Source organism: Blennius ocellaris, assembly GCF_963422515.1.
Source record: "Blennius ocellaris genome assembly, chromosome: 7".
In the NCBI taxonomy this organism is placed as follows: domain Eukaryota; kingdom Metazoa; phylum Chordata; class Actinopteri; order Blenniiformes; family Blenniidae; genus Blennius; species Blennius ocellaris.
In genome coordinates this window covers 13,801,299-13,862,246 of record NC_137656.1, presented here as the reverse complement: position 1 = coordinate 13,862,246, position 60,948 = coordinate 13,801,299, and the positions used below count along the sequence as shown (strand labels likewise).

The following is a 60,948-nucleotide window of genomic DNA, read 5'->3' as shown; positions in this document are numbered from 1 at the left end:
AACACATCTTTGTTGGAAAACAAATTGCCGAGAAAAATGTAGATCAAAAGTTGTATTTTATTTCAGATTGAGGACATAACCTTAATTAGTATTTTATGACTTGGATCCCAAAGCAGCACATCAGTGTAGAAGAGGGGAGAATCGTAGAGGTGAGCACTCAAGGATGCCCCTGATTCCAGTTGAACACAGACAAACTTTTAGAAGATATATTTAACATCAAACTAAATTCTCTTCAAGAAATGATCAGTTTTTACTAAATAACGAGAAGCTGAAATTGTGCAAAATCTGATTGAAGTCTTGTGTGGTAATGTGTGTGTGCGTGTGTTAGGTAGAAGCTATTTTTCATTAAGAAATCATCACGTTTTAATAAATATTTCTCCAAACAAACATTGTCTTGGATCACGAAAAGAAATGTCAGCTCAGAAATAGACATACAAAGTAGTTTTTCTTTTCAATGATTTATTGATATGCACACCCAGTATGATTACAGTATTCCATCCTTCCTGGGACTACTTCCATCAGTTTACATGAAAACACACACACACACACACACACACACACACACACACACACACACACACACACACACACACACACACACACACACACACACACACACACACACACACACACACACACACACACACACACACACACACGGGAGCTGTCGTCATTATTACACGTTGCGACCCATTTGGGCTTTTCTCTGGCCAGTTTGGATTTGGATTCCTCAATCAGGAGAAAAAGAAAAGATACAGCATGGCGTGTGTTTTGGGGACAACGTTACTGAGATTCAGACTGGGGCGGGGCCATTGCACTCTGCTTCAGGTGAAGGTGGTGGTGTGTGAAATCAAATAATCTTGACCACAGGGAAGTATTTATGAGCTGAGAAGTCGAACTCTGGGAGCACCTGGGGATGAAAAATGTGAAGTTTATTTGTTTAAAAAAAAACAAAAACACTTACAGAACAATTCTGAGATTTGTATAAGCTGTACCCATGAATATAAATCCCCTCAGCAAAGTGTATCTCATTACCTTGGTCTCCTTCTTGTGCCCTCCAGCCAGGAGCTTCATAACTACAATGTTGGGTTTGGCCACCTTCAGGATACGGTTCACCTGTCATCAATAATTAACAACCGGTTAGTGAGAGGCCATCACAGAGAAAAGGCTGCTGCAGAAAGATTATGGTAATGACTTAAAATTAATTCTTCAGGATAGTGTTTCTTTATGTTGTAGCCAGGTTGTGAGGAAGCCTCACATGACACATGCTAGAGGTCAGACTAGAAACCATTTCAGGAATCAGGTCCTGGAGAATGATATTTTCACTGTAGTTATCAGGTGTTGTACTTCCACCAATTTAATTACTAAAAAAAAAAACAACACAAGGTGGAAAATCTGAATCTTTCCAGGATATTCTATAATGCAAAACATCAAACTGCTGAGTTAGAAGCACAGTCACTTTCTGACCTCGGGATCTGGGCTGGGTACATTTTCTAGGATGAGTTTGGCCTGCTGAAAGTGTTTGCTGGCCGCCAGGTAAAGATCAGCAGAGCCTGGTGGGGGATTGTACTTCTTCAGGTCAGACATCTCCTGCAACAAGGCAACAAGAGGAGCAAAGTCAGAGAGGGCATACAACAACAGAGGGCAGGAGGACTTCACAAATAAATCATGGAGGTTCTCCTGGATGAATCACAAACTGCACCTTGAACTGGATGTAGTGCACGGGAGGAGGGGTGACCACGCTGTTGAAGGGGGCAAAGCGGTGCTCGTAGCGAACCTGCTCGCTGTCCAGTTCAAACTGCGGTTTACGCATCTTTCCGTCCATATCCAAAGCTACCATTGTCTGGCATGGAAAGAAGACGCAGGGAATTAAGTTTGCACACCTCGGCCAGATTAAAAAGGAGTGACGAGCGTTTTCCTACCTTATACATGCCAGCGCACATGTTCTGGTAGGCTTGGCTCATCGTAATCTCCTTGCTTAGAGGTCGAACTGCAAAAGAAATTCCAGATATTGTCCGATACCATCAGTATCTCATGAGCGGATTCATTCAGAGTTCACAGTAAGAGGAGCACCTTTCTTCTTCTTTTTGGTTTTTTTGCTGCTGCGACCTTTGAGCTGCTCCTCCAGAATGCGCTCCTCTGCCATCTGTGAAGAATCTGCTCTGCTTAGCGTGGACATGAGCCATGCGTAGAGGAACTCCGACAGATACCTGCAGGCACAACCAAACATAGTTCACTTGTAAGATGAGCACAAGTCTGTCCGTCCACATTCCACAGGCAAACATGGAGCCAGAACATGTCATACCAGTAGATGTAATAGTACTCGTGCATGCTGTAAAGCTCCAGTTCAAAGCCACTGAGCAGGTACTGGATCATGATCCTCAGGTTATGGTAGAGGATCCAGGTGCCAAGACAGGCAAGATGCTGCCGCTGAGGTTCGAGTTTCATCAGTAGACTATGCAGGGCCGCGTCCACCTTTTCTGCCTGCAGAGCACAAATAAAGACTTTAAGTTTACGAACTAAAATCTAATGAAGCATCTCAAGATGAGTGAAAAAAACCCCCAAAAAACCAACCCCAATCCAAAACATTGTATGAAGCAATTGGTAAATATTTTCCACATTTTCCAATGTGAAGAAGACGTCGTTTACCTCGTCCTGTAGTGTGGCAAACTCTTCCAGAATGTGCCCCAGTTTGTCTCTCTGTCGAGCTCGATTGTGTCCATGGATCTGGATGAGGCTGCAGAATGGCTGTGGGTGAAAAGTAGCAGCAAAGAAACACAATAGTCATACATAAAAGAAGTTACTGCTTCCAAATATTCACTTTTAATCGCATTACTAGGAATCACCGTTTGCTGAGGTGAAATCAATGAATTTATTCATCTTTACTTTACAGCATCTATTAAAGACAGCAAAGGCTACAAACCCTGGAGCAGTGTGTAACGAAAGAGTCAATGTAGTCCTTGGCCTGGTGATTGTTGAACAGACAACATCTAGGGGGGGGAGAGCACAGATAAAAGATCACAACTCGTAACATTTCAACCTTACTAACTCTTTAAGTTGATGGCAGACGTACTTGTATGAGAGGACCGGCGGGCTGACGAAGTATCTTAAAGCGTCTTTAATCATGTCCTGCATCAGGTGAGTGCCGAACACCTTCTTATTATCTATTAGGAATGTTGTCTGAATATAAAGAGGAATGTATTTAGTTAAAGTCGTAAATTATAAATGAAAATGCATTTCATGATATAATTCAAAGTATTTAACAGCTGATTCAGAATGACAGTATCAGGAAAAATTAAACATATCCCACAAATAATAATTAAAAGTCATTATAATTGAACTGAATAAATAAATCTTTATAAATATAGACTGAATTAAAGAGGAAATGTTGTGATGCCACTTTTTCATCTACCTGAAGAAGAGATCTGGAGAGCACGCAGGGAGACTGCTCGCTGAATTCACAAAAGAAATCCTGGATGAAAAAACAACGTTCAAGTTAAGCTCACAGCCCCCCCCCCTTCTTGATTCGTTCCTGTGAATCATGAAAAAGGCCTTACCAGTATGCCGTGCAGGTTGGTTGTATTAATGACGTCGCACACAGTCTTGATGCGCTCGATGAGCTTGCTGAAATACGCCACCATGTCCTCCCTCTTTATGATCTTGGCGTAACGAGGAAATGTGGGTGGCAGCAGTCTCTGGTTGACGAGGGGCTCAAAGCCCATCATGATGGGGTGGTCTGCAAAACAATACAATTCACATTAACACCGGTCAGATTTGCTTTTAAAAATAACTACAAAAAAAAAAAAAAAAAAACTTGTCTGGATTATTGAAGGTGCCTTTCAGGTAGACTTCTAACAAGTGACTGGTGTTGAGGATAGATGTGTTAAACACACAACATAGTTCAAGATTGACATATGAAGGTGGAGCTGCTGTTGCATCCGTACTTTTAACGTCTGATAATTATTTTAATTTCAGGGGTCACAGAATGGTTGTGAAAGTGATTTAAGTTCTTTTACGAACCTTTCAGGATTAATACGTTAGTAAGCTTGAGTCAAGCTGCGTCTGTTTGTGTGTGTGTGTTTACCTCCTTTAGTGGTGTCATTTTGTGACTGGATGCCATGCTGAATACTGGAATGAATGGCAGATAAGAGGTCAGCTGCCTGAGCCACGAGTTTCTGGGCCTCACCCACTGAGCTGGTCTGATGGAGACAAAGCCACAAACCAAAACATGAACAAAAACTATTTCTCATAAAAATATACTGAATAAACAAGTGAAGCCTGTCAAATACACATGACACCTGGTGATGGTTTACTGCAAGTTCTTCAGTAAGCAGCAGTATACTGTAAATATATGTAGGTTGAGGAACAAAATATAATGGAGCTAAAAGCAGATCATGTTTTTGTAAATAATTACTGCACTTGAGTAAACATTTTTGGTATCTGGATACATAATATTTTTTCAGATGATTTTTAACTTCATTTGCGCACAAATCTAAAAATTGCAAAAGTGATCAATTATGCTGCTGATTAATTACCATATTTTCAGGACTATTGAGCACCTGGATACAAGCCACAACCGCAAAATTTAAGAAAGAAGAAGAAGAAAAAAGAAAGTACATATATAGGCCGAAACTAAAAGTCGCAGGTGTTCACGTTGTAACAGGGTGTGTGCGTGTGTGTGTGTGTGTGTGTGTGTGTGTGTGTGTGTGTGTGTGTGTGTGTGTGTGTGTGTGTGTGTGTGTGTGTGTGTGTGTGTGTGTGTGTGTGTGTGTGTGTGTGTTACCTCTTTCTTGGTAAAGGCGATCAGAGCGGTCAGTAGAAGGCGTGTGAACTTGATTCTGTTGAAAAGTGCCAGGCACTGCTGATGCTGGACGAATTAGGCATGGGACAACATCGCAGAGCTATTAATACACATATTTCCAAACTGGTCTTTGAAGCCTCACAAGGAGGAAAAAAAAAAAGGTCTTAAAAATGAGCGAGAATGTTGTTTTTATTTTGACCACCCAGAGTATTCAATCTTTGAGTCGGATCCTTTTTTTTTTTATATATATATATTTTTAATATTACTACGATAACAGAACCGATGGAAATTCCAGAGCCTCGAAAGGTCACCTGAGTCCCACAATCTGACAGACAGGGGTGGAATTGAAGGTTTCGTTTGGGAATTAAAGTAAAAATGGCTGAACTGTGGGCATGGCGTGATACAGGGATATAAAAATGCAAAATCCTATTTTAAATTTTTAATACTGAAAGTCAGAAATAGGAGTCAGACTTCAATTTGCTCTAAATATTACTTCATCAAGTAAACCAACAAAAAAAATTCCCAAACTGCAGGATTGAAATAGTGAGCAGACTCACCTCCAGCTCAACCTCAGGGTTTCTCTGCTCACCCTGTCGACTGCGTGTGCTCTGCAGGGGAAGAGGATGACGAAGACACATTGTCTTAGTACGGGGCATATTTCACTGAAATGCAACGATTTAAACTGGTCAAGTGAAAATACCTTAACTTTCTTTTGTAACTCATCTTCAACATCTTTCAGCATGCCTATGAGATTGTTGACACGAGGAAGAGTTTATATATATTCAGTTGTCAGGAAGGGGGGCATTGTGGAGTTAAACAAATATTGGTCACTTGTACCTGTGACTCGCAGGTCGGTGACATTGTTGGCCATCTTGAAGCCATAAGTCATGGCCTGGAAATCCTCCTGGAGAAAAATATAGAACAAATATTCATTCAGACGTATTCCCTATAAGTCCAAAGAGTTATTCCAATCCTGACGGTGTCTTTCAGCTTTGTTTGCGATTGTTGAAATGTTTCTCGTCCCCTCTAATTTACACCAGTTGGGAAATGAGATGTATTGTGTGGCTCTATATTGGTTATTAAAAACTGAAGTGATCTTGTAAAAGAGGGCAGATGCTCATTGCAAATTTTATGAAACTTCTACAGTCTTAAAATACAAATAAGTTCAGGTGGCTGGTGTAGTAGTACAGCCGTATGAAGAATAATGTCAGGCATCGCTGATCCTAAGAAACTGACCAATAAAGCAGAGTCAATGGCAGAAGCACAAGAATATTGTTTTTGTTCCCCATTGAAACTATAAGAACTCAGTACTACGGTATAAAAACACACAAACACAGCTCACCTCTTCAAACACAGCTGCCTTATTGACTTTCTCTCGGGCAATGTCGCACACTTTCAGCATTCCCAGTGCAAAGGCTTTGAGGGCCGGCTCCTCGATGAGGTCGGGGTTATGGACGTACAGACAGGTGAAGACAGTTTGGGCCAAGGAATGACCCTCCAGCCATGTTATCTACAAACAAACAGATAAGCACATAAACATGAGTACTGCCTCTCCTGCCATCTGATTGGTTATACAAGAGGCGAGTTCACATTAAAACTGTTTGTCACTCAATACAATGCAAACGGGTTTATATCAGTGATTGCAGCATAGGAAAAAAAAATCTTATGACGTCATTTCATTTAGTCCTTAAAATCCAGTCTACAGATATTTTTAAAGATCCACTGACCAGTTGCAATTACCAAACCACTAGTCTCGACAAACATTTTTGGAGAGCCTCGTACAAGACCTTCTGTTTAGTGGAGTAACGCAAATATTGTATTAATTAGAATAGTGTCAAAAATAATCCAAACCAAACTCACCAAGCAGCAGAAGCATGTGTCTATGATCCCGATGAGTTCAGGGAGACTGAGGTCTTTCACCTTGATGGCACCTACCTGTAAAGATAATAAAAGATGACTCAGGGTGAAAAGATCAATTAGATTGCTGTTGATTTAAAACTCATTTCATAGGCAGACAAACAACATGTCTTTCTGAGTTCATTTCTAACAATTTCTGTTTCCCACCAAAGAACTCTAAGAGATCAGTACCTTGATAGCTTGTTCAAAATTGAGCACTTTTCTGTTGACTTGATTTCCAATCATTCCTGCATCCATCTTTGGATCCATCATCTCGATGGCTGACATGGCCTCAAAAAGTCCAAACCTGTAACATGACGGAAAGATGAGGCTCTGTCTTGAAAAAATAAGAAAAAGCTCAAAAAATTTTCAAAGACTGAAATCATCAATAAGATTAATTGATTAACCGAAGAGCTAATGTAAATAAAAGTAAAGCAGGCTTCAAAGATGCATGTACAAAAAAAAAACCTTCATTATCAATGTCTAATCAGCCTCTGAAACTGTTTCCAGATTTTGGGTGTTGGGTCAGTCAAGCACAATTAAGTCATTTCACTGTGAGACAAAAATATGTTTTGCTGACTGAATAAACGGAAGTTTTTTTTTTTTTTTTAAACTTGGATGAATAAATGCTTTTAATGTGCAAAACCAACATTTTCTTACTCACAGTTTGTCATGAAGCAACTCCCCCAGGTTCAACTCTGCATAGACAAAGGATGAAAATGAAGAGGGGTGTGACACCTCAGTTGCTTTCATACCTGAAAACATATGCTGCATGAAGACATGCATGCACAAGTAGAGCTTTTACCTTTGCAGGATCCTTTGAATTCGTGAGTAATGTCAACCCAGTTGGCATTATTCTTCATCTTTTCTGGGATGCCCAGGCCCCAGCCGGTATCATCGTCGTCAACTGAAGACTTCATCACCATTGTTACAACTAAAGTAGAAAAGGAAAACGAGGACAGAGCTAAAATATTGCATAATCATTTTACAGATATGTTTAAATACCACGAATCATGATATTGATCGGTGTATCCACAGTCAAACATTATTCTCTGTCTCTGTTTACAATGAGCAGCTTATTATTGTCATAACTCCACAACAATAATATTTTCAGGGTAAATCCATTTACCTCAAAGATATAAATCCAATATGAAACCTTCAAAATATAAAACATTAAAAACCTCCAACAAGATATGTGTTTTACATATTTGTGAAGGAAATATATATATATATATATATATATATATATATAAAAAGCATGGTAAAATAATCTCGGGCAACAGAGGATTAACATTATGTTCCGTGAACTGACCTGAGAAGCTTAAGTTACCCAAAAAGGTGTAAACTGCACTGCTGAGTGCACGGGAAAATATCAACCCTCAACATGTAAAATATGTCAGTACTGATCCTATGGGAGAAGAAAAACTACACTGGTTCATTTATTTGAATGAAATCAAGGATACATGACTGGATTTAGGAGAGTGCAGATGAACATGAACAATGTTTTACATTTCATAGTTTTACAGCAGATTAAAAAGTTTAGTTGTTTCAGGTTTTCGGTCACATTAATACATCACACTCCCACAGAAAAACCCTCAAATCCTCACATTGTTCTTTCTGGATTCCAGAATGATTTCAATGTACAGTATTTAATTCTTTTTTATTTGTTTTTGATGCATTTCCATCTATATAATGTCTGTAGATCATCAGAATAAACATATGTGCCCATTGAAAAAAAACAACAACCCAAAACTTAAATTAACTGACCTGATTCAATATTCTTTAACATCAGAGACTATATCGTCTTTATGCTGTGTCTCAGATCCACCTTTCTCACCTTTACCTGCCAAGTTCAATTTAACTTGTAATAACATCCATATGTTTTCCATTTAAATTAAGGTCAAACAATAAATGACAAACTTATTTGGCATTTTGTGTCTCAGGTTTGTTTACCAGTCTCCCAAGTGTATGACATAAAAGCGTAATGTGAACTATACTTAGTTATTTCGCGGTAGTGTGTGATTTCTTAAATAGAAGATATATGAGGGAGAATCATTTGATACAGACTCCTGTGGAATTATTTCTCATACTTACTTGAAGGGAAGAAATTATAAAACGTAGCTCACAATCAGAAAAAGACCAACATAAACGGACCTGCCTACCTGGCTTTTTTACGTGTTCTCACACTTGTGCACCATTTACTGAAACAAACAAATCCCCCATTAAGCTTACAATGTTTGGAAACATGAGAAGATGAGAGCTGCTTTGAGCTAGCTATCACAGGCTTGCATTAGCTCGCTACTCATGTCGTATGCTAACAAGCTAACACTGCCAACAAAGTACAATTGTGGACATTTCATCTGCTTTTCCAGTTGTGTCGGGTCACGAAACAACAATCGTCGTTATCAGAATGTTGTATTTTCCTGCAGTTACTGCACGTACCTTAGTATTTTGTAATAACCATGTAGCTAATAAAAATCCCTTCGAGGAGCTTGTAGGGAGGCGCACACATTTTGCGTCACGAATCGCAGTCGGTATACGTCATGACGTCTCTCCCCAAACCCAAAATAAAGAGTTCACAGCTCCAGATCTGACCTGTGCAGGAGCAAAGTATTTGTTTTTCTTCTTTTTATTCACTGTATAATAGCGAAGGCTGCAGGGTGCATTCGCCTGATTAATTAAGTTTTATGTAGAGGGGCTGAAACCAGAGCGAGCTGCTCTCGCGTTGCTCGCGCAGCCCCTCCGATGACAGTTGGCTCGGCTCTCATCACAACATCATCATCGGGGCGTTTCAGGCAACAGAGACACAAGCAGCTGCCCTCCTCATTTCGGTGTCGGTCCACCCTGGACGGGACGGCGGCTTCTCTTCATACAGGTCTGTGAAGTCCTGGTTTCTGTCAGCATTCCCTGGGGCGGCTGACTCCCCAGCGGTGTCTGAGTGTGATCTCTTTAGCATGACCGCGTTAGCTGTCTCCTACGTTAGCTAGCCCGCTGGCTGGCGCAGACAGGCGGCCGCTAAGTCGCGAGCAGCCCAGCAGGTGCAGCGACCGTCAGCTTCTCATAGCAGATCTTTAGTTATCTCCTTCGGAGAGCTGTTTACTTTGATAACAACGGCCCCCTGGCAGACAGCGAAGACCCCTGGCCGGGCTTGTGTAAGGAGAGGAGCGATCGTGCAGCAGATTCAGATTTTGATGATTATTTGATTATTATTTGAGGCGAGCTACTGTCCGTTGCAATAATAGTGGCCGCTTTTAAAACGTTTATACCAGCTTAAAGACAGATTCGAAGGTGATGGTCAGCAGTTTACATGCATCTGTAACCGCTCTTTAAAGCCAAACCAATATAAGCTGCCTAATGTTTCTAATGTTAAAGCCAGCTTGCTACAAAAAAAAAAAAAAAACACTGAATATTGGACAGTTGTATCATCTTGAATTTCTTTTTGATTATATTTTGGTTGTTTATCTAAGGATTTTTTTTTTTTTAAACAAAATAAATCATGTTAAAATAAGAGCGGGAGTACGTATAGATTATGGTTAGTTAGTTTGCACCCCCCAAAAATGTGCCTGTAACCATTTAGCATGCTGTTATTACTAAGATTTTGAAGAATTATATTTATATTAAGTTCAAAGGTTTAGGGGGAAAACGTATCTGGTAAGTACATCATGTGTACACTTAGGTCTCGTTGTTTCAAATAGTCCCAGATCTAGTTTTAAGAGTCTGGTTGTTATTTGGAGAATTATTGTTCACTATTTCAATACCATTTCAAAATACGAAGTCTGAGAATTATTAAAAAAAAAAAAAAAAAAATATATATATATATATATCCTTTTATTGTATTTGCTTTGAGAGGACGTTAAGGCATTTTTGTTGTCCACCTGAAATGTTTTGGTTAGATATTGATATTTTGCTTTAAAATGACTTCTATCTCTTTTTGCTTTTATCAAGATCATTTTTGGAAAGAAAGCTTTAATCCCAAAATAATAGAGAACTTTTTAGCTTATTGTGTGCTTCAAGCATAAAGCATATGCATAATGGCGAATGGAGAGGCATCATCACTTACATTTTAACTGTGTTTGTACATCTTTCTATTTCATGTCAATGAAAACAATAGAAATAATGACAGATATAAACAGAGAAATGTATACATCCAATCTTACACAGTTATCTCCCATTAACTGTTTCACTGTTATTTTGATGTTTATTGTTATTGATGTGTTCTATTACTATCTTTCCCTTTGCTTGATTGTTGTGTGATATCATTTGACATTACGTTCAAAACCTTTTATTTTATTTTATCTGTTCAGTTTATGTCCGGATTTCTTAAATCTTATCCATTTTATCTAGCCAGCTTAGTTCCAAGCACTGTTAATTGAGAGAGACATTAATAATCTTGATTTTGTTTCATAATATTTGTATCTGGATAATGTGTTTATAATCTAGAACATTTCATTCATCGCACATGTGAACAGATTCATAAACAATTCCTTGTTGCAGTACTGGTGACGTTACTACCTCACTCACACAGTTTTGTGACTCATCTCATCTCCACTCCATAAATGCTCTTGTATTTACTGTCTGATCTCATTAAAAGCTCTTTGGTGACTTTTAAAGATCCACTGAAATAATCCAGACTGCTGCTGGTATTTTTGTTGATGCTGCCCCAGTTTTTGGTTCCATATTTGACTTGATATAGTTGAGAGCAAATTATATTTTTTCAAGCCACGTGGTCAAATTACCTCATCTACAACTCCTTTGTCTCTGGACATCCGAGATCTACAGCGACGGGGCGCAGCCTTTTGTTTTGAGTGAAATCAGGCAAGAGGTAGCGTGTATCTGATAGTGGTTCTGTCCTGGGTCAGTCAATGCGGGCTGTCTGCCTGCAGCTGCAGGTGGTCTCTCCCAGTACCAACACTGAGGTAGATTCACACAGCACTGGTCACCCATTTGTCACATAGTTACATTTATGGTCAGCGGGTTTTGTCGTAGTTCCAGGGCTGAAGACTGCCTGAGATTACCACAGAGGGAGTCTAGTGGGCGCTCCACAGTCACATGGGGCAAAGGTTGATTATGTTTCTAAATTTGTCCTGTATGTTTGTGTTTGTTGCTTGTGCTTCTTCTTTTTTTTCCTTCTTCTCATTGAGGACCTTATTTTCTATCTCTGCAGACCACATAAAATGTTGATGAGGTGAAGATGAACAAACCCAAAATGGCCACAGAGAAGGGGTGAGTAGGTTTGGTGTTTAAAGACTAACAAATGTTATTGCACAAGAAGATTGTGAAATGCATGAAAAGTACCTGGTCACATCTGTCTGTTCAAATGCAGAGTTCCCAAAAGTACTGGCACTCTTTTCTTAACTCGTTGTACAGATACTTGAGTAAAGACTGGCAAAAGGAAAATTACATGTTCATCTTCTTTCCTCAAGTAAAAGTACAAAGTGCAGGTTCTGCAGTGTAAATTAATGTTTTATTGATACACAGTAGGTCATATATGTACATTGCATATGTTTATGCCATTTTACACACACTCATCATAAATATTCTTATTGTAATATTGTGTTTGCCAGTGTGGATAAATCTTCTTAAATATTAGCAGAGACTCAGATCATGATTAAATTAGTATCATAGTTTTGAGTCAATAACTAAAGTCCTTTCTCATTTTAAAAAAAAGAGGCTACCTGTATATAAAACACTATGAATTTAATTTAAAACTTATTTTATAAAGACTTATTCTTGAATGCAACATTAAGTCTTGGCATTCAGCCATTGTTGTAAATATATCACTTTTAAATTTGTCATTTTCATCAGATTCAGGATGAATAACTGCTGCTTTGATCCTTTCATACTAACCAGAGGCTAACACGGGGGACACGGCTCTTTTAAGGAGAAGAAAGTACATATATTTGTGTTCAAATGTAGCAAGTAAAAAGAAAAAAGTTCAAGAAAAGTATATACTGGTACAAAATATACTTAAGTACACTGACAAAGTATAAATACTTTATTTCTTGGCACTCCTGCATGGAGTGAGGACAATCATTGACTATGCACATCATCCTTTTATTATTTACTGATATTTGTTATATTTATATTTTTATTTTAACGGGGCTTTATATTTATACCATTCTATTCATAGAATACAACTACAGTCATTAAGAGCAGCGGGCTGCTGCAGAGGGTCCAGGACCTTGTTCAGGGCCCCACGGTGCTAACCTGTCAGCTGTGGGATTCAAACTTGCAAACTTCTAACACAAACGTGCTTCTCTAACCTCTCGACCACCATTGCCACTCAAATTACTATTGCACTTTCTAACTTGATTATGTGCTTTCTTGAATTGTGTCCATGAAAAAAGTACATGTATGAGAAAGATGTTGCAATAAATGCTTTGTTTTTGGTAAAAAAAAAAAAAACACAGCTTGGCATTGATAAAAATAACATTCATTCTGCTTTCAAAAATTCCTGTGCACTTGGTTCATCCATGTGACTTATGCAATGTATTTATTTCGGCTCTTCATCCATATTTGTCTTTTCTGGCGATACTGTTTCTCTCATTCTTGTCTTTTTTCCCCCTCATGAGCACTGACTTTTCACTCTTTTTCTTTATAAGGACATATAAGAAATGTTGCTCCACTGGGTACAATCTGAGTTTTGTTTCATTCCTCTAATGTTTGGCGTTGCTGCCCCGGCTGCTGACCTGTGACCTTGTTTCCAGTTGATTGGCCACTGAGCTGAGACTAAGGGATGAGGATGGGTTTTTACTCCAAATATAGTGAAGCAGTTGAAGATGGCCTACTTTCTCAATAAGTAAAGAAATTAATCTTGAGAAGTTTTTCTCATTGCATTGTTATGGTTGTATTGCAATATGTTACAGTTAATGCATTCAGACCAAGACATATATGACTCGCTCACATGACATCATTTTACACAAACTCGTGGATTTGTTTGTGTGTGTTCCAGTGTTGTGCTGAACTTGTTTTTGGGACTCATAATTAATCAAAACAATCTTTCCTCTTTATATAATGCAGAGCTCAACAGATCATCTTGTACCATGAATTGTATTTATTCTAAATAGATTTTACATATATACTTCCCTGAAGATACAAATGTGTTTCCAGTGTTCCCAGTAACTCCCGGGTGCTGATGCTCCTGGGTCAACTGGAGAGGATGAATGGAGAGGCCATGATGAGGGATGTCGAAGTGGCAAGACAGGTCACGACGAAGATCCTTCATCTCATACAGACACAGGGTGAGCGCACACGCACGAACACACGAGACCAGGATGTATTATGTGTACTGTGCTATAGTAACAAAGTGGGATCTCAGAGTTGAGTCTTTTCCTTAAATTGCCTTGCTGACAGTACGTCATATGTGCTTGCTCGTGTACTAAAATGTTATAGTGGGAAGTGTTCTTGGCATTAATAGAGCAAAAATAATGCTTTCTGGTACAAAGACACGCACCAGTTTCCATGAACAATGAAAGAAAGGCTTCTCAATAAACAATTCATATGCAGCTCTGCAGTGGCAGGTCAGACTGTGGTGTCAGATTACTATCAGGTAAGCAATCTCGTATTAAGGATAGGTCTAATATTGAAATGGTTAGTATATGGTTTCAAAAGATTTCTCCTAACTTTCAATGCCACAGAGTCTGAGGCCTCTTTCACTCTTTTGCTTGAAGCTAATCCCAGTTTTGGGTGATGGTAGAGTACACCATCAACAGGTCGCCAGCCCACATCTTAAGAGATGGCCTCAAACAAATGTTTCAGTACTCGAGATGGAACATGCATAGAGGCAGTACATGCAAACCCTGCACTAAGGTCGAACCAGGTTTCTTCTTCCTACGATGACAACCTAACTGTGTAACTGACATTGAATATATAGTATTATTTTACTTAGTTTTCAGGATTTAATCAATGCTGGGAGAAGAACTGTATTGGGTACCTTCTTTTCATGGCAACTTTATTAATTTATCAGAAACCTGTGTGGTGCTTTTGCTGTGTAAGAAGAGATGGGTCAGTACAGCATTAGTCAAGGTGTGGATAGGTTGATACAGCGTCTGCCAATTTCTGATTACTCTTTGAAAAGGGAGCAGATAACAACATCTGACAGCAGACGAGAAGGGGTATTGTTCCACATCACAGTGTTGAACACAGAGTGAAACACGAGTGTTTATGTTAGCAAGGAGCCTCTCTGCTCAAATTATTGCACATTACTAATGTAACATGGTTGTTTGTGTGCTTCATTTATGACAGATTAATCAAAACACAATTACAAAATTAGGTTTTATCTTCAGATATTTACACTCTGGACACCTACAGGTAATTTTTGAGGCAATCAACCACTGCATGGTTTTGGACGGTGAGAGAAAACTGGAACCACCACACTGAAAGACGTCCAACCACTCAGTTCAACCGAGGATTTTCTCATTGTTTGTTATGTACATCAACAGTGTGGTCCCATTTACAGAACTGATAAACTATAAATAGTTATTCAGTTCAATAACATATTGACTCATACACAAATTTTCAAGTTTAAAAATACAAGTGATTGCTCACTAGTAGAATATGTTTGATGATAGCAATAAAATACTGATCAATTTAAAATCATGAAATAAGCCTGCGATGTGTAAGACTTCACACTGTTTGTCATGTTTACATACATTCACACGCGGGTACCAGTGGTAGTTCCTGCCACACATGACTTACCTGGGACTCACTGTCTTGCCCATGGACACTTCAGCACAAATTGAAAGCGTTTGACATGCTGTTCATAGAATTTGTTCATATCCTGTTTTACGACGTGAGAGCAACAATCCATAATTAATCCAATTCGGTTTTTGCATTTTACAGTGAAGAAAGCAGGTTGATGGCATAATATAACAAACAAGATGTCTCCAGCTGCAGAATAATAATTATTCATCAGTGTCTTTGATATCATCACTCTCATCATGTCCAGTCGAGTAACGGGATCCACATCCCACCCAAATAAACCACTGTCCCAACTGTGAGTGACTTCTTTATTCTGAGAGGTCTCGATCACTACAGCATGTCCTGTTCTGAACAATGATGAGAGGTATGAAGAAAAACTACCAGAAATGTCAGCAGCCATCTCACTTTTTACTCTGGCCGGTGTCTTGTTGCTACCAACTCGAGGGTGTGATTTATGAACTCTGCAGCCATGAGATGGCAGTGGAGATATTTTTGGATGTGGTTTGATGAAAACATGTACTGATCTTCCTTGATATACAGTCAGTGATCCATCCCTTGCAGATGTTTTTGTGAAGGTGTGGTATGAAGCAAAGAAACCACCAGACTCATTATTTTGCACCTGCCGCCACACTTTGACCTCAGTTTGAACTCTGCCCCTCGTACTTTTTCTAGAGTTTCATCGTCGCTCCTGCCGTAATTAGTGGCTTCCTCGCTCTTCAAAGTGAAGCCGTTATTAATCTCCCGTGATGGATGGGCACACTGTAAAGGCTTCTGTCAAGTCACCCTTTCAATCATATATCAGCTGTTCCTCCCTCGTCTGCTGCCCGGCTGCCTGTCACACCCTGCTGCTCGCGGCCTCGACTTCAAGTGTGCTTAAGTGTGACGCTGGTTCAGGGGTGTAGTGAGGGGGCTCTATGACCCTGCGCACAGTAACTATACACCCCTGGGCAGACTTTGCTGTACTCTTGTCTCAAGTTCAGAATCTTAAGGGCTTAAGAGTTAAGAGATAGCACATGAGATGGAACAAGAGAGCTTTTGGGCTTGTAAGTGGAGATGCGACAGTGGAAGGTTTAAAAAAATAAAAAAAAATAAATAACACAAAGTGCCCCACATATAATATTTGCTTCAGCGGAGGAGGTATTCAGTTATATGAGAAGGTCAATATAATTTTGCCTCATATCTGTTGCTTGAAGTTTCCAGTCATTTTTCATGTAAGTGTAAAGTTGTCCCTTCCCAACGTCCACACCGCAGCCCGTCTTGGGAAAGAGAGGCATCACATGTAGTTCTTTTGTACGGCGGCAGCAGCATGTGCTTTGCCCTCCGTTAGCATGTGAGGGGAGGTACTGATCACAATGTTCACAGAGCCGGTGTGTGGGTACATGGCTGAAGACACCAGATGAAGAGCCTGCTTCAAGCTTTAGAGATCGAGTGAACCAGAAGTGAGGATTTACCAGGGATTTATGTGGAGAGCATCAAACTCCTGAGATTTGCAATCCATAGAGGACTTCAAATTGTCTAACTCTGTTGGATTTGAAGGCTGAAGGCTTTGTATGAAATGGAGTATCGCTATACCAGAAGGTACTCTCAGTCTGTGGTCTCCTTGGACCCACCAGGTAGGATCCACATCGAGAATGAATTCACACAATTTAAAAAAGCTTGGGTCATATCGCACCTGCCAGAGTCAAAGAAAACCCTTTGAGTTGTAGATTTTCAAAGTCACGTTATGTGTGATTTCTGTTGAATTCATTTAGATGCAACGTTCTTATTAAAGCATTATATGTTTTTAAAAAAAGCACTGCTCTTTTGTAAATTATATAAATTATATATTTTGATTTGAATTAAATAGCGAGATGTCAGTGTGTTGTCCTAATGGGTTTTTTCCAAATGTGTTTGTTTCAGTGTGATTCAATCATCACAAAATGAAATCAGTTTAGCTTTGTAATAATTATAATTGATGTTTATTACCCAATCATTTATTTACTTTTTTTTGTTTATGAAGTCGTTGCATGCATCACACATTATTTTGTCTCTGCAGGATGAGTGACATGTTGTTTTTTAGGAGAGCCTTTTAACGTCTAGCATGACACAAATGTTTCAGGAGGTCACTGCTCTCCAGTGGACTGTGTGTGTGTGTGTGTGTGTGTGTGTGTGTGTGTGTGTGTGTGTGTGTGTGTGTGTGTGTGTGTGTGTGTGTGTGTGTGTGTGTGTGTGTGTGTGTGTGTGTGTGTGTGTGTGTGTGTGTGTGTGTGTGTGTGTGTGTGTGTGTGTGTGTGTGTGTGTGTGCGCGTGTGCGCGTGTGTGTGTCTGCGTGTGCTTGCTCAGTTTCAGATATGTGCATATCTTTGGCCTAATGGTTGTGTGTGCGTGGGCTTTGGTGTGTGTGAAGTTATGTTCTTTGACTTGCTTTTGAAGGAGAGATCATAAATCATTTAAATAACTTTTCATGTCTACATACACCTGTCACTGTGTTGTGTTCTAACTGCAGGTTATAGTGGCAGATACAAAAAAAGAAAATCATTCAAATGTGAAAAAAAAATTACACAATTTGTCACAAGATATCAACAATTCACAGCACAATATCTCTCAGTGTATTTTGTCTTGCTTATTTGCAGTGACTTTTTCTTTGTTGTCGCATAATTTCGCTCCCATATTCATTATAAGTATTTATTTTAAAAGAATAATTGTTTTTATTTCACTGCTTGATCTCGAATCCTTGACCTGTGTTTGTTTTCAGAGAGCTTGCATTCAGGACATGACCATTGCTATACTTTGTGAGCAGGAATTTGTCAGCTCCTAAATTAAATCACAAGCATATTTTGGCAATGGACGACGAGAGAAAGTAAAAATAGGGAAGAGTAGAGCTTCTAAAAACCCTGGCAGGCCTTGTTGGGGAAAACAGCTTTTGAAAAAAAAAATCACCCATAAAATAAGTGTAAGCTCCTCACCAAACTACTTCCAACCCATAGTGAACATAGTTGGGCTTCACATAACATTGATCTCCTAAGTTGCAGTTCCTGTTTACATTTCTGACCAGTTTGTGTGCTTTGTACACTTGTGTTGCAGAGAAGAGTGGAAAAGAGGTGATGTCCAAAGGCTCCAGTGGTATGGAGGTCATCCTGGCTTCATTGGAGGTCAGCTTGTTCATTAACACAAGCCAGATGAACTTTGAAAGTATCAAAAGTTGAACCGTCTTGTCCAGATCTCTGACACCACACTTGATTACACCAAGTATTATTATATTAATTTGCTGCAATTGGTAAGCAGAAAAACAAACATCACCCCTGCTTGTAGTGCTTCTTTGAAAACATCTGCAAATTTGTTTTCTATATCCTGCCACTATACTGTTATGTATGTATTTGTGATGTCACAGTGCGTTTGATTTCACAGTCGACAGATTATATTGGTACTGTTTTTTTACTTTGGACAGAGCTCCAGAGATGTCCAGACCACCCTGAACATCATGTACATTCTCAGTGAGCTGCTGACTGTTGGTGAGTGTCATTCAGTTCATCTCTTACCAGCTGGTAACAACATCTCCTTACCTTTTGTGGGTTCATGTACGTTGTTTACTTTCCAGTGAGCGGTAATGTTAAACCTATTGTGAAAGCTTCATAATGTCACCTTGACACTTGGATTTTCAGCGGTTTTACTCCAGTGCTGAAGGACATTTAAAAAAAAATATATATATATTTGAACACATTTTGTTTTGTTGCTTTGTGTCTCAGGTCGAGGCCGTAGGGTGGGAGTGTTTGTGTCAAAAGGAGGCACAGGAATATTATTCCAGATTCTGAACACTGCGAGTAAAGAGCTGCCACCCAGTGAAGAACTCATGCTCCAACTTCACTCACTGCTGGCCAAGGTCGGCCCAAAAGGTATGTTTAACGTCACACAGAGAGGACATGAATTGTCATTGTCAGTGAGCAATGAGCCTGACATGATAAACACATGACAGAGTTTGCATTCATCTCTGTTCTCCTAATTACGGCCACCAAGGACGTTAGGGTTATAAAATCATCGGCGTATATTTATCTGTCTGTCTGTCTGTCTGTCTTTTAGCAAGATTACGTCAAAACTACTGCACGGATTTTGTCCGAATTTTCACCACAGATAGATATCAGGCCATGGAAGATTAAATTACATTTTGGAGTTGATCCAGATCGGGATGTGTATTCTGGTTCAGGATTTCATTTTATAGGCTTTTAAGGATTACGTCAAAACGACATGAACGATTTTCAACAAATTTTGGCAGATGTCAGAAATCTCTGATTGCTCTTTTTTGAACATGTTTTACTCTTGTGCACCAAATAAACCTATTACATGCTTGAACCATCACACCAGATGTATTTGTAATCACTTATAGATGAATTGTATTTCAGCTACAACTTGCAAATGTTCTTTTGCTTGCTCTTCTTACACAGCGCTTCATTTCTTCGCAAATTATTGATCAATTGAGTATGTTTGCATAATACCAACAATGTGAGGACTTTCGATGAAGTCTGGTTGAGCTCTTATGGTTGACGGAAAAACTTGAAGAAAACACACCTTAACATTGTGTTCACGCAGTTGTAACTTACAAAGGTCCTACTTCCAGATGGGAGCATTTATGTGTCCATAGATGAAATTAGGCTTATGAAGTCGGTGTTATTTAAAAACATGGCTACCACATGAGGCAGAGTAATTAAGTTAATATATTTGTTCATTACAGTGTACACAGTGATGTAATTTCAAGAAGATAGACATTTATTTGTGCTTGTCCACGAGTCGTGAAGGTTTTGAGTCTCTACGGATCATTTCATACTTGTATACAGACAGGAAGTTTGGAGTGAAAGCCCGTTTGAGTGGATCGCTGAACGTCACCGTCAACTTGATGAAACAGAACATACAGAATACCAAACTGCTCCTCCCCTGTCTGCAGGTTCTCAGGGCTTACTCTACGAGCTGTAAGTATGTTTCAGCTTCTGTCCGGGGGAAATAGTTTGTTCTAACGTTCAGCATGCCGGTACTGTTGATCATTCTGATGCATTTGATGTCTGTTTGTACTTTTGCCTGATAGTGCCTCATGTCTGTGTCTGTTTATGTAAAGCGGTGAATGCAATTTCTTTGGGCAAGAACGGCGTGGTGGAGCTCATGTTCAAGATCGTGGGGCCGTACAGCAAGAAGAACACCAGCCTGCTCAAGTGAGTGCCTGTTAATTAGCCGGCATGAGTGCTGCGTTACAAGATGCTGGTGACATCCACATGTGGTATCTCCTTGGCCTCTTTCCAACAGAGTTTCTTAACATCTGTCACTGACAGATTGAAAAGCCATGTAACCCATCTGTCTTGTTTCTAATTTAACAGGGTCGCTCTGGACGCACTGGGAGCACTGCTCAAATCCAGTGAGTAATTTGCTCTCTACCTCCACTCGCCTCCATGTTGTTAACTGTGTCTGTTCTTGACTGCTTGCTTCACTCCTGAGCAAATTATATAGTTGACAACAAAACGTACATTAAAAATGAGGCATGTCTTGCTTTTCTCTTTTGTAATATATACTGTTACTCACTCTGCCCCTGTTTGTCTCATCCAACAGTTATAAACTTTCTCTTGTATACTTCTCTGTGTAGAAACAAATGCTCGCCGTGCAGTGGACAGCGGTCAAGTGCCCGTCATGCTTTCTATGTACCTGGACTGGCATCGTAATGACACACGGCATCGCTACATGCTGATTCGCAAAGGGTTCCTGGTTTGCCTGAGGAATATAACCAACATCAAGCTTGGCAGGAAGGCCTTCATAGAGGCTGATGGCATGAGGATCCTCTATAACACATCCACCGTGAGTGAGAAAATTACATGGAGTTGGTAAATAATTAAAGCATGCAGCAAGCACTCTCTGAGTTTCAGCTGCCCACTACTCTCCGCATGGGTTTGTTTCTAGGAGTGTCTCCCTGTGCGGACTCTCGACCCTCTGGTCAACACTTCAAGCCTCATCATGAGAAAGTGTTTTCCCAAGAACCGACTGCCTCTGCCTACCATCAAATCAGCTTTCCACTATCAGCTGCCACATGTTCCTGACGCGGGGCCTGTGGCGCAGCTCTACAGCCAGCCTCCTGGAGGTGAGACCACAGGACACACTCACGACTGCATGCATTGTTCTGTGTGTCACAGCGATACACAGTGTGAGCACATGCTTTGTGTCTGTAATCAAACAGTAAAGAGACTGTCCAGTAGCAAAGACAGCGAGGCTCAGTCATCGTTACCACACAGAGACACTTGTAATGGTTATATGGGAAGACCAAGTAAAGGGTTGATGGCATCACTCTTGACACTGCTGCACACAATGTACCTTACAGGAAGAGCAAGGCATCAACTCCACAACAAGCCCTTAAAGAAGGGTAAGGTGTGCATAATCGTCAGATGTATAGTTTCATCCCTGACTCCTGCACTCGTGCTTTATCATCCACATCAATCATACTGTAACCTCACTGAACTAACACATGACATGTGTTAGTGATGAAGTTGCTTAAGTACACATTGCAACTTGCTTGCTTGCGCACCTCTAGATATATTATGTATTTGTATTGTGCTCATTGAATTAGCTTCTTACTTTATGTCTTCAGGCTGTCTGGTGAAATACTTTAGATTACTTTTGTTTCGTTCACTTTCATCTAATGCAAAAACAAAATCAGAGTCTGGATTTTGTATGCAGGCCTCCTTACATTGTAGTATTTGTTTTTCCTTTTGTCTATTGCTGTAATACATTATAGTTCATTGCAAGAATTGATAACAAGCTTTTCCTTCTACTTGGCGCTAGATGCTGACTTCTTTAAGTTTCAAAAACACGTCAGTGATGTCTGTAACCCAAACATTTTTTTAATTGGGGGGAAAAGAAAGTCTTTTCTCACTCCTCCGTTCATAATGGCTGCTCAAGTCTATTTGCTAACATTTTCTATTTTCCTGTAAAAGCAAAGAGACTCACTGACTAAAATCATTGTCTGGTCATACGACAGCCCTACTCATGTTATGGAAGGCAATAAAAGAAAAGTGTAAATCTGAGGGATTTAGCATACTGTTTTTGTGTGTTTTACCCAGTGGATGATGTGGTGGACGAGAGTGACGATAACGAGGAGACGGAGGCAGACACAGACACCGAGAACGAGGAGGATGAGAAGGATCATGGCACTCCGGTAATACTCGCTCTCGCACTCGCATACACCGAATTTCACATGAGAACTTTATGTGTTACATAAACTGTTCAAACTGTTTCCTGTCTATGAGAAGTCAGTCAAAGTTCATGTACAACAGAAAGCATTTTTTTTTCTCTCATAATAGAATTCAACCAGGAATATTTTTTTTTGTTACAAAAAATATGTGTTACACGCCAACTGAAATATTTGGACGCAACTTTGTTTTGTGCTGTATAATTTTAGCGAGTGAGCCTTGAAAATAAAAAAAATACACCATCTGAAAATATTTTAATACTTTTTAAGACCAGATGTGCTTTACTGTTGTTTTTTTTAACCAGAAGCCAGACTTATTGCAATGAATATTTTTAAATGTTTACTTTTTTTTATATGAATATAGTAGCAACCTGTAAAACTTTATATACTTTTTAAATATATACTATATCTTGCACCTGTGCTTGTATAACTATTTGTAATTTTATATCTTTCAGACATGTACATTTACCGATTTTCCAGTTATTTTACATAGCACACACACACACACACACACACACACACACACACACACACACACACACACACACACACACACACGTATTATAAGTATAGCTCAATGCACACCAAAAGATGTTACATTAAATTAGGTAATACATTGTAAATGCTATTAAATACAAAAATATTAATGAAAAAATAATTAAATGAAAAAACTAATTTCAGACCCTTCACAGATCCTCTGGAAGGCATAATAATTCTGAAAGTCAAAGAGGCGTAATGCTTTCACTTAATGAGAAAAAAAATGCCCAATTTCTGACAAGATTATTAATGAGATAATGAATTATTAATTAAACTATGAAGAATATTTTGCCATTGAAACTTTAACTTATAATTCTGAGATAATTCTCATCACTTTAATTCTTAAGTCTCTGCATGGTTCAATTTGATAAGCATTGTAATGTCCTCTCTCATATGATCTATAATAGAGGATGATGTTTCCATGAGTCATCAGTTTGAATACATTAAGGTGTCCAGCAGAGGGCAGTCGTAAAACACTAATCACTACTGACCAGCCAACACTCATACACATTTTAGAGTAAACTTGACAACTATATATGTCTCCTTTGTCTTCCCCTCAAATTATGTATTTTTTAGGTCATATTAAATGTATTTTGGTGACATTGCGAGACGATTTTTAGTATTTTCCTATTAGCTCTATCTCTTTTGTTATTTACTTTCACCATCTGGTATTTATTATACCCTACAGCCCAAATATTAATGCAAATTTCCTCCTGTCAATCAGAATGACGACATTGAGACAGACCTAAACAAGCTGCATCCCAAAAAGAACCCAAGACGTCCATTTGAGGAGTTGAGGGTCTATGAGAGGTTCTTCTTGGAGTTATCTGAAGACTTTCAGGTCTGTGTACTTACTTTCTTTGTGCTTCTTTCCATTGGTGGGTGTGAAGTCACTGTTATACCTGAAAAGTAGTCAAACTATTTTGTTATATCATGGGCAGTGTTTTCCACCATCCGACTGAAATGATGTACGATATTTTTTCTTTTTCAACATGACTGCACTTAATGATATATTCATCGCACCTGCAGGGGTATAACTTTGATTGTTCAAAGAGTGCGTCGACCACTTCATCAGCACTCTTATCCTCGTCATCAGCCTCGACTCGGTCCACACGTCCAATCATAGTGCCCACAGCTCAAGCCCTCTCCCCAAAGCACAGCCCCAAACCGAGCTCTCCAGAGGACTGCAACTCCTTCAGAGGCCAGCACACTGAGCCGTCTCCTTCTGCCCCCACCCTGCCCCTCCCCGCCCCTCTTACACCCCTCCAACTGGACTCGATCCACCTCACCAAGGACCAAGACCGAAAAGAGGAGGCCAGCATTCCTTTTCCAGACGGACATAAGACCTTGTCCTCCTTTACCAGGCCTCCTTCCCAAGGACACGTGATAGAACAGAGCCTGGCACATGCGTTGGAGTGCGTCTCTCTAGAAGAGGAGGGTTGTTTGAATACTGAAGAAGTGTTAAAGGGCGTCAAGCAAGATGGATCTCCAGTCAGTGCGACTCGGCACATACAGTCTCCTCTGCTCCTCGGGGGGATCGCCGCACGCCGTGTGGGGGGAGGAGGCAGTAACTGGGGTTCAGAATGTGGCTCAGAGGGTGCAGAGGATGAGTCAGTGGAGGCAGCGGTTCTGGAGGTGCCAGACACAGCCCTGCTCCTCCCACTGCACGATCCGGACCTCTATGTTGGGATGGTGAAAGGGACAAATTCCGTCCCACAGTATGCTGAAGTGGCCTACCCAGACTACTTCGGCCACGTTGCCCCCACATTTAGGGAGCCCCTCCTGGACAGAGTTTACGGAGTGCAGAGGTGAGATATTTTATGAAACTGGTGCTTTGAAAACAGTAATTTAGCATGAAATCAAACACGTGTACCAGAAACCTCAACATTAACATCGAGCAATATGAATCTGATAAAATCTACAATTTATTTCAATAAGTCGTTTCATCAAAACGATGCACATCTCAGAGTTAAAACACAAGCAAACATCTGGTCATAACATAGTCATAACAAGGACTATAACTACAAAGTATTCCTAAAGAAAATGACTGTTCAAATATTTTATATTTAACGTTTCTCATGATGTTTGATTAAAATTTACATATACCTTGTGGGGGATATCTAATGTGCTGCACAGTTTTTAAAATCACGTTTCTACAGAGTACACGTTCAATTTAAAATAATATTAAAATATTTTTCTGTTGCATTTTTGTAGCCAATTAGTTTTGTTTTTTCCCACTGCTTTGTAGTTATATTTACAATACTATTTTAGTTTTAATTGTTCTTCATTGTTTGAGTAAGCAGTGCCATAAAATACTTTTACTATTTTTTGACATAACGAGGCATCATTATACTTTACTTCAGTATTTCAGAATCAGAGTTCCTTTATTGTCATTGTAACAAGTACAACAAAATTGCACAGAAAGCTTGGGGGTAAAAGAAAGTATCCATGAGGTTCTTTATTGATCTGACCTTGCAGGTCAAAGATATTCCAGGACATCGAGAGACTGATTCATCCTAATGACATCCTGGATAAAGTAGTTTACGACCTGGACATTCCCAGGTGAGTTTGTTAACTTGTAATGCTCCAACTCTCAAGGTAAACTCAGCTGTCGTTTTGATTTTTGTAAACAGCACTTCAGCATTTGCATTTGTAAGTGTTTTCAGCCAAGTAAAAGCTCCAGTTTGTCTTTCTCTCAATATTGTTGAGAGCTGTGACATTCACCAAGCAGATTACTTCAATTCATCACCTATATGCTGAGAAGGGTAATGACTTTTCCTGATTGTTGTATTGTCCTCTTGAAATTGTGTTTTTTTTATGTTTCAGTTGTCCCGTGATTGAAGATAATGGTGAATCACTGAAGTTCAACTCTCAGTTTGAGTCTGGTAACCTTAGAAAGGCCGTCCAAGTTCGAAAGTAAGCATTTATTGAGCTGCTTCAGTGGAGAGAGTAAGAGATCTGTACATGCAGAGTTTTAAATACATCACAGCTTGTATCAGAACAAAAACAGTACACTTGATCTACTTTTAATATATAAACAAGATGTTTGGGTTCATGTTAACAGTTGATTTTTGGTATTCCTCCAGATATGAGTATGACCTGGTGCTGAACTCGGACATCAACAGTAATCACTACCACCAGTGGTTTTACTTTGAAGTAAGCGGCATGCGTGTTGGAACTATGTACCGCTTCAACATCATCAACTGTGAGAAGTCAAACAGCCAGTTCAACTATGGTGAGATAGAGAGAAAAAAAACACTGATTTTTGTAGCATTTGTACAGATCATAAGAACGACATCAAACAACACACTTTTGAATACAAAGGAACATTAAAAGTTAAACAAGGTGTGTGTGTGTGTGTGTGTGTGTGTGTGTGTGTGTGTGTGTGTGTGTGTGTGTGTGTGTGTGTGTGTGTGTGTGTGTGTGTGCGTGTGCGTGTGCGTAGGCATGCAGGTGCTGATGTATTCTGTGCAGGAGGCGATCAGTGGCAGGCCTCGCTGGGTCAGAACTGGAACAGACCCCTGTTATTACAAGTGGGTTCACTTTGAATGCAGTGCGTGGGGGTATTTTAGTAGCGAAATAATCCTGTTTAATTACTTTTACAGAGGTAATTTTTTTTTATGCAACATTGCACATCACAGTCTTTGTAGTTTTGGACATTGTCTGTATGAAGCACAGCATAGCTCTCTACACTGACAAACCACAAGTGAAATATCTGTTTCGACATACTGCACTGTTTTTCAACAGTATTTTATTGTTCTCTGTAGAGTTGCAATAATAAAGAATAAGATTCTTTTCTCAAGCTGTGATAAACTAGTGCTGAATAATGGAAAGTGGGTTTCACCCTTTTTCTACTCTCACACCAACATGATACACAGTATCTTAAGAACGTAGTGACTCTAATACAGCATATCATTGTTTTGCATGAACAAAAAAGCTTCTATCTTATAAAAATCTACATTTACAATTTTCGATATCAGATTTGTTGATTGTGTTACACTAAGCCACATCATTAGAACAGCCACATCATAATCTCCAACTATTGTCACATTTGTGACAATATCATTAAAATACCCCAAACATTTTTAACCGGGGAGCCGGTGTCATGTTGGGTTGAATCAATGATTCACAATAAAGGGGTGATTAATAGGATTCAGAGTGTTTATGCATTTTATTTATACTCTGCCCTTTGTTTTCTACAGGAATCATTTTGCCAGGAGTTCCATTGCAGCTGGTGGTCAGAAGGGAAAGTCCTATTATACATTGACCTTCAGCACAAACTTCAGCCATAAGGATGACGTCTGCTACTTTGCCTATCATTACCCTTATACCTACTCCACACTTAAGGTAGTATTACAGTATCAGTGGCAATTTGTTTGTTTAAACCCCTTATAATTTTGCTCCTTTTATGATAGTTTCCTCTTAACACAACCTCTGTTGTACTTCTGTCTGTGCCCTCATGATTCACTGTTACTTTAGTTTGTGTTACAGTACAGAACAAGTACCAGTATTGCCTTCTCTTGTTACTTCTTATTTTATAGTTATATTCTGATATATATATTCTTAATATGGCATTTAATCAAGCTAAATGGCATATTACAAAAAGGAGAAAATTGCTGTCTAAATCAATTATTTATATGTTGTCAATTATTATTATACCATCGGGAATCCTTGTTAAATGTTGCTACATTTGTAAGAAACATGCATTTGCAAGATGAAAGATGCAAGATGGATCAATCCCATTCTAAATTAGTCAAGTCTTCCTGAATGCCACACGCGTTTTCGGTGATGGTAATACTTACTATTGTTTTGAGGCTCCTCGCCCTTCCAAACACAAATCCATGACGGTGCCAACATAGCAGAAATAAAGACTGAAGTTTATCATCATCATGCAGATGCACCTTTCCAAACTGGAGGCTTTGAGGACACCTGAGATCTACCTGAGACAGGATGTGCTGTGTGAAACCCTGAGTGGAAATAGCTGCCCCCTTCTTACCATCACTGCCATGCCAGAATCCAACTCCAATGATCACATCTGTCAGTTCAGTGAGTAAAATAATGTCTGTGTGCATCCTTGTTAGATTTGTTTCAGTTTTGGTTTTTGTGTTTGCCCTGTGATGGACCTGAAACATGTCCAAGGTGTATATTGCCTTCACAGTCCTAATAGGATAGTATTCACCCATATATTGCTTTATGTCATTGTCGCCTGAAACAAACCTCATTGACGGCTATAGCTTGTCATTTCAGATTGGAAGTTCCTTCTTGGCTGCTGCCAACTATGAAACAAGTTTAAAGGTCTCACTTGTTCGTAAGCATTTCACTGACTTCCAAAGGAAATTGAACTTTTTCAGGAAACGAGCAAGTGGAATGAGTGTTTGATCCACTTTGGATTACTTTGTCAAAAGTAATCTGTCATTAGTTTGTTAAAGCTCCTCTGGGCCCTTTAAAAGAAGAAATGGATCCCCTACGAAATGACAAAATTCGTTTTGACACCAGAATGGCCTTGGGGTATCAGGGCACACTGGTTTTTCCCAAATAGGTTTGCAGTCCACTGTTATTCAGTGGTGCTGTTTCTCAGCCGTTAAAAAAAAAAAAAACTTTAAATTAAATCATCTTTTTTTCTCATTCCATCTCCCTGTGCTTGTTTTCGTGCTCTCCCTCTTCCTCCCCCCTCAGGGAATCGTCCATTGATCTTCTTATCGGCCCGAGTGCACCCCGGAGAGACCAATGCCAGCTGGGTAATGAAGGGCACGCTGGAGTTCCTGATGGGTACGAGTCCGCTGGCAGCCAGCCTGAGGGAGGCCTACATATTCAAGATAGTGCCCATGCTCAACCCTGACGGAGTAGTAAATGGAAAGTGAGTAAAATGAGATGGAACAAAAATTAACACAACTAGCAATAAGCATGCACACACACACACACACACACACACACACTTCTGCTGAGCCTGGGCCTGCACGATGGTCACACCTCTGTGTTCATTAACACACAAAAAAAGAGTCTTGTCTTGAAGGATTTTCCAGCTGTTGCTCTGTTCTTCCTCTACTCTGTATCCTTCCTCCTTTCTGCTGTAGTCATCGTTGTTCTCTGAGTGGAGAGGATTTGAATCGCCAGTGGCAGAATCCCAATCCTGAGCTCCACCCCACCATCTACCACACTAAGAGCCTGTTGCAGTACCTTGCACACATACAAAGAGCACCGCTGGTATGACCTCTAATTAACTGGACTCGAATTACTCCGGGGGCAATTTGCACTTGGCAACATCATTTTTCATTAAATTTCTATTAATAATGCTGCCATTTCTTTTTCTGTTCAGCTGTGTACCCTTTTTGGCTGCATGTCCTCTAAATTTCACAACATTTAATGCCAGTAAATAATACTTTTACGACACTAATGCAGTTGTCATAAACAACGAGTTCTGCTGGGTTCTGTGCTGCACTTGGGGTCAGCCAGCGAAATATGAAAAGAAATTGTTTATATAGCAGATTTATTGTAAAGAAGGCAATAAATTTCAGGCATTATTGGGAGGCATTAATTTTTAGGTCAAATAGATAACCAGTTTTACTTGAAAACAATGTCTTTGTTTGTCTACTCATTTATTAACAGAATTGTTCAATACCTCCCTCATTGATTTCTTAGCGTCATAAAAAGATTTTTATTTTTCATTTAACATACTTAATGCTTTAATAAATGCATAATTAATCTCTTTCCTCTGCATTTGTGTGTGTGCACGTGTTTGTGCGCCTGAATGCGCAGGTGTTCTGTGACTACCACGGTCATTCCAGAAAGAAGAACGTGTTCATGTACGGCTGCAGCGTCAAGGAGACGGTCTGGCAGTCCAATATTAGCGCAACATCGAGCGACTTGCAGGAGGACCTTGGATACAGGGTGAACTCACAAACACACAAACACACACCGGCACCACCCACAAATCCTGACACTACAAGAGAAATGAAAAAGCTCACATCTTCTTCTCTCTCCGTCTTCTGCTCTGTTTTTCAATGAGACCGAAGTTATTAAGTTATACTCACACTGCCTTGGAAAAGATGTGCTGTGTGGCAGCTTCTATTTACATCTACACTAGATAGAATAAAATAAGATCGACTTTTTATGTCCCTGAACAGGATTCAGCACCACCTCACACACTAAAATGACTAGTGAGTATTGACATTGCCTTGGACGTTGATTCACAATTATCCAACCATATTCTGAATTATTTATAGTATACCTTTTTCTTCATTGTCATTACTTCCGTGTGTAATGTTCAGCTTGGTAATCCGCAAATGTGATGATACCTCTTCCGCTTCATTACACAATGACCAGACACGCTTGAATTTGCTTCACTTTACTTTCTCAGTTTTAGTAATTCACCTTGAGTTTCCCTCTACTGAGGGAAAGTATTGTTTCTTTCCACCAGCGCTACTGGTCACGCCAAGATCAGTTTGTTGTTCCTGTCTGCATTTGGGAATACAAAATAACATATTTCTTGTTGTGTAGAATGCTAATAAAGAAGCCAGTGCAACGCAAGGTTTTCTTACTGGATGTGTAGCTTCAGGCTACTAACACACAACAAATATTTTGGGTTGTAGTATTCAGTGTTATTCTCTGTGCATGCCGGTTGTTGCTACACACAGCTATGTACTTTAACACCTTTTTCACTCTCTGGACTCTGAACTCACACATGCACGCACCCACACAAAAACATTCAGACATCTCAAATATTGTCTTGCGTTTTTCAGACCCTTCCTAAGATCCTGTCCCAGATCGCCCCGGCCTTCAGCATGGCGAGCTGCAGTTTTGTGGTGGAGCGCTCCAAAGAGTCCACGGCTCGCGTTGTTGTTTGGAGAGAGATTGGAGTACAGCGCAGTTACACCATGGAGAGCACGCTCTGTGGCTGTGACCAGGGCAAATATAAGGTAAAGGTGTTTATTGAGTTTGGACAAATAAAAACAGCGGGCGAGGGGAATACAGGTCAGAACAATAACCGCACAATAACCGTTACATTTTAAGTGCAGGTGAAATTGTAATGTTTTTCTGAGGTTGTGTCACTATTTTTTCCTCACTGTATACTAAGTCATAACTCAAGGTTTTTAGAAAAAAAGACCAAACAGTTTTTTTTCTAAGCAGGTCACAAAGGCTGGTTATTGGATTTAATGGGATTTTTCTACTTCAAAACCAATGAAAATGTAATGCCATGTTGTTCCTGTGAACTGTATGTTGATTTCACCGGTGATTGGAGGAGGAACCTCATTTTAACCCCATTTTAAGCAGATATAAATAATAAATATTGTATTACTAAATTGATTTCTAGGAAGAAAGTATGCAGAGCAATCATGTTGATAAAGGCTTATTGTGCAGACATCCAGTCAATTTCTTGATGGAAAAGTCGTCACCATAGTTTTCATAGAGAGCTGGAGAAGTGCTCAGTCAAAACTTGGCGCCCACAATGATTTCAACTTCAATTCGCTGTCAAAGCAAGTGGGAGAGCGCTGCCAGAAACCTCTAAATGTCCACCAGGTGGAGCTGTGGGGCTTTGTCCCTCTTGGTATTTGTTCCCTGTCCTCTCTCCTCCTTCCCTTTTGACCTTGTAACCTCTCTTTCTCATTTCTCGACATGTCTTTTTCATCACAGCTGATTTCCTTCGTAGTGAATTCTGCCAATGTCAACATCCAGCGTATCCAGAGGGGATGCCATTTTGGCTCTGATTTGCACCCCCACGAGTTGTGGGGAAGTGTTTGTCCAGATGTGCAGGAACTAATGTCAACTGAATTGTGGTTGCATATCTCTGTGGCCAGGCCAAGTTTAGATGTTCCTAGCTCTGCTCTGGGGAATAAAGGAACATGAAAGTTTCTTGGTTGAATTGGAGGTTAGCTTTCCGCTGGTGGACACGAGTGTGCGCGTCCCTGTGTGAGTCTGCAGAGTTTGGTAGGCTTGCAGCTGTGGGTACACTGATGTTTGAATGTGTGCTTCCCGAAAAGGAAATAAATGATCATGTTCCGACATGAAAAGCTTCCTCACAGCATTGAGAATTGAGACGTTTGAAGGTGGACAATGGCACCATCCCTGAGCTCCAGAGCAGCTTTAAAAACTCTCAGCAGTCATTTTGAAGGAGATTCAGTTAGAGGCTGCAGTTTATTTTGGAAGTGAGCTGTGTATCGGTTGTGTTTAAGATCAAGAGAGTTTTGGGGGAGGGGCTTTGACTTAATTTATTCTGAAGACATTAGCATCGAGTTATGTTCTCTGCAGGGACTTCAGATTGGCACCAGAGAGTTGGAGGAGATGGGCGCTCAGTTCTGCATGGCCCTGCTGAGGCTGAAGAGGCTGACTGGCCTCCGCAACCACCAACACCTGCTGGACTTGGAAAGCGATATCATCGGGACACAGTCTAAAGTGGTCAGGTCAGTAATGTGGAACACGCTGCAAATGCACACGCACGCACGAACCCACACACACACACACACACACACACACACACACACACACACACACACACACACACACACGAGTACTGATGACAGGCTCAAATGTTACTCTGAAAAAATATTGAGTTTTTATTTGAAAAATAAAAAATATCATATGGTTATCTTTTTGGTATCCTCACCAACCTTTCCCAATATTTGTTTTCATTTCTAAAGAGGTTCTTTGTTGCCTCAAACTCCATCTAGAAAGTAGTGAAAATGTTTACAGTCTGTTTTCTTTTTTATCTGCACAAAGCATCCTCATTACTGCCAGGCACCCCCCCCCCCCCCCCCCCCCCCCCCCCACCTTTTCCCGGCACTGACTCTCCACGGTGTGACTGTCACTCCGACTCTCCTCTTGAGCACTACTCCAGAAACAAATGGAGAGCTGCATTTATGCAAGGCTGCTGTAAGCATCATTGAAATTCTATCAATGATCATGTGTGATGAATATAATGAAAATTGTAGAGTGAGAAGGAAGTGGGTATGAATAATTGCCAACAATGTGATTTCTCAAAGAAAGAAAAACAAAAAAAAAATGTCAAGGCTGCATAGAGCAGTGGATTGTACATCGTGGATTAAATACACAGGGGACATGCTAACCGGTCTGCATCCCTGCTCAGCTGCAATATGTTTGCAAAATGTAGGAAGGAAATTCATTAAAGTCAGTGTCAGCGCATGTCCTCGCTCAGTAACGTGTCACTTCTTTCACGGGGTGGCAGCAATTAATGAGCTCAGCATTCAGCTGGAAAACAAACAACCATCCCTCCCTCCTGTACAGTGTGATGCACTACATCTTCCTATTGTTTACACCTCGTCACCACGTTTGCTTTGTGCAGAGGTGTCAGCTGAGATTCAAGCAGCCGTTTATCTTTAGTTTCCTTTCTCTTTATTGATTTTGTTCAAAACAAGCCTCAAACACGCCAACAGTAACTTTATTTTTGTGTCCCTTAGCTTCTAAATGATACTGAACATTATATTAATAATGATGATAATAATAATAATATGGAAAACCAATGATTATTCACACCACATTACTTGTCAAAAGAAAAGCAGATTTATTTATTTTGCGTTAATAATAGTTGTGGAGTTTTACTGTACTAAGGCGTCACATATGAGTAAAGGCAGGGTACATCCTCCACAGGTCAAGTGATCATTTATGGTTGAAAAAGCCCGGTACTTTTAATGGCTGCTTAGAATCCATAAACTATATAAAAATACACTTAACTCTTCTTCTGCAACTTAAAAAGCCTTTAATGGAAAGTATTGTTGGTCTTTTTTCAGGAGAACGTATTTTATAATTCAAAATCATCTCCAGCATTCTTACTACAAATCCAGTAATAAAAGAATTGCATGCTTTCAAAAAATGTTTTATGATTTATTAAGCCATCCCCCTGAACCTTTGAGATTTGAGAACAATTTTTGATGAAAATAATGGAATTACATATTGCATAAATAGCAATAAACAGGAGTCAATAAATGGCATATTGACTTGTAAATCCAGCAAATTAACAGCTACAAATGCTAAGTGTTTTTTTCATTTCATCCAAAACAAAGATAAGAAATTCAGTTCATTTAGAAATGTATTGATTCTTTGGGTTTTACCTTTTGTGTGTAACATGTTAGTTTCTTTAAGTATGTTTCTTTGTTACTTTCACAAGGTTCTTTTAAGTCATTAATATTGTTTTAAACTGTAAGCATTATCTTGTGACAGAGTTACTATTTGAAAATTAAGTAGCTGATCCAAAATTCGAATCTGAAATTGCCTGATCGTAGTTTTAGTTTAATATTTGTCAATTTAGGCTGTTTTTCGTGGCTTTCAAGCACAAATGTAAAAGCTGTTGGAGTTGTAATACTCCCCCACGTTGTGCACTTTCTAAAATAAGTAAAAGCCTCTTGTAAATTTTTTTTTTTTTTTTTTAGACGTTCGTAGGAACCCAGAAATACAAGGCTGAAAATGTGAAAGTGCTTTCAAGTCTTAACTTGGGAATCACATCTAAAAACAGACTTGTGCAAATCTGGTGGCTGCACTTCAGTATTTTGAGTCTTCATTCATATTTTAAGAAGTGACATCAGCCAGTGAGTCAGCAATGCAGCTCTATGCTGTACAAAAACTAGATTCTAGAAGTGTCTCGATTGAAAAGACTATTCCAGAAGTACGAGTTGCACACAGATCAGATTGCATTGAGTTCAGCACTGCCAATACATTCTTAATCCTGTCCAAACTCCAACTGTGACCACCAAGGTTGTCTTAATTTTTTATACTTTTTTTTTTTAAATTATCTTTTAAAGAATGTCAGCGTTGCCTCCTCCAAAGATTTGTTAAAGCTGTTGATTCAGAAGAATGGCTTTATGCTCAAAACCACTTAATGCTCACATCTCTTTCTCTCCGCCTCTCCCCCTCTTACTCACCTCCCCTATTCTCATATTGATATATTCATTCATCATTTATGTGTCTGATCATTAAGGGACTCCAAAAGTGTACGGGCACTGCACTGTGTCTGTGTGTGTGTTAGCGTGAGTATCCTTTGGGATTTGTTGCTCTCATTTTGCCTTTATGGTTTTATGCGTGGGGCTCGGTATGGTACCACTTACCATTTAATAGGTCATCACAACAATGATATTGTGGCTTCTGGGAGGCGTCTGCCGATAAACTGGGTGTCTCGCTGTGGGTAAATGGGTGGATGTGAGTTTGTTTTTGTGTTAAGTGCGTAAGAGATGCATAAGGTTTTGGATGTTTCTGTGTACGTGACTGGAGGAAAGTGCAGTTTCAGTTTGCACGCGTATAGAAGGACTTCATATGGAGATGACTTTACCATGGAGATGCAGAAAATGTGACCCAAAGAAAGAAAGAAAGAAAAAAACTGGATCTGGTAATTGTGTAATGGCTTGTAATGGTTGCCACATACACAACTTTCATTAACCGTTTTAATGTCTACACACACACACACACACACACACCATTACTGTACATATACTGACGCATTATTTCGCTGTCTCTCATGCACTCACATTCTGACGAGCTTGGTGGGAGATCATTGTCTGAACCCCCTGATCGACTGTCTCCCTGGGATCACATTTCAGACCATTAACACCATTAAAAACCCACTAAAGCCACTAAAACCTCAAAGAACCAGCAACCATTTTACCATTAGGACCCATAAGGGAAAAAAACCCCCCCGCTCTACTCAGAGTACCACCGTGCTGTTCGTTTGCAGCCATTATTTTGTTAACATTTTAAAATATATGTCAATATCTGACAATGTTGTAAATTCATTGCAATTGTTATATAACCTGAAAGCTTTTGTAGAGTATTTGTGTTTTGGTTTTGATATGTTTTCATGACTAATTACTTGTATACAACCTGTTCAAGCATACGCACCTAAGTATACTTGAAGCAATCTCATTATGGGGCCTGAAAATACTACAAACACCTTTGAAGCCAATGCAATTCAGCTCAACACGTCTGCAAACTGCAGCCTCTGAATTGAACCTGTACTCAAATTAAAACCTCTCTTATGATCTCAAGCTCAACTGATCATTATCAGTGTTGTAAAGACAGAATTTATGGCTGAGCTGTTGTAGTGGACCACACTGATGCGAGCGTACCTAATGAAGTGGCTGGTGATTCTATATCTGCTATTTAGAGTCGAAGCAATTACCCTGTTGGATAAAAAAACAAACAAAAAAAAAACCAACCTGCAGCTAGCGTGATGGCCTTTCAGTCATTTACAGGCGGTTTTCAGCTTCTCAGAAATCAAGTTTCTGTCTTTTCCTTCTGTGAACAGAAAATTCCACAAAGAATTATTGATTTATTTTAGTACGTAATCAATGCATCAATCAGTGTTAGAAATGAATCAGCTGCTTGATTATTATCTGTTATTTCCAACCCAGGGGCCACACAATGAGAGGTTGGGACTCTGGCTTCACGCATGGCAGGACTTTCCTCGGCTTGAGTCTGGGTTGGCCTGTGTGTTTTCTCTGGTTTCCTCCCACTTGTATCTGACATTAACTGCTGACCTGCGTGCGTGTGTGTGCGTGCGTGTGTGTGAAGCTTGGAAGATGGATTGGTTTCCAACACAACATAAAGATTTCAGTTTTTGTTTTCTCCAAAGTAACCAAATCTTGATGTTCCTTGTTTCATAATGAATGTTCCTGACATGTTTGGCTTGTATCTCGGCGCTTTTAAGACTTGTGCGTCACTGCTGCTGATTTTCAAGGACGCTCTGTTCACACCATTAACTTACAGTGAAACGTTTGTTATCCATGACAGCTGTCTTAATGACTTTTATATTTTGCTATCCAGCAGCTGCCCAACCACCTATGTGATGGAGGAGGATGAGCCGTCTTTTATGGAGGCGATAGACTACAGTGCAGAGAGCAACGATGAGGACGCGGAGCCAGAAAATGAACACGCCGGTGAAGTCCACGACAATCCGGATCACATCGACCAGCTGTCTGACTCTGAGAATAATCACAAAGAGTAGAGTAGAGTTGTCCCTCCCTGGCAGTGGCGCTTTCATCCAGCCGATGAAGGATTAAAGATTGCGCAAGTGAATTAGTCCGAAGCCTTTTCACTTTGACTCGTGGAGAAATAGCTGAGCTTTACACCTGATCCTGTTGTATTAACACTGTCTGATGGTATTTTGGCACCCTTCAGGAGCTTCCCTCCTTTTCTCGGCCCGACGGAGGCAACTTGTTGCTTCTTAAGGCGCACACTTCACCTGGTTTTCACCTCAAGCTGAAATCAGCCCCAGTAACAACCATAATGGTTTCCAGTGAATGCTTTCACTTCTTACCACCACACTATAACCTTGATGACATATAACCCTTGATCTCAGACACCATATATAGCCTGTGAGATTCACATATAGCTAACAACAGCTGCAGTCTGCAGGCACCGTTGATGCTCTACTTGAACCCTTAATTTGTACTTTTTTTTTTTTTTTTTTTAAATCACAGCCACTGTTACAGTGACGCTACTTGATATGGCTGTGGTAGTGGAATGTGCGAAACTCCTCTCTCCTATGGCACTGTGTTTGAGTAAAATCCACTGCTGCAGGTGATGAGGGGCCCTGGATCTCTCAGACCGCAGACCAGCTTAGAGATCCAGCCCATCTGCCTTCTTATTTCCTGTTGTTTCCTCAGTCTTACCTGGCACTTTAACTTTTTACTCCTTCACTTAGTTTCAAGGCCTTCCTCAGACACCACCTGAGCTGTGACTTCACGCCCCCTCCTCTGTACCCTAATTCGCCACAGCGCACATCAGCTGTGTGCTCGTTGCCTTGCTTTAGCCAAGACTGAAACTATTTATACCACACACACGTTGAATGTTCACGTCTTTATATAGACAAACCTTGTACAATACATGAAATGCTGATGTAAACATCACAAGCTCACAACACACTGAAAAGTAAAGGTCACACACGGGAGTAAATGAAGTAGACAGAATGTATAATAATCACAGGCACTGTTGGTGTTTTCATTGTTTTTAATTAAAGAACGGTATTGTAGAGCAGAAACGAACAAGACGCATGAGCTGCTGAGAGCTGAAAACCCAGCTGCACTTTGGATACTTGCTACAAATGCAGTTTCCAAATCTCATCTACAGTCACCTCATTAGTTTGAAGTTCTCGGAGCTCAACCCAAAGCTGATTGTAACATTTCTTATTGTTTTAAAAAGTTATACTGGAGATATGTTTCCTTTTTTTATCCTCACATCCTGTGTGTACATTTGATGGATTTGCTAAGCAGAGACCCGGGCATAGAAACAGATGGTGCTGCGTATCAACAACACAAAGTCATTTGTTGTATTTTCTTCATAGAGGTATGATTCTATTGCATTTGTACAGATAGCGCATGACAATTTTTTTTATTAGTATTCTAGTAATTTATTCAGTATTTTTGTTGAGGATGCATCCATTATGTATAGAAGTCATTTTTGTGTGTGAGCAGATGTTTTAAGTTATTCCATCTCAACTGATGTTCTTAAAGTGTATTTCTTCCTCGATTTTATTGTCCGCCCTTGCTTCTATAACTTTCTTTCTCTCTTTTTTCCAAACCTCCATCACTCTATTTTGTTTTTTTCCTTGGCTTCCATTACTTTCAAATTCAGCTTGCAAACATCATACAGTATGAGAGAGAAGTAAATATAGCTCATGTCTGTGTGTATAGAATATACAACGTGAACTGTGTTGGTACAGTGGGAGAATATTTTCCTTGCTATTAGTTTTGTGTCTGTAGCAGTTCATGTCAACATGATGCCGAGCTTCTTTTTCTTATTTGTTTGGAGGTAAACAGTTACAAATAGCTGCTCATTTTATGTTGTCTGTAAAAGCAGAAGAGTGAAGACATGGGAAATAAAATGTGAACATGGTACACTGGCCCTTTTGTTTTTATTTGTCATACCTGAGATCCACATTTTCTGAAAAAGACTTAAAATTTCTACTCCGACCCTGCAACGTGTTTCCATGAGCCTGTATGCGGACTGAAGGCTTTTCTCATGAAGAAATTTCTCTTTAATCTTGGTTGAGCAGGGGTAATGGATCCTAACTGAATTAGGTGAGAAGTGCTGTGATTAGCAAGCCAGGCCTAAAACATTAAAGGGTGAAAAATGCATTTCTACAAACCTTAGTGGTTTTCTAGAAACACATGTTGACTCTAATTTTTTGACAGATCTTAGTTTTCATATTTACATTAATGTGGACCTCTTAAATAAATATTCATGTCTCCAGTGCACTTTACATCCCTCAGGAAATCCATCATAACTACAATAATAATATGACTGTATTGGTGATCTGCAGCCATACAGTACTAAAAGCTGATCAGTGCCACGTTCAGAAACTAAATACAGTATGTCAAGTCTTGATCATTTAATTCATCAAACGCATCCATAAATGCCAACATCGTCAAGGTCCTCAGGTGCTCAGTGATCTTGTTCTACTTCCAGCTTCAGGCTCGGTAAAAAGTGGAACGTCCAATGGAAACCTCAAACTTTCCCTGTGGAAGACCTCAGTGAGATACTGGTCATTTCTCACTCAAATTGATTACAGTTTTTACTTAATGTGGCAAATATGTGGCATTACTTAATGTCACATATTTATCCCCACACAAATGTTTAATGTCATAAAAAAAAGTATGAATGGGTCGAGTCAGTTATTCAATCTAAGCTAATTCTGGGCAACGTCAAGCTGCCACGTCAAAGACAATCACACACACCTGGGGGCTTTTTAGGTTCACCAGCTAACGGCATTGTGTTTGGACCATGGGAGGACACACACACAGACACGCACACACACACACGCACACACTCACACACACACACACACACACACACACACACACACACACACACACACACACACACACACACACACACACACACACTGCGCAGCTCATTATTTCAACTCTCGCAACATGAATGAAAACTTTTCAGTTTTATTTCTCAAAATTTCAATTTGTAAACATTTTCACTAATGATTTACTGTAATAGTTTTGAGTTATTTTAAGTTAAGTTTATGTGTAAAAAAAAACCCCATAAATATTGAGACTAATTTCTAAAAGTGTTTTGATAAGAAAAATGTGGAAAAAACCTGTGTTCTTCAACTATTTAATAATGAGTTTTTTGTCTTGGACCATTGGAGGAATGACACAGAGAACACATGCCTTGTGTAGATGTGAAGAACTTAAATAACCCGAGTCTGTCACCTGCACAACTTTACAGTCACAAGGGGCAAATTCCACATCGAACGGCCACACTACTCTATCACCTCACTATGAGGCAATAGCGCTAACCCCTATACCGTGTGTTTACGAATGAAGGAAATAGTTCTTTTATCCTCTGACCACTAGAATATTACAAACTTTGCTTATTCAAAACTTTCATGTGGACATTTATTCAACTTTTCATTAATTTGGCGTTATCATAAAACTAAATGTCTATGCAGGCCTTTGATGCGTTTGTCACAATTCACACTGAACACATCATTTCCAAAAGCTATTTCAGCGAACATGACGAGAGATAAAAGTTTCAAACACTCAATATGATGCCTAAATAGTCTGAGTTAGAGGAAAGTTAGGTGCAAAACAATGTACATTTGAAAGTTATCCTCTTTACTGAAACGGCTTAAAACTGTCAGCTTCTGCAGATTTCTTCTGTCTGAGACTGAAACGGCTTTGCTAAAAGCACTGATTCAAACTGAGTGTGGAAATCTTCACAGGATGTGAACATGGTTGTCTGTCTCTGTGTGTTTGTCCTGGGATGGACTGGCGACCTGTCCAGGTTGTGTCCTTGCACTCACTCATAGTTAACTGGGATCGGCTCCAGCGCCCTGAGCAGAATAAAGCATGATAGAAAATAGATGGATGAGTCCTTTGGGCAGATGTGTGATATCTCCTCATTATTCCACATTTAAAAGGGGCAAGTGTGATACTTGCATTTTACTCTAGTGATGATGATGGATTGTGACTCCTACACTGTTCAGCTGGTTTAAATAGAAACACCCTCAAATTACATCTGATGGTCTGCATGTAAAGCAGTTCTTAATTGTTTGGTGTGCAAAGCACAAATTGTATCCATTCATGTATTTGGGCCGAACTTGTTTCTTCTCAGGTTGATGACCGTTTGATGACACTAATAAAATGTGCATTTTAGAATGACAATTTATCGATGATGCTTTATTGGCTGTCAACTTCTGTGGTACATCAGCTCTTGATTCACCATATTTTAGCTACTCTGTTTAAAAACTCCAACACACACCTGGCGGTTCACCTTAAGAAACATCCCGGGTATCGGCTCCACAGCCTGGTGGAGTATACAAAGCACTGTCTAGGTCCGGTTGGAGTTGATTTATTTCTGGGCTAATAGAGCATAAGTAGATACTCAATCACTTCATGTCACTGGCACAGTTGTACAAGCATTTGTTTAGCAATGTACCTCCGCTGCTTAAGTGCCCTGGGTAACCTAATCTTCTGCTTCTGAGGAAATGAACAAGGCGACAAGGGGGCAACAAAAAGCAAAGCCACTGCAAATGTCCCCAAAATAAGTGCCTTATGATGCAGGATGCAAATGGCAATAAGTGGCCAGAAAAATGTGGAGGGGGATGTGGGTGTCTTGTCAGAGAGAGAGAGAGAAAGAGAGAGAGAGAGAGAGAGAGAGAGAGAGAGAGAGAGAGAGAGAGAGAGAGAGAGAGGGTGTGGGGGGAGGGGGGGGTGAAAGCCGGAAAGAGGCTGAGAGGAGGACCAGAGGAATTTGGAGAGGTGGATGAGAATGTTAATCTGAGGAAGGCCGTGTAGAGAGAAAAGCTCTTTTCCACTCTAAGCCCCACGCCCTCACTTCCTGTCCCAGCTGTCAATCAGTGCTGCTGAAGTGCATCAGACAAAAGAGCCCTACCCCCCCTACAGGCCCTCCAAAACACCACTGCAAACACTACCACCATCCAACCAATTAACTGTCCCGGGCAGGAGAGGGCAAAATTGTGTGCATACGCAAATTATGCAGTGGCGAAGGGTTTGGAGCTTGTGGGTTTCACATCTTCATCAGAGACCGCTAATTAGGAATCTGTCCACCTCTGTCTCTGCCCGTCTCATGCAATTCATACTGGCCCCATGCCCAAACTCCATCCTCACACTGACCATCTTATTTCTGTGGTCTCACTGTGGCTCTAATAGTGTGGCCAATTAGTGCCAGAGTCCGAGTTGGCAGCGCCACTAACTCACTGGTGGTCCCACTGGGGGACAGAATGGCTCCCCTGAAATGGTACAAGTCCACAAAGAACAGGCTGACAAAGACGTGTGTGTACAGGCTGCTTGTCACAGCAGCACACACAGTTAGGATCACTGTGTGTGTGTGTGTGTGTGTGTGTGTGTGTGTGTGTGTGTGTGTGTGTGTGTGTGTGTGTGTGTGTGTGTGTGTGTGTGTGTGTGTGTGTGTGTGTGTGTGTTTCATGTCTCATTTTAATTCAGCAACAGGAGCCCTCAATAAAGAGTTAAGCTGTAGAAGTTGTTACACATTATGATCAGAAGAAGTGCTTTTGAAGATGGCTGAATGGATAAAAATGGTGCCACTCAGCACTGCAGGTACTACAGTCAAACACACATTCAGCGTTTGAGCCTGACACCAAGTGCAGCCAATTTCTGCATCCAATCTGTAGGTTTTCTACTCACAATAAAAATACTCGCAAAGCACTTTTCAGAACAAATTTGCTTGATATAAGAGTGCGGTCTATGAACATTTCTTTTGGTGAAGGAAAATAAGAGGCAAAGATTAGAGAAAGAGATCTAACGGGCGACAAGTCATTCAGATAACCTTCTTCATATGTTGCTAAGTGATCCAACCTTTCAAACATGTTAGAAAATTGAATTTTGATTTCATGCCATTTTCTCTCTTTTCACATGACAAAATACATTGAAATGTCCCAAAACCTTGACCTCCATTTGTGTACTTGGATATTCTTTTGACTATTTAAAAAAAAAAAAGAAAAAATCCAAATTGCAACAAATTTTGCAAAAGTGTTGAAAATCTGAACTCCACATAATGATTCTGTCTAGATAATGTTATTGGCGCTGTTATTATGATGAGGAGTATTTTCTCAGCCTGGTGCTTTATTATGAGACCTTTTTCTGTGTTGTCCTACTTTTTTTTTTTTTACTTTTTTTTCAAACTGTAATGTTCTGATGTGTTTGATAACTTCCATCTACAACTCCCCGTTGTGCTCGTAGAGGCTGAGCACTCCATCCAATCACTCCATAATGAAGTCAACATTGAGCAAACCAATATTGACGAGATGTTTCCAGCAGATCATCTTTGTGCAGTCTCGAAAGCATACGATACTTACATTTGAATACCTTTTTGTGTATGATGTCATAGTGTGCCTATTTGATGACATCGGATCAAACTGATCACACTGGACAAAAATAAATCCAGAAAAGATGAAACCGGTAAGACACATAGACTTTAGACACAGGAGGTGAGCTGACATAAACTACTACTCTTATATGATGATGATGATGATGATGATGATTAATAATGTATTTTATTAATTTATGTGTCAATAGAAACCCATTAGATATCTATATGCAGGCCAGTTAATAAAAAGTTAAACAAATAAGAAACAAATTGAGGGAGTAAAGCTTGTGTCACTGTATAAAACTGTGGAGAGTAAAATACACATAAAAAACATATGCAAATATTCATTGGAGTGAATGAACCCATTTATTAATGCCATCATGTGTGATAGTAATACTTAAAGACAGCAACTTTCCATTGCTTCTTTCTAGGGTCACCCCAGTCCATCTTGTGATCTGCATGTTTAATTTGCCAAGTTATACGCAGGTTGGTTGGTTGTTACAATGACCTGTAGGCAGTGGCACTCACAGCAGCAAACTTGTAGTTAGCTTGCTTCCGTTCCCTTGAGGACACCAATGGCCCTCAAGTCTACTTAGCAAAACCAACTGAACTGTGGAAATTGGCCAGAGTTAAAAAAAAAATATATACATAGTAATTAGCACACAAAGGTACTGCACGTATCATTTTACTTCAATCTCCACTTCATTCATCCTAATGGATGGAGCACTTAACACCAAATGGTACGATTAAAAAAAGAGAATAAAATATAATGAGCACAAAAATACAGTCTGTAGCGCTTAGTCACCATATCATTTGTCGAAAAAAACTGCCGTGAATCCTACATTTCACTAGAGGGAGCCACTTGTGATCGTCCTCTTGTCAAGCTACAAAACATGTGTGCAGCTTTTTGTCCAGAGTCTACAACCACAACATGGTGGGCTTTGTTCTGTGGTGTGTGTGTGTGTGTGTGTGTGTGTGTGTGTGTGTGTGTGTGTGTGTGTGTGTGTGTGTGTGTGTGTGTGTGTGTGTGTGTGTGTGTGCGTGCGTGTGCGTGTGCGTGTGCGTGTGTGTGAGTGTGTATGGCAGCTGGTTGAAAAAAACTGACAGAAGTCTCAGCTTGTCACAGATAACAGATATAAACACGCATCATGTTAAAATCAAACATCCTGGAAACATTTCTACAGGAGCTCACATGGACCTGCCTTCTCTTTTGCATGTCAATAGTCCTAGATAGTACAGATACACACACACACACACACACACACACACACACACACACACACACACACACACACACACACACACACACACATAATTGGTTACGTAGGGAGTAGAGCCAACTTGCACCTCTCGTTGCCGTGGTAACCAGAGAGACTGATTTTTCTAGAAGCACTTACTCACATCCCGTCTGTTATTCACTTGTTTGTTCATTCATTCCTCCTTTTAGCCTCCCTTTATACAACGCTCTCTTCCTCTCCCTCGCTCTCTCTCCGGGTGCTTTTCAACCCATTTCCATTCCCACCTCTCTTCCAATAAGATGCCCTCTTGGCATGCATATGCAAATGAGGCAGACTTAAAACCAATTAAAGAGAATTGAATAACGAACGGCATTGTGTCCTCGGTGGTTGGATACAAAGATAGCGGCTCAGACCCACCAAAGCAGCATCTGAGCGACGACAATGTCTGTACCATTTACTCAGATGAGCAAAGCACATGGATTAAGGGATGTTTTTCTTGTAGTATAGTTTAAAATCACAGTGACCTTCGTTTATTTGCTGCTTTTCTATCGAAACCGGGGGACAGATTCAGTAAGGTGACTCTTCCCTCAATTCTCACGCACTCCTTCGATGCCTCATCTCATTTCACTTCCCATCCTTTGCCTCTTCTCAACCACTTCCCCCCCTTGTTTTCCCTGCGGCTCTCTCAAGGGTGTATCAGGTTATCATTGGCCGACAAAGCAGGAAACAGGAAGTACATAGTGCTCCATAGACAAAACTCTGGAGATGCTAGATGAACAAACAATCTCTCTCTCTCTCTCTCTCTCTCTCTCTCTCTCTCTCTCTCTCTCTCTCTCTCTGTCAATCTCAATTGGCCTTCAAACTCATTTCAATAATTCAGTCAGTAACTGTGAATTAAATCCAAAACCAATATCTCCCCAAATGAAGAGCCTCAAGTACAGTACAGACAGTTCTTTCCTGCTCTTTGATGTTTTAATGTCAGCATACACGGGAGGATTTAACAAAAGACCAAATGCACCGATTGCATCTGAATTGTTTTAGTTCACATTAGTGGGAAACTTAATGAATGCCAGACCAGAAAATAGATTAAATCTAAAAATGCATGTTGGTGTAAAGGAAGCGAAGCGTGGAAGATAAAGAGAAACAATAAGAGATGAAGAGTAAAATGGAAAACATGTGGACAGAGGAGCAGAGGGATGGCTCCGATCTCTTGTGTCAGCTTTCTGTCAGAGTAAGCGAGTAAGAGAGACAGCAACTGTGAAAGAAAAGAAAAACAAGGAGGCAGGCAGCACTGATAGCCCTGTGTCAGCGTCCAGTCAGACCTCCAGACCAAGGCGACATGGGGCTGTCGATGGATGGACGCCAGCAAGGTCAATGGCCATAACCTTCAGCTGAGCACAGGCATTTACTACACACCAAACACACTCTGCATGTTCAGGCGTAAAACTCACAGACACACATAAAGCACGTTAAGTTCCCGGGACGCCACGGGACAACCAGCGCAGCATGCAGGGTACTAAATAGTGGTAGTGATGATGGATCCAGAGAGAGACACATAGAGACAGACTGGCACACATGCATGCAGTCTCAGGAGTGTAATTATGATGTAAGTTAAAGTGCGTCTGCTACGTGAGTGAAGCAATCCCTCTGCATACCGTTCAAACCCACAGCTTTTCTTTCTTTTTTTTTCTTTCTCTACAGTGGTCCAGAGAGGCCAGTGCATTGCAAATGAACACAATGATGGGAATAGGCACGGAAAAAGTAAATGAAGAAAACATCTTCGCTGCTTCGAATACACACTGTGAATGCCAAAACCTCAATGTGTAGAGCCAAGTTGCAAAGTGAAACAACAGCACTAAATAGAACGAATATTGGAGTGTTCGCTGACTCTGATGCAAGTATCTTAGCCTCAGTCACTGTTTTGTTTTCTGTGGTGTACCTGATTGAAATGGCTCTGCTTTTTCCAGTTCACAAATATGAATTGAAATAAGTGGTCTTTCAAAAATGCTCACAGATGAGTGCATGAATTTGCTTTTGTTTGCACCGTAGCCTTGCTCATTCACACTGAGAATAGTTCCCCCATGTTGCTCAGACGTCGAGATTTCGACATTACTTGCATCCACAACCAGTGTAATAAAACACAGTGAACAATGCAATTAGGCTGGAGAAGCACCATTCGCCAAAAGAGATCATTAAATGTGACACGTAAGCTACTTTTTGTATTTATTAAATCTGCTACATGAACAAGCTTTCAGTTACTTTGACAGCACCACATTTTGGAAAACATTTCACAAAAAATGTTAACTTACAAAGTTAAAATCCTGTCACGCAAAAGACTTCTCTTCGAATGGCAAATTGTGGGATCTGCCATTCGACAGGTGTGTCCTTCTTGTAATGGGCAACACTGAGCTTGTTCCACAAACCTTGTCAAGTGTGACCGAAGGTGACATTTCTATTTTATCACAGCTACATCCAAACTGTAATTGGTTTTGCTGTGAGAGAATATTTTAAAGATAAAGCCTAACTTGTACCTTTAAGTTTTGATCAAATCAGTCATTAGGTTAGTCAGTGTGTAGCCACTAGCGAGAGCTTTCACAAAGGATATTAACCTGTAAATAAAGACATTCATGTAATTTCACATTTTGAATCTCCCTGAATTTGAGGTAAGTTTATGGATCTAAGTTTTTTTCCCCAAGTATTTTGTGTTTTTGCTCATATCAGTCGATACGTTTGTTATGTATGGAAAATTGACCTCACGCGTGTTACCCTTTAACACTGAAACTTCTAGTCTGCCCATTTAGGTGTTGCAAAAATGGTAAACAGTACTTCTCGATACGTGCCACAGTTTTTAACGCTGAGGTAGTCTACGAAGACGAGATGGGTGATGGGAGAATCTTAAACAGATGATAGTTAAGCAGCAACAAGGAGCCTGCTGGGAATTCAGAGTGACAGGTGACAGACAGGCTTGCTTAAGACCTGAGCATCCCTGACCTCACCCATCAATCAAAACACTGCTCTTGAAAGTCCAAACACATACCTCTTTCAGATTTAACATGACTGTTGCTGAGGAGATGAATAGTGCTTTCTCCTGGGTTGTTTACTTTCAACATTGGTGGTGCATTATTTCTGCTAATGCTTTGTCCCCCCCCCTCCCCAACTGTCACTCAGACACATCTGTAACAAGCCAAAGGGCAAAATCAATGACCTCCTGCATGACCCCGGAGACTGGTGAGCGACTGTTGGGCCACGTGTCCCGGTAATAGCCCGCTTTCAATTCCATCTGCAAAGAAGTTGTGTGACAGTGCTTCAAGATTTAGGAGGTAATTTAAGGATTGAAGCAGGCGGCCGTGCTGCTGCTCTCGACAGGGAGAGCGGCTGTTATCGATGCAAACGGCAGAGATGAGATGAGAATTCCTTACTCGATGAGCTTCAAAGCTCCCAGGAATGTTAAAACTAAAAGACTAACAGTCAGAACATATTACTCAACAAGAAGTATTATACATCAACTTCACAATGGGATGCTCAGAGATGGATCACACTTTATTGATTTAAATTTAGCCTGGTTGGAACTTGGTGGCTTATAAACAGGGTTTGATTTGCTGAAAGAATGGTTGATACGTGCCTCCATTGGTCCATCTATTTACACTACGGCTAAATTATTTTTTGTACAGCCGGGGGTAAGATTTAGCTCCACTTCATAGTGAATAAAGCTACTTCACCTTCCGTCCACACAAAATAAAAACGTCAAAGAAATGTATTTTATAATCAAAATGAAACAGAGCTGCCAAGTTTGCCAGATAGATCGAGAAACTCACCTGATTAACTCCAAACACACATTTTGTCTGAAGTGGTAGTTTTGTTCTAAATGCAGGATGTAATTATTTTGTAAACACCGTAGATAATTCAATTCAATACAGTTTTTAAAAAAAATGTATGTAATCATGTCATGGCACTTGAAAGAAAAACCCTACAATACAAAGTATAGGTCATGGCAGAATGAAAAATCAACCTTTTACCAGAAACCTGCAGAACCAGACTCAGTGACTGAAGAGCTGCTGGACGCTTTAATAGTGAACCGTTGGATCTGTTACACGTTTACCACCTTCGGTTTCGTCACAAACCTCCCTTGTGTATAAAAAAAAAAATCTATCTTCAGAGGATGTGTGTTTATTTATCAAGTGATAAGAGACAAACATGCCAAGTGACACAAAGGACACACAGATTTGTATAGAAGTTGACAACCTGCCAGGTAGGAAATAGAGCCAATGAATTCAGCTGACGTCAAGTCCAACAGTCGGACCACTGCATGTCTCCACCGTCACTGAGGCCTGCCGCTTACATAATCGGAACTCAGTCGAGCTGTTTAAAAAGGTTTTTGCTTTTGTTCCTTGGAAATAAATGAACGATTTCTACGTACAGTTTATTTCACCTGTACAGGATCACCAAGGTGTCTCAAGGATTTTTATGTGCCAGACATGGTTGTGCTCTCTCTCTCTCTCTTTTTCTCTCTCTCTCTCTCTCTGGGCTGTAGAACACATTCATTAGTATCTTTTACAATTTGCACCACATTAGTTGTTTTATGTTAGGAACACTAGTTTTTTGGCTGGTGTTCCATTTGTATTTTGAGTTTTTTAAGATTTCCAGGTTGGGTTTTTTTCCTTTGTTCTTTCATTTGTTCAGTAGACAGTCTCAAGCTTGACTCAAATATTTTTATTCGTCTAGCACAACTGCTACATCCCTTCCTCACCCAACATTGTTTGTGAATCGTTTGTATGCATTAGTCTTTTGGAGTTGTGCACTGCCATACATTTTAAGTTCAGACAAAGTATAACTTAATATTTGCTTTGTTTTCAGTCACTGATTGATTTTTGTTGGTGCCCGTTTTCATCAGTGGACCATAACAAGGATGTTGTAAGTTTTATTTCAATTTTGATGTGGGTGCATATTGTGACCGTGGAAACTACTTTGCATTGCATCACTGATAAAGTGAACTTTGAAACAAATGCATACCTCTGAGCTGCTCAACCGACACCTAATGTCAGTTTCTTTTATTGAAAGTCTCTGAATGTAACTGAACTGCACTTCTGTGGTTTTCATAGTCTGTGTTCCCAGTATATCCAGTTACTAGTAATCTGGTCTAATTCTTTTTAATCAATGTATTTGTATTTTATTTGTGTGTGTTTTGTTTAATTTTGTCCAGGATTTCTACTTTCAGCTTTAGTTTGAATCACTGAGCATTTCGGGTTATTTTTTGGAGGTTCTAGTTTCAGGGTTTATTTTCATGGTTTTTAAACTGATGTGTCATGTTGTGGCTTGCTGTGCTCTCCACGAACTCTTTTCTTGTGTCAGAGGTTGTCTGACTGGCTCTCTGTGCTCCTTGTGTGGAAATCTGCACTGTCCTCACTCATGTCAGTGGTTAGCTTGTGTCAGTGGATTCATCTTAGTACTACAACCGTTTCAGCATTTAGAGACATGGTGCAGGTTTATCAATTCATGATATCAGTCTGGTTGTCATTGTTTTTTTTAAGGAACGTTTGATCATATATTACGATTGATTTGCATTTTCTATGGTGCTTTGATGACTTTGACATAATCCTGAAGAGGCAGATGTTGGAGTTGCATTATTTCTAATCTGCCCATAAAAATACCGAAGTGCAAGTGTTGCCCTTCAGAGGACTAATGGCAGGCAATGTGCAAAGTTGTCACAAACGAGTCTAATAAACCCGTATGGGTCTGCAAGGTGAGTGTTGTTCTTCAATGTTGACTGGGTGTTTTGTTCGACCCGGAAAAAGTGAGGAGGCTGTAAATGCAACAGGACGTAATTTAACATTTCATACTGTAAAACACAATTGTAAGTATTGTAAGGATTGTAAGTAACCACTGAGAAGCCATTCTGAATTTCGGTCTTTGGTTAGAAATATTATTTTGCTTTAAATTTGGTCGCCATCCAAACAGTTGTCGTTGGTGTCTGTCTGGCACAGTGACGTGCGGTGAGGTTCATGGCTGGTGAGGCACTGACTCTTCTGAAGTCCAATTTACAATTTTGAGAACTGAAAAGAGCATCTTATTTCACCTTTCATCCAACAGCATGCAACTGGTAATGCTTCATATCCCATCAGCGTTCCTCTTTCAATTACGCTAACACCAACACAAACATATACACAGGAACATATTTGTCCTACAAAGAAAGTGTCTTTTATAGAGATGGCGAGAGCACCATTCTTGTGTCCAAGCAATTCATATTTACTGTAAACAAATTAATGTATAGAGATGTGTGCATCTCAAATGTAATTTTGACCTTCAGTAAAAATTTCTGCTTTTCAAACTTTAAATTCTGGCGCTTTAATCCATTTTAATAAAGGTTGTCTATCGAAATGATAAGAAAAAAACATTAGTCTAGTTATCACATACTTGAGTTTTTGTCTACTGACTCAATGAAGATTATGGACAAATTTCAGTTCACGTACGCCCCCTTGAGGTGAGGCTGGGTACCTGCCTGCCTCACTGGCTTGACTTCTCTCTGTGCTTTATTGTTACGATCAGCGAGAACAATTCTCTCACACATACATTAAAGACATTACACAGGCTGTAGAGAGTCATGCTGTATAATAAATATTTTTGTAAAGTTAATATTGGTGATAAAAATGCATCTCACCACAATAACAACAGCAATCAAAGAATTCTATTGTTAATCAAAGGTTGACCTGGGCGCAAAAAAAAAAAAAAAAAAAAGAAGTTTCAGGATCACCTCCAAACTTTTATGTAATCTTCTAAAGCCTAATATCTATCTGTGGTGAAAGATTCGAAAAAATTCATGCAGTAGTTTTGACATAACCTTGCTAACAAACATACAGCAAACAATACAGATAAATATTGGCCGATGGTTTTTGGACGTAATTAACCAGCTCCTTCAGTGGTAGACTGCTTTAACCAGCATCTAGGAAGGAACGTTACCACAGGTCATTCATACCTGCTGCTGTTAAACTGTTCAACAGAAGGAACACTGCTGCACTGCAAATATAGTAAATATTGTAAATATTAATACTATTGAGTAGTTTTTTCCCCACTTGTATTTCCATGTGTATATATGCACATATATTTATCTAACTATTTATTAATATATACATAGTCTATTCTCTTGTGTGCAACTATCCTGCCTGTCTTTCAGTATTTGTGCAACATTGAGCTGCTGTGATGAATGAATTTCCCCATGTGGGATTAATAAAGTCCCATCTTATCTTATCTCTTACCAGAAGCACATCTATTGAAGGCTGAGCCAATTTGCACCTCATTTCCAAACCCCTTTAAACTTCGCACGAACCCCTCTCATTATTTTGCAGAGTGGAACATATACATGTCACATATTCATTAAGGCAAGCATAAAAGCGATAGTTTATATTGTTTTGCATGTCTGTGAAACACTGATGGTTTTATATGCATACACCTTTGGTAGCTCAGACTCAATGCAATGACAATATTTTTGGTTGTGGCTCATAAATGGAGGTCTTCTATTCCATAATGAAAGGGGTTCATGTATGCCTGTTGTCTTCTGACACTTATGTACAGGATGTTGGAGTATCTACTGGTAGTACTGGTGGTTGTTACTGTCAACTCAGTGGAGGTTGACATTTTTTTTTAAATCTATTTTTTTCCTCTTGTCTGTTTCCTGTTTATTTTTGAAGTCTCATGCTGTCTCTGGTTTCTGGCTCCTTGACTTCCCCCCCTCCTCGTGTCTGATTGCTGTTCCCTGCCCTGATGCCTTTCACCTGTGTGTGATTGTCTTCACCTGGTGACAGCAGTATATATTGAGCTTGAGTTCTGTGTCTTGTTCCCCATTCGTCCGTATTTCTCCATATTCCCTGGGTTCCCGTGTTTCGCTGTGTGACTGCTTTTTTTGGGGGGGGGGGGAATAGATCTATAAAAAGAAGAGCTTGTCTCAACACCTGCTCTGTCCGGCTTTTTGAATCCTTTCTCCAACTGTGCCTCCACAGTCTATTGCCAAACTGCCTGAAGAGTGAAGCTGTTATATGTACATCATTTTACATAAGTGTCTGCAAAAATTATTTTTTAATTGGTGCTATGAGTAAAATCTTATTGTGCTTGGTGCCAACTTCACTGTGAAGAGATGTTATTGAGACATATTGGGGGGGAGGGTTGACAGTTGTGAGATTGACATAAAAAATTGACAGCTATGGCTCAGTTGTAGAAGGAACTGTCTCCCAGTCAGAATGTTGCAGGTTTGATCACCCGTGCTCATATCTTGCAGTGTCGGCAGATATGTGGCAATGTAAGAAAGTAAAGTACTTGGGTGGCTGCAATATCTGTGGAAAAAGTACTGCGATATAACTGAAATTAATGTACCACTGTGGGCCTCAGGACTTGATGAATTATGAACTTAATGAACATAGAAAAATACTGCAAAGTCAAGTGATGATTGTGCCACGTGTTAAGTGCAGTACAGTACATACAATAAAACTACAATGACATATCAAACATATCAATTACAACCATCAAAACTTCTTGGTAAATGAGTAATATCCTTCGTTGGCCCTGTGACGTTGTATGCCATGTGCTTGTTTAGCCTTTTGCACCTGTGGTTTAGTCATTCTAATTACATCCACTGATAGTTCTCTTTACCTGCGTCTCTAGAAATGAGAGTTGAGGGTTTAATTACTCCTCCATGACCCTCATCAGAACCAGTCTACCTCAATATCCCACGCCTCAATCAAAGGGAACAATTAACACATGCAGGTGCACACAATTGTGAATGCAAGGGCCCCTCCAGGGGTGTGTGTGCCTGCGCATTTACACACAAACACAGACACATGCACATATAGTCATCAGGGGCAGAGGTCCCCTTAGGATTTGTCAATTATTAAGTGGGACTGCCTCTAAGAAAGAGTGGTATTGATTGATTATCACTATAGGTTGAATAATTTAGGTGTTTTAATAGCAGAGATATGGAAGCACATGAGCAAATGAACAGCCGGGGACAGTGGTGGAGTTAGAGGAGGATGACGAAAGAAGGGGACAAAGGGAGAACACCACATGAAAACAAAAAATAAAAAAATGATGAACAGATGAGATGTGAAAAACCAGCACTGCATGGTAATGAGCTACAGAATACTAAAAGAAATCCAACAAACAAAAACAATTGACACTGAAAGCAAAAGCCACAGTGATCATTTGGTCTCAACTCACCCAGTAAAAGTGGTGCAGCTGCAATTCTGCAGGACACACCTGCCTGTGTGGCAATGGCAGAGAAGATTTGGCAAATCTTTCAAGGGTATAACCAAAGGTTAAGGAGCAGGTTAAAACTGTTGCAAAAACATAATTTCCCCGACTGTTTGTGCTTACTTTATAAAATAAGAGTACTTTGTAATATAAAAGAATAACCACCACACATTATCAAATACCGCTCTTCACCATAATGACTTTGATTGCAAAAATCTCTGAGAATATATCCAGAAGTCTGGCATTCACCTGAGGATAACTACTGAGTGACAGATAAACATGTAGTGGCTTCCTGTGGATATTTGTGGAGGTCAGCAGCAGGAATAACCACTTCTCCAAAGAAACTGCTTCTATTATTGCTGGTGCCAGGATAAAAGACGATAATCTACCTGTCTACATGTAATCACATAATTACTGCATGCTGTAACTGGCTAAATTATGCTACCACCATCTTTGTCAATCACTGGGAGCTTGAAACATTGCCATCTGTTCCGTACAGTGAGTGGTTGATGGCTAAAGAAGGAATGAGCTGTAAGCTGAATCCAGTAAAACACACTTATCTGATTATAGTTCTACTTAAAGGATGCTGACCAGGTATTTCATTATTTGGAGGTATTTGCAACCCAGTTTTTCAAATGTTGGGGGTCATGGAGCACTGAAATTGAAGCTGTTTTTCATCAATAAAATAAACATATTTGAGTTGAGGATATTAACGATACAATTCGTCTGTCATGTCAACCTTGTCTGCGGCAGAATTGCCTCTTGGTTCTTCCAATGTACTTATACTCACACAGCATGAGACATTTTCATAAAACCTAACAAAGAGAGGAATAAAAAAGACTAACAGTTGCTCCTAATAACTTTTTTAAATGGACCTAGCAACATACTAATCTCAGGCCCCCTTGCTGGGTGTGGGGTTAAGGCTAAAACTGCAGGCAGATACTGACAAAGCCTTCCGTTCATCTTCTGCACTTATTTAAAGTGAATTTTTGTTTTTATTCAGGGAAGTTTTGGATATGAGTAGTACCACTGATGACCTGTAGGAGCGGTGTCAGGCAGTGTAGGTGTATAGTGGGTGCAGCGGATCTTCATTATTGCACCACTCTAAATTGCCCTGCCCTCTACTGGATGTGTGGCACACAAAGGCAACCACAACCACATAAGCAACACATGGGAGGATGAAAGCAGTAACACACGACAACGTATGAAATGCACGTTTCAATTTAAGTGCGTAAAGGAAGCATTTTTGGGTCTTTAAGTTTATTTCGTCAGCATGGTCAGCGAACCATCCAAGGATTGATGTTGGGTCAGCGATTAAGATGATTGGTTCATTGTTGAAGTGGAGGTGGTACAAATTAATTCCTATTTTGAAATATTTCCTGACTGAACAAAAGAGCAAACAAGCAGTTGTCAACAAGTGTAAATTGGAATTTAAATATCACAACACAGTTGTTAATACACACGCATTGTTAATTAGCACCTCTATATGAAGCTTTCAGCAGCAGCTAACAGCAACGCAGTGAGGCCACTGTATGTGTCGCATCAAGTTGACAAAGTGAACACTTGTTGGAGCATTTTGCTGTGAGGCATCGAGTTATTGTGGAAACCTTATCTGAGTCACATCAGTTAAGAAAATGCTGCTCCATTGAGTGACAATTAACAAACAAATATTATTGCTGAATGAAGCCAAAAAAGATGTCAAGATCCAAAAGATTTTTTCAATTTCTTAAAATCCTCCAATTCACCTTGCATGCATGGTTTTGTACAGTGGGAGAAAACGGGAGCACAAAGCCTATACACACACATAGGGAGAACATGCAAACTTGCTCAAAAAAGACCAGGTGGTAGACAATTTCCAAAATGTTGAATAATTTACACTACAAGTACCAAGTGTGATGTTCAACATCCTCAATAAAAAATACTTGAGTCGATGATAAAATATGATATTTTTTTTCTTACAAAGGACCATAGGACACTAACACATAGAGGTAGATGTCAATTAATCTCAGTGTTTGCTCATTAATTAAATGATTGTTCCAGTCCTAAATATAACCACGGGTGTCAGTATTAGCGCATCCTTTCTTTCCATGCAGATTTGGAATATGCTTTGCGAGTGATTTAAAAAAGAAGGGATCCAACTTGTTCAGTAATTATAGCCATGGTGCCTAATCACGGTGTCATCATGATATCATCTGCATGCAATCATCTTCACCTACAATCAGCCTCTCTGAAATTAATGTCAACGTGACTTAAAGTTCACGTCTTCGAGGGGCGGAAATCATTACTGAGACGGGCTGCTTCAGTGCAATTCTACCCATCCAATATACCCTGCTTAAACAGCTGTTTGGGTTTACAGTAGATCTTCCTTTTCATGCTTTGCTCATGAATTGATGATGATTTGTGTGTTTTTGTGTGTCTTTCTGATTTTTGATGATGTCCTCTTTTCCATTCTTCCAGTGATTCATAGCGGACTACTGAGTCAGGCTGTGAAAAAAAAAAACCTCCATTGTGTGAACGGTGAAACTACTAAGACAGCAGGTCAGCCACTCTTGTACATGCACTTTCAATTTGTGGCATTTTGTCCTGTGTGTTTCTCCTTGTTAAAAATGCATGAACGAGCTACAGGAGAGGCTCTTCAGCCTGAGAAGTGCAGTTTGTCTGAAAAATTTAAGGTTTTTTTTTTATCTTCCAGCTGCGATGGTGAAGTGGAGAGTGAACACAGGTTGTTATTTGAGGCCATCAAGAAGGTGAAATCCTGACCCTATTAGTAATGGACAAAAAAAATCATCATGTTAAGTACACAGAGCTTGTGTTCTGAGTCTCCTATTGATCTTTATAAAAAAAAATTTTGTACTCATAAAAACTTGTCTTCAAGAGATAAATAGATTTTCCCAATGTTTTAAATTTTGGTAGATTTTTCCACACAAACTGAAATATTTAAAGATGCTCTGTTTTGCTCTCAGCAATTTTGGCATATACTGTAAGTATGGGGGAGGGGGTTAAAAAGTACAATGAAATAAATTGTCTGATTCTTTCAACAAGAGGCCATAATGATCCAACCCATAATAATTTAAAAGAAAATGTATGAAACTTCTTCTTGAGGGAAGAATAAAACAACAACTCACTTTTCAATCATAGTTTAATTGTTTGATTTGCATTGAAGAGACATTTTACAGTCTGTCCCACAATACTGAAAGTTTTCCTTGACTAGGTTTAAAATAATGTCTATTTTCCTTTTTTTAGCAGAGCTCCTGAAATAAGAATGAAAAAAAATTCATGGCAGTATTTTTTTAATTTTCAGCCCAGTGGAGTATTGCATCAAGAAAATAACTGATTTATATGCTTTGCAATAACTTGGCTCTACTGTTGTTGGGAAATTGTCTATAATATCATCAGCAGTTAACTGCATAGTTATGAAAAAGGCACAAAGTCCCCAAAAAATGAAAAAATAAATAAATGGCTGTGTGACTCCAAAAATAAACCTGCGACTGATCACACAGGATGTAATCTGCCTGCATGTTTGTGTATCACAGTATCGTCAATAATATCCAGATGTACGATTCATAACTTGGAACATTATGTGAAGAGTTTTGATGTTTTGTTGTCTTGGGAAGAGATAAAACCCCTTGAACACTTTGAGGGCAGTGGGAATAAGTTATTAAAGCAACTGATCAGAAATATCATGATCTTCAACATCATTGCCTCCATATCTGACTGTCCTTCAAGCTAAGTAACACTGCTAATGTTGGAAAAAGTTGAAAAACCTAAAAGCATGTTTTGCAGGATAGAAATATGCTGTGGGTTGATTTAACAAAAAACTACTACTGTACTCCATATTTCACATGATTTTGATGCAATGGGCTTGATTCACATGTGTTTTCTGGGTCATCAACTGAGAATAATACCATGAACGATGTCATGTGCCAACAGGACTGTTTAGATGAGAGTTTTGTGGTTTTGGACCCTATTCACATGACAACAATCTGCTGGTAACAGTATCATCTATATTTCTGTTTGCTTGCGCTTGCCATGGACTGATTTGATGGAGTGCGGGAGCCAAATGGAAAACAAGCAAAAATGGAGAAAAAAAAAAAAAAGCTCAAAAATTGATATTCTAAAGCTGGACATGTTTGTTTAGGAACTTATCAAACATACTGGACATTACAAATAAATCTTGACAATTGCATGAAAAGAAAGATGTTCTAGGATATTGTTTGCACCTTTGCTTATTCGATTATGTTGTTCAGTGAACTGCAACTGAGAAAAGGCCTGTCTTCTGATATACGGAGCCAATATTCCATTTTCATGAACTACAATGTGCTGATAGTGTCATGTCTGTTAGACTTGATCCCCTTTAGCAAATCAGGGCCAACGTGATGAGCTGTTGATGCTGCTATCATCTCTTTGGTCTTTTACACTGGTTTTCACCACGGGCTTTAAAATATTGTATAACTTGAGCCAAATTATGAAACGCAAAGTCCAGTATCTGTCTTTAAACACTATAAATCCAGAACAGAATAAATGTCAGAGATGAAACGTCGCAACTTAACGTCTTCTCATACATGGCATGATTGTCTGCATTTTAAGAATGGAGGGGAATTTGTATTGTAATCTTTCTAACTTTTTGGGGTGTTGCATAGGTTATATAATTAAAGACCTGTCCATGTCAGATTGATAGATCAGTGGTAATTGCGGAGCAGCTTTGACGACTGCGAGCGCAGTGAGGCATGTTGACATAAACTGTGTTTATTGTTCTTCCAGCTCAGCTTTTCTACTGACTTATATAAACTGCTCTGAAATAGTGTTGCCTGAGGGTATGAAGTTACTGTTCTGTAGACAAGATGTAAGGGTGTCCCCCCCCCCCCCCCCCCCCCAACAGAGCTACCATGAGAACAGCCTTATTGAACTCATCCATATTGTTATCTGACTTACCAACATTTGATTTAATGCAACACAACACAACATTTTTTTTTACTTTCAGGGATTTTAAAAGCTGGAAACAACTAGAAGGAAGCGTTGGTATTTAAGGAAAAAGCTCAAAGGTCAGAACATGGTAAACATGCTAGAAAAAAAAGTAATTAGAGACTTGTATTATCCTTCACTGGGAGTCTCTGTGTCAGCTCACCCTTCTGAATCGAATCCAATCTCTTTTAGCTCTGTTTTGAGCCTCCACCAGCTCCAGAGGGAAATATTTGGCTCTTTAGCTGATAAATGCTACTCTATTTTAACCAGCTAGTTGCTAATTTAATTTGTTACTGGGTACTGGGGAGGAAGCACACAGTTTTTTTTTCTTTTTTCTTAGAGTTGTTTTCTTAAAAATAACGAGGGATGATTGTCCCTGGGTGTCCTTATTTTGGGTTTTGACTCCAGATGAAGTGATAATGTGGCTCAGATGTGTATTTAGAAGATGTCTGATCTCCTGACTGCTGCACATATACCGTATTGTTCCCAGATCTCTGTGTAATGACTTTACAGAGTACAATGTTATCACCACCAACAGAAAGGATGACCAAAGCTACAGACACGAGGACGCAGTCCCGCGGCTGGCAGTCTTTCTTTTAAAAACATTGGCCTGTTCCCTGTCCACACAAACGGGGCCACTCGATGAATTGAAGGGAGCTGTTAAGACTCACATCCCCCGTCGGGCAGCTCTGTTTTAAAGTCCTGGTGGTTTAGCCACGGAGCTGTGAGCCAAGTCCACTAAACGTCCCTCTGAGGCTGCAGAGGTTCAAACCCCAAATACACCACTGCTCCACTCTGACCACAAATCCCAGCTGCTCCATCGCACACCCGCAAGTCCTTCAATTCATGAGGCAGGTAGCCGTTTGGCCTTTAACATTGACCACACTTCACACACGCTTCCAATAGACAACAGCAAAACAACCACACACACACACACACACACACACACACACACACCAGCAACATCCCTCCTCCTCTCATGGCAGCACAGGAGAGTCACTGGTGTGATTGCATTATTGATTGCCCTGGATATGTTTTTTTTTTTTTCCTTCCTTCTTAAAAGCATTTAGCAATCTGGCAATTAGTTAGAGCTTAATGTAGGCTGTCAAAACAGTGCTATTGATCCAGCGGGGCTTGGAGGAAAGATTGATCAGTCAACTCATTACGTTGCTGGCGCTGCCTCGTCATAAACACTCCAGATGAGACTCCATCAAAAGCCCATCCCTCGTTCGCTGGCTCTTCTCTGCTGCTCTCCCTGTGTCCAGCTCACAGTCTTTTCTCTTGTTGGCTCCTGAGGTTTGATTGCACTGTCTGCACCTTCCTTGATTTTTCTCTCGTGTTTCTCTTGTTATTGTTCTCCATGCAATATTTTTTCGATTGTACTATACCTCACTGGCTCGCCTTCCTTTGCTTGACTTTTATGCTCTGTCATCGTAACCCATTTGCAAAAAAATGCGTGGGCATCGTTCTCCCAGTATTTCTGTTGTTTTCCTTCAAATCCCTTGACTTAATCATTCCTCCCACGGCTCCTGTAACATGTTTAAAATCTTGCATCTCTGCACAAACCGCTATCATTAAAATCTCACAATGTGCAAATGAGCTGATTTGTTTCCTGTGTCACCTCGATCAATTCATTTAGTCAATCATATGAAAATGATGTGGCTGCAGACACACTTGATTCAATTAGTAGGAAACATACGGAGCAACAGTCACTTTATAGAGTGTCGTATTGTTGAGCGGACAGCCTCATTAAAGGTGGCATATAGGCAGCCAAATAACGAGGCCTGACATTTATCAAGCACCTCAGCGCTTTATTGTTTCACTGGTGGAGGGTGAGATTTAAAATCTAGAGTAAAATAAAGGGATCACAAAAATAAATTTTACTCATATATATATATATATATATATATATATATATATATATATAATCTTAAATAACACAAATTGCACTAATATGTAAATGGTTCAGAATGTCAGTGGATGATGATAAAAAAGATGAACTTGTGCATTCAGTTTCATTTTATGTTACAAAGGTTGTTAAATATTCTCAACAGTCTTAATTTTGCAGAATGTGCCTCCTC

At 39.8% G+C, this 60,948-nt stretch overlaps 2 protein-coding genes across 4 annotated transcripts; one reads left to right on the top strand and one right to left on the bottom strand.

The window, feature by feature from the left end:
- Positions 1 to 485: 485 nt before the first annotated feature.
- On the bottom strand, positions 486 to 9,200 carry naa35 (N-alpha-acetyltransferase 35, NatC auxiliary subunit). The gene is made up of 23 exons (XM_080499863.1): positions 9,140 to 9,200; positions 7,503 to 7,631; positions 7,362 to 7,395; positions 6,890 to 7,004; positions 6,662 to 6,736; positions 6,144 to 6,311; positions 5,639 to 5,705; positions 5,502 to 5,545; positions 5,359 to 5,409; positions 4,784 to 4,867; positions 4,085 to 4,199; positions 3,558 to 3,736; positions 3,413 to 3,472; positions 3,074 to 3,180; positions 2,924 to 2,990; positions 2,650 to 2,748; positions 2,306 to 2,484; positions 2,074 to 2,210; positions 1,923 to 1,990; positions 1,703 to 1,843; positions 1,468 to 1,590; positions 1,036 to 1,116; positions 486 to 910 (listed from the first exon to the last, which is right to left on the bottom strand). Exons 2-23 carry the CDS (start codon positions 7,621 to 7,623, stop codon positions 851 to 853), a joined length of 2,175 nt encoding a protein of 724 aa, XP_080355989.1. The 5' UTR covers positions 7,624 to 7,631; positions 9,140 to 9,200; the 3' UTR covers positions 486 to 850.
- Positions 9,201 to 9,439: 239 nt separating this feature from the next.
- agtpbp1 (ATP/GTP binding carboxypeptidase 1) lies at positions 9,440 to 38,934 on the top strand. 3 transcript variants are annotated; one of them, XM_080499502.1, is made up of 26 exons: positions 9,440 to 9,572; positions 11,862 to 11,920; positions 13,808 to 13,938; positions 18,461 to 18,528; positions 18,825 to 18,888; positions 19,123 to 19,269; positions 20,206 to 20,337; positions 20,481 to 20,574; positions 20,737 to 20,774; positions 21,000 to 21,208; positions 21,311 to 21,488; positions 22,465 to 22,559; positions 23,854 to 23,970; positions 24,159 to 24,937; positions 25,608 to 25,691; positions 25,956 to 26,045; positions 26,216 to 26,364; positions 26,575 to 26,662; positions 27,332 to 27,476; positions 28,025 to 28,175; positions 28,806 to 28,986; positions 29,204 to 29,333; positions 29,886 to 30,017; positions 30,869 to 31,045; positions 32,376 to 32,527; positions 36,897 to 38,934. In XM_080499502.1, the coding sequence occupies exons 2-26, from the start codon at positions 11,889 to 11,891 to the stop codon at positions 37,072 to 37,074; spliced, it is 3,741 nt and encodes a 1,246-aa protein (XP_080355628.1). In that variant the 5' UTR covers positions 9,440 to 9,572; positions 11,862 to 11,888; the 3' UTR covers positions 37,075 to 38,934. The 3 variants fall into 3 exon arrangements, with proteins under 3 accessions (XP_080355628.1, XP_080355627.1, XP_080355629.1); XM_080499501.1 differs by having other exon boundaries at positions 36,894 to 38,934; XM_080499503.1 differs by lacking the exons at positions 9,440 to 9,572; positions 11,862 to 11,920; positions 13,808 to 13,938 and adding an exon at positions 16,767 to 17,010 and having other exon boundaries at positions 36,894 to 38,934.
- The last annotated feature ends 22,014 nt before the right edge of the window (positions 38,935 to 60,948 follow it).

Coding starts and splice junctions, on each gene's coding strand:
- agtpbp1 (XM_080499501.1), top strand. CDS start 11,889: ATGAACAAACCCAAAATGGCCACAGAGAAGGG. Junction 20,575..20,736: donor AAGAACACCAGCCTGCTCAA/GTGAGTGCCTGT, acceptor CTAATTTAACAG/GGTCGCTCTGGACGCACTGG. Junction 26,663..27,331: donor ACAGACCCCTGTTATTACAA/GTGGGTTCACTT, acceptor TGTTTTCTACAG/GAATCATTTTGCCAGGAGTT.
- naa35 (XM_080499863.1), bottom strand. CDS start 7,623: ATGGTGATGAAGTCTTCAGTTGACGACGATGATACCGGCTGGGGCCTG. Junction 5,410..5,501: donor AGTTACAAAAGAAAGTTAAG/GTATTTTCACTT, acceptor CTTCCCCTGCAG/AGCACACGCAGTCGACAGGG. Junction 2,485..2,649: donor TTGCCACACTACAGGACGAG/GTAAACGACGTC, acceptor TGTGCTCTGCAG/GCAGAAAAGGTGGACGCGGC.